The 63,807-nt window shown below is 32.6% G+C and overlaps 5 protein-coding genes and 1 long non-coding RNA gene across 9 annotated transcripts; 3 read left to right on the forward strand and 3 right to left on the reverse strand.

Annotated features, from left to right (window-relative positions):
• The first annotated feature begins 18,794 nt into the window (after positions 1–18,794).
• On the forward strand, positions 18,795–21,640 carry LOC108476718 (APO protein 3, mitochondrial). Its single transcript, XM_017779004.2, has 2 exons — positions 18,795–19,273; positions 19,385–21,640. Exons 1-2 carry the CDS (start codon positions 18,879–18,881, stop codon positions 20,229–20,231), a joined length of 1,242 nt encoding a protein of 413 aa, XP_017634493.1. The 5' UTR covers positions 18,795–18,878; the 3' UTR covers positions 20,232–21,640.
• A 1,819-nt stretch (positions 21,641–23,459) lies between these two features.
• LOC108478619 (ethylene-responsive transcription factor ERF114-like) lies at positions 23,460–25,382 on the forward strand. The gene is made up of 3 exons (XM_017781087.2): positions 23,460–23,474; positions 23,731–24,043; positions 24,679–25,382. Exons 1-3 carry the CDS (start codon positions 23,460–23,462, stop codon positions 25,242–25,244), a joined length of 894 nt encoding a protein of 297 aa, XP_017636576.2. The 3' UTR covers positions 25,245–25,382.
• Positions 25,383–39,857: 14,475 nt separating this feature from the next.
• On the reverse strand, positions 39,858–41,907 carry LOC108478300 (mitochondrial import inner membrane translocase subunit PAM16 like 2-like). Of its 2 annotated transcripts, none has more exons than XM_017780744.2 (5): positions 41,760–41,907; positions 41,599–41,656; positions 40,726–40,813; positions 40,455–40,585; positions 39,858–40,363 (listed from the first exon to the last, which is right to left on the reverse strand). In XM_017780744.2, exons 2-5 carry the CDS (start codon positions 41,599–41,601, stop codon positions 40,235–40,237), a joined length of 351 nt encoding a protein of 116 aa, XP_017636233.1. In that variant the 5' UTR covers positions 41,602–41,656; positions 41,760–41,907; the 3' UTR covers positions 39,858–40,234. The 2 variants fall into 2 exon arrangements, with proteins under 2 accessions (XP_017636233.1, XP_017636234.1); XM_017780745.2 differs by having other exon boundaries at positions 41,754–41,865.
• A 1,800-nt stretch (positions 41,908–43,707) lies between these two features.
• Positions 43,708–46,908, reverse strand: LOC108478389 (E3 ubiquitin-protein ligase ORTHRUS 2-like). The gene is made up of 9 exons (XM_017780847.2): positions 46,282–46,908; positions 45,615–46,150; positions 45,391–45,516; positions 45,142–45,241; positions 44,992–45,053; positions 44,799–44,901; positions 44,528–44,684; positions 44,233–44,447; positions 43,708–44,124 (listed from the first exon to the last, which is right to left on the reverse strand). The coding sequence occupies exons 1-9, from the start codon at positions 46,816–46,818 to the stop codon at positions 43,855–43,857; spliced, it is 2,106 nt and encodes a 701-aa protein (XP_017636336.1). The 5' UTR covers positions 46,819–46,908; the 3' UTR covers positions 43,708–43,854.
• Positions 46,909–54,598: 7,690 nt separating this feature from the next.
• Positions 54,599–55,766, reverse strand: LOC128285305 (uncharacterized). Its single transcript, XR_008275802.1, has 2 exons — positions 55,629–55,766; positions 54,599–54,825 (listed from the first exon to the last, which is right to left on the reverse strand). It is a non-coding gene; the product is annotated as an uncharacterized LOC128285305 (long non-coding RNA).
• Positions 55,767–60,211: 4,445 nt separating this feature from the next.
• On the forward strand, positions 60,212–62,856 carry LOC108477192 (pentatricopeptide repeat-containing protein At5g50990). 3 transcript variants are annotated; one of them, XR_001870207.2, is made up of 3 exons: positions 60,212–60,429; positions 60,706–62,571; positions 62,673–62,856. XR_001870207.2 is itself a non-coding variant. In XM_017779662.2 (2 exons), exons 1-2 carry the CDS (start codon positions 60,327–60,329, stop codon positions 62,220–62,222), a joined length of 1,620 nt encoding a protein of 539 aa, XP_017635151.1. In that variant the 5' UTR covers positions 60,212–60,326; the 3' UTR covers positions 62,223–62,856. The 3 variants fall into 3 exon arrangements, 1 of the variants encoding a protein (XP_017635151.1); XR_001870208.2 differs by having other exon boundaries at positions 62,703–62,856; XM_017779662.2 differs by having other exon boundaries at positions 60,706–62,856.
• Positions 62,857–63,807: the final 951 nt, after the last annotated feature.

Here is a 63,807-nt window from a genome sequence, read left to right on the forward strand (position 1 = left end):
CTGGAAATGTATCCGGGCTAAAGTCCCGCAGGCTTCGTGCTGGAAATGTATCCGGGCTAAAGTCTCGTAGGCTTCGTGCTGGAAATGTATCCGGGCTAAAGTCCCGCAGGCTTTGTGCTGGTAATATAATTTCGGGTTTTATACCTAGCAGGCTAAGTACCGATGAATTTGATAAAAGTATACAATTACAAGATCCTACACTAAGATGACAAATTGAAAGTGTATTACATATTAAGTTGGCCAGGTATGTATCATGTACTCGTATGCGATTTTGATTTGAATTAAATTATAAATGTATAAAGTGATGCATCTGTGAATAAGTGTTATGACTATAAATGTGATCATGATACATTCGGTAAATGTGTGAAGTTATGTGAAGTGATTCTATGTTTATATTCAAATATAAACACTTGGTCCTTGTGGAAAGGTTTGTGGAAGTATATGATTTTATTTTTTTTAGGTGATTACGATCATGGAAAATTAAATGTGAATATGATATTGTATTTTATTCATTTCAATTGAACTAAAGTTAATAGTGAAGCATTTTAATGCCTATGTTATATGAGTTCAATCTTGAATGACATGATATACATGTTTAAATAATTTGAATGCAAGGAATGTGTGAAAGAGCAAATTTGTAATAAATCTGCTTGGGACAGCAACAGTAGCGTGATTTTGGAAAATCACCATAAATTTTAGAAATAGAATTAGAAGCTGAATAAATTATGTAATTAAAGCTCAATGAATCTAGTTTCTTATAAAAGAAACCATGTAAGCAAAAGAATTATAGATAATGAGATATTTGAAGTGGCGTGAGATAGAGTCAAAATGACTTCGAAATCCCCTGTTCTATTTTTAGAAAATCATTGTAAATTGTACAATGATGATTATAAGATAAAATTTATATTATTAGACTCCTTAATGAGTCTAGTTTCAAATGAAATAAACGATAACATATTTTGAATTCTGTACAATGAGAAATCTAATTTATAGTAAAGAATGGTCAGAATAGTCAGATAGTGAAACAGGGGAAATTTAAGAAAAATCTGGTATTGATTGGTCAAACCAAAAATTCTGAAAATTTTAGGGATATAATATATATGAGTCTATTTTCATGGAAAATTAACAGCACATGATTTGGAGTTTTGTAGCTCCATTTATAAATAATTTAGTGACTACTGCTTAGCAAGACAGCTTGTAGTGATTATGTGATTATGTTGTGAACATTGAATAAACTTGGTCAGATGTATGTAGTCCATGTGAAAATGAGACGTGATAAATAACAGATAAATATATGCTATATGTGCTTGACATGTGACCTTGTGGTTCCATGAATCAAACATGGAAAAATATGACATGTTTTGGTTGGTATGTATTGGATATGTGCAAGTTTTGTTCATACGAATGAATTGGCAGTTATCACATGAATTTAAAATCATAGTCATAAGTTATTTGTAAATATAAATAAGTGAAGCTATTTAATAAGGTTATATGAACTTAAGAGTACTATGAATGTATATGCAATTGAGATTATTTTTCAATTCGGATTAGTGATATGGAATTTCCATAATCATTGAAATGATTTATTTGCTTAAGGCTTACTAAGCTTTCAAGGCTTATTTTGTGTGTTTTTCCTATGTCTATAGGGCTTTAGAGAAATTGCTTGAGTTGGAAGTCGAGGAGATTTCATCACACTATCGAGTTATCATGTGAGTAGATAAAGTTTGTATATCATTAAGGTTTAAGGCATGTATAGAATAGACTAATAGTGGAAGGATATTTTGGTTAACGTATTTAAGCCATGCGAATATGGCATCTTTTGGATGTTTAATTTTATAAGTTAGAAATTCAATCACTGGTTGTGTCAATTATTTAAAAAAAATCTTTATTTCAAGAGAATGTTCAAAATTTTACTATTAAGATCTATTTTCTGATTTCTGGTAACGCCTTGTCCTATTCCGGCGACGGTTACGGGATAGGGGTGTTAGATTGGTACTTAAGCAGTCCGATGGACTCACCACCTCTTTTCCGATTTCCTATCTGGTGCACAACTTCCATTCACTTTAACCTATAATGAAATTATCTTTTAAAACACTAAGTAAGTTTTTCTGGATCAACAATATAAAATGTTTTGAACGCTTCGATGTGGCATGTCGGATCCGGTCATAACGTCTGGGCCGGGTTTGGGGTGTTACATTTCTTGATATTTATATGAATTATATGACTAACAATGTGATAATTATATTCGAATAATTATACTTTGCATAATTATGTTGAATATAGAGAAGCGGTAAGTTAATTATCATGTTATACGAATTTATTAAATATTATATGTTTACTTTGTTTTACTTTTTCCCCTAATTAATAATGATTCGGTAAGCTTCGCTAATGCCTCGTACCCTGTTCCGATGATGAATACGGGTAGGGGGTGTTACAGCTCACAACTCGAAGGCCTGATAAGTTAGAGATCATCAGATATACAGACTTCGATTTTGATGGAATATTGATGCAAAATTTTATCACTAGGGTGTAAATTGTGACAATAATTGGTAGTCATTTATTCCAATAACAACATGAGCACATCAAAGTTAAAGCACATAGACTTTATATTCCTTCTGTGAAAGTAAAAGTTCAGAGTGGTTTGGTGCCTATAAAGCATATTGGGACAAACTCCATGATTGCGGACTCGCTTACTAAGGGACTACACTCAAAGTTTTTTATGAGAACACTGTTCATATGGGTGTAATGTCATTTGAGGATATTTGGTTTTAGTGGGAATTTGTACTTTTAAATGTTTTTATGTTAAAGACACATTTTCAATTTTTTCATTTTACGGATATTAAGTTTATTTTCTACAGAAATAAAGTTTATTTCATTTATTTGCACTCTGATTTTGGTAAGGTTTGATCTCACTAAGGTTTAAAAAGGACCAGTTGAAAATAGACATATTTGAATCATACTGCATGTATTTGAATCATACTGCATGTAATTTCCATGCTACATATCCATACTTGATCTATGTCATTTGGTTGTGTTAATATACGTGATCAGTGATGAATTTAGTTATGATATGTATAACAAAAGTTGCATTGGTTCTATATTAACATAATTAATGGACGAGATTGTTCAGAATATCTTTCGGATATGATAGTAAAATTTTGAGCTCATAAAATTATATAATGACATGTAATCATAGAGTAATTAGTATAATATATATATGTGGTCCAAGTGAGAGATTGCTAGAAAATATGAACATTACATATATAATAAGAGTAATTACATGTTATTGTTTACTATCATAAAATATTAGCTCAAATTAAAAGTGGTCTATTTTGGTTAAGGTTTATTGGCCTTTAGTTATTAAATAAAATATGGGCTAAATATGTGTAGATACTCTAGTAACTAATTTTAATTAATTATGAACTGATTAGAAATTAAGTTAATGTGCAAAAGTTATATATTAAAGTTATGGTTCCCAAATCATACATACCTAACTTTTCTAATATTCATCTTTAGAAAAGATTGAGTCACATTCTTTAAATTACTTATGTGCTAATTTGAAAGATCAAAATCACAAGATTGAAAGATTTCAAGAAATCAATAAATTTCATGTACACTTCCGCATTTAGAAATCAATAAATTCAGGTACGCTTCCGTATTTATATTTATTCTGATAATTTTAGATAACAAACCCTAATTTATTAAATTTTACAAAAGAATTTTACGGTTGTATAACACCTGTCACAGCTGTTGTGCTGTTTGTTGACAACCATACTCGTTCTCCTCCTCAATGCCGCGGCCATTGATGTTGTTGTTGTAGCATCGACGTAGTTTTAGTATAATCCTTTAACTGCCACTTTTTCAAATTTTCTTCTTGTAGAGAGCCACGTTATTAGCAGCACAATAGCTGAATGAGTCCACCTGGACGACTCTTCACCCAACCTCAGACGAAGAAATGCTGAAATTATTAACTGCCAAAGCTACTTCGTTTCATTATTCTTGGTTTTAAAAGAAATGCCGAAATGGAAATTACAATATTTGCTACAAGTTCTTAAATAATATTTATTATTCGAAAAGCTCATGTAGGATTTCCATGTCTCTATTTTGGAGACACTTTTTTTCGACTTCTAAAATAGTTCAGTTAAGTTTACTCTAATATTGTACATATGCAACTTTGGTCCCTCCTGCATATCATCACCTCAAATGAAAAGAAAGGATTGATATATATTTTATATGTGAGCTTGTTGATTTATGTTTAGTTCCTACTTAAATTTTTTTTGGAACTAATTAGTATAGTATCTAAATTTGTATTTCGTTATGTTAGAATTAAGTGACCCAAATTCTTATTTAAATAAAATACGATGGAAAATAAAACAAAAGTAAAGTCCATATAGAACTAGACTTCTTTTATTTTATTTTAGAATAAGGTTTTTAAACCTTATTAAACTCCATCTATTTTATATTGATTAGGATAAGGTGTTTCAATCTTACTACAATATGGCTTTGCAAGCCTATAAATAGACATAGTCTATTCCTCTTGTATTTGATTCAAAATTTTCGACATAGTGAATTTTCTTTTCCTCTGCCCGTGGTTTTTTTCCCGAAAGGGTTTCCACGTAAAATTTGTGTGTTCTTTATTTTATTTACTTTATTTTATTTTATTTTTCACAAATTGGTATCCGAGCTTCCGGGTTATTCATCTCGATCACGGTAATAGCGTCTTTGAAGTATGAAATTTCGCTGTTGGATCGTAACACCAGATTTGTGTTGTGGCAAATTAAGATGCAAGTAGTTCTTGCACAGATGGATCTGGAGGATGCCCTGCTAGGGATAGATAAGATGCCTTCGACATTAACAGATGAAGAGAAGAAGCGTAAGGATCGAAAGGCATTAACACAATTACATCTGTATTTGTCCAACGAAATTTTGCAGGATGTGATGAAAGAGAAAACTGCCGCTGCATTATGGAAGAGGCTAGAGCAAATATGTATGTCGAAAACTCTAACAAGCAAGTTGCATATGAAGCAATGTCTTTATGCTCATCGTTTGGAGGAAGGTGCGTCTGTACACGAACACTTAACAATGTTTAAAGAAATTCTCTCAAACTTGGAGGCCATGGAGGTTCAGTATGATAAGGAAGATCTAGGGTTGATTCTACTTTGTTCGTTGCCCCCGTCTTATTCAACCTTTAGAGGCACGATTTTATATAGCCGCGAGTCTCTCATAGTTGATGAGGTTTATGATTCTTTAACCTCGTATGATAAGATGAAGCATCTTGTGGTTAAACCAGACTCTCAGGGAGAGGGCCTCATTGTTCGTGGGAGAAAGATCGGAATGCTGATGATGATCGTAGTAGGACACAGGAACGGAATCCTCGTGGTAAATCTAAGGGTAGATCGAAGTCTTCAAACAGAGGTAAAACTTGTAACTTCTGCAAGAAGAAAGGGCACATTAAATCTGAGTGCTATAAGCTACAAAATAAGATTAAAAAGGAGGTTGCGAATCAAAGGAAAACAACCGAAAATTTCGGTGAAGGCGATGTTGTAGAAGACTACGGCGATGGTGAACTTCTAGTCGCTTCACAATGATTCTAAAGTAAGCGAGAGTGGATACTTGATTCAGTTGCACCTTCCACATGAGTCCCAATCGGACCGGTTTACAACTTACTAAACAAGATGTCAAGGTGTTGTTTTGATGGGAAATAATGCTTCGTGTAAAATCGTAGGTGTTGGAACAATTAAAGTTAAGATGTTTGATGGAGTTGTCAGAACACTTAGTGACGTGCGGCATGTTCCAGAATTGAAAAGAAATTTAATTTCGTTGAGTACTGTTGATTCAAAAGGGTACAAATACACAGTAGAAAATGAGGTTTTAAAGATTTCCAAAGGGTCCCTTGTTGTGATGAAAGGGCAGAGAAAGATTGCCAAGTTATATATTTTACAAGGTTCTACTGTTACTAGTGATGCAGCTGTCGCTTCCTCTTCCTTGTCAGATGATGATATTACTAAACTTTAGCATATGCGCCTAGGGCATATGAGTGAGAATGGCATGGCAACATTAAGCAAAAGAGGACTTCTTAATGGGCAAGGAATTTGCAAACTGAATTTCTGTGAGCACTGTGTTTTTGGGAAGCAAAAGAGAGTTCGATTCACTAGAGGAATCCATAACACGAAGGAAACGTTGGAGTATATTCATTCTGATCTGTGAGGGCCATCCAGAGTGCCTTCGAGAGGTGGAGCTAATTATATGCTAACCTTTATTAATGATTTTTCCAGAAAAGTTTGGGCATTTTTCCTGAAGCGGAAAAGCAATGTGTTTTCCGCATTTAAGTCTTGAAAAATTATGATTGAAAAACAAAAGGGAAAATAGATAAAATACCTCCGCACAGACAATGGCTTAGAGTTTTGTTCTGATGAGTTTAATAGATTGTGCAAGTCAGAAGGGATCATGAGACACTTGACGATTCGTCATACTCCACAAAAAAGCGGCGTTGCGAGAACAAATGAATGAAACGATCATGGAGAAGGTTCGATGTATGTTGTCAAATGCCAACTTACTGAAGGCATTTTGGGCAGAAGCGGCCTCTACTGCATGTTTTTTGATCAACCGATCTTCATCCGTTGCCATTGAGAAAAATACTCCACAAGAGGTATGGTCTAGTAATCCTGCTAATTATTCTGATTTAAAGATTTTTGGGTGTCCTGCGTATGCTCATGTTGATAATGGAAAATTGGGCCGAGATCTATTAAATGCATTTTTCTTGGTTATAAAGTCGGTGTAAAAGGGTATAAGTTATGGTGTCCTGAAAATAGAAAAGTTGTGATTAGCGCGAGATGTTGTTTTTGATGAAACTGCTATGCTACCTAACTTATCTCTTAAAGACTCTTCCAATAAAGAAAATCAAAAGCAGGTAGAGCATCAGATTAATACAGAGTCAACTCCTCAAGGTAGAACAAAAATTGAGAATAGAGTTGCTTCTTCACCACAATACTCTATCGCCAAAAACAGAACTAGAAGAGAAATTAAACCTCCAAAGAAGTATGCCGAGGTTGATCTAGTTGCTTATGCTTTAAATGTGGCTGAAGATATAGATGCGAATCAAGAGCCATCTAATTATTCTGAGGCAGTTAGCTGTGAAGACTCAGAAAAGTGGATGTTTGCTATGCAAGAAGAGATAGAATCACTCCACAAAAACAGAACATGGGACCTTGTGAAACTTCCTAAAGGTAAAAAGGTTCGTTGTAAATGGTTGTTTAAAAAGAAAGAAGGGACTCTAGGAGTTGAAGAACCCAGATATAAAGCAAGGCTTGTTGCAAAGGGTTATAGTCAAATTACAAGAGTGGACTTCACAGATGTGTTCTCTCCAATTGTTAAGCATAGTTCGATTCGAGCTTTGCTTGGTATTGTGGCCATGCATGATTTGGAGCTTGAGCAGTTAGATGTAAAAACTACATTTCTGCATGGAGAACTTGAGGAAGATATTTACATGCAACAACCAGAGGGTTTTATAGTCTCAGAAAAAGAGGACTATGTTTGCTTGTTGAAAAAGTCCCTTTACGGTTTGAAACAGATCACCAAGACAAAGGGTACAAGAGGTTTGATTCGTTATGACTTCTCATGATTTCAAAAGAAGTAGTTTTGACAGTTGTGTTTACTTTAAGAAAAACAGTGATGGTTCTTTTGTGTATCTACTTCTTTATGTTAATGACATGTTGATAGCAGCAAAAGATAAATGAGTGATAAGAAATGTTAAAGCCCAACTAAGTGAAGAATTTGAGATGAAAGATTTAGGACCAGCAAAGAAGATACTTGGTATGGAGATTCTCAGAGATAGAAAAGCAAGTAAATTGTACCTAAGTCGGAAGGGGTACATTGAGAAAATTCTTTGCGTTTCAATATGCAGAGTGCTAAGCTCGTTAGTACTCCTTTAGCGACCCATTTCGATTTTCATCGGCCTTGTCTCCTCAATCGATGATGAGATTGAGTACATGTCACATGTTCCATACTCTAGTGCATGGGATCTCTCATGTATGCTATGGTTTGTTCACGTCCGATTTATCATATGCAATCAAGGCAATTAGCGATATATGGCAAATCCGTAAAGAACATTAGAAAGCGATTCGATGGATTTTAAGATACTTACGAGGCACTACCGATGTTTGCTTACGCTTTGGAAGAACTAAATATGGAGTTATAGGGTATGTTGATGTTGATTTTGCTGGAGACCTTGATGAAGAAGATCTCTCACAGAGTTACGTCTTTACAATTGGAGGTTGTGCAATTAGTTGGAAAGCCACTTTGCAAACTACGATCGCTTTGTCTACCATCAAGCCGAGTACATGGCGATTCATGAGGCTTGTAAAGAAGCTATTTGGTTGAAGGACTATTTAGTGAACTCAATGAAGACCTTCAAATCAGCACAAGATTTTGTGACGATCAGTGCCATCTTTCTTACAAAAGATCAAATGTTTCATGAAAGAACAAAACACCTTGATATTCGGTATCATTTAGTTCGTGATATTATCGCTCGTGGTGATATTATTGTGAGCAAAATTAGTACTCATGAAAATCCTGCAGATATGATGACTAAGTCACTTCCTATAACCAAGTTTGAGCATTGCTTAGACTTGGTTTGTAACGCCCCAAAAATTGGGCCTAGAAGAGTTGGGCTTTGAGTCTGGGATTCGGATAGAAGAAAACCTGAATATTGAGAAGTTTTGAATATTACTAGTGTTTAAAAATATATATATTGATAAAATATTTATGTTAGTACTAATATTTTAATTTTTATGAAAATTATTATCATTATAATTATTAGATACAAATATATTTATAAAATTATTGTTGTTAATTTAGTGTTTAAATTAACATATTATTAAAAATTTTATCAGTATCTATTTTTATTGATTTATGGAAATTATAATTATTATTATTAGGAAAAAATATATATATATTATAGTATTTGAAATCTTCATTATTATGGTTATTATTATTATTATTATTTTAGTTTTTAAATAAATTTAGAAGTATTTAAAGTATGGGAAAAATTGATCCAAGACTCTAGCAAAAATAATTATTTTTGTTCCTTTAGGGATCTAGACATTAAGGTTTATTAGTAAATTAGGCTAAAATTAGACATAAGGAGGAGTCTGCCCGGTGGTTAGGAGTGTTGGGCAATGAAAGGGAACGAGGTTCGATACCAAAGATGCAAAATGGTTGTTTTTTAGTCCTGGTCGCTCTAAAGTAGGACTTAAAAGGAATTGTGAACGTAGTCCGCCACAAAGGAGCACTCGGTCCGATGGCTTGAGGCGCTAGATTGATGAGAAGAGTGCAGGTTCAAGGCACGGTGCGCGCGCATAAGTTGCTTTTATTTTAGAAGCCACGTCGAGCTAAGGTAAAACTTAAGTATAGTTGCGACCGAGTTATGCCAAAAAAGGTTTGTGGCGCAATGACAATGATCGTTAGGAGTACCAGGGTGGCTCGGGTTCGAGTCCGTGCTCTGTATGTTCTGCTTTTATTTTAAAAGAACTCAGGACTTCAGCAGTAAGGTTTATAATTAATTGTAACCATATATTACTAAAGGAGAAGCGTGGTGTAGTGGCCAGCAGCTCGGTGTGGGTGCATGGGCGACGAGGTCCTGAGTTCGAGCCTCATCTCGCGCAGGAGTGGTGGGTTTTTGCTGCATGCATGGGGAAGGAGTTGGAGTCGACCAGACTCCTAGCAGCAGGTCAAGAAGCGGTGCAAGCAGTGGATAAGGTCATGATCGGTTGGGGAGTTTGAATGAAATTCAAACTTCAAATTTGGCCAAAATCAAGGAGCAAATTAGGAATTGGAATTTAAAAGAATTCCTATGTTTAAATGCACTCATTCTCGCCATAGCAAAAGAGTACCGAATATTTTAGGCCTTTAGGATTTTTTTTTTTCTTTTCCTTCTTCTATTTTTATTCTTTTCTATCCTTCTCTCATCTCTTCCCTCTTCTCTTTTCTTTCTCCTCTTAATTCTCATCTTATCTTTTACCGAACCTAAATCCTTCATATTCTTCTTCTTTTCTTTCTTAAATCCTCAACAAACCGGTTAGCAATTTCCATTGAAGCCAAACCTCGTATCTTTTCTTTCAAAACCGAAATCTTACTACTTTGAGGTAATACAAAGGCGAACCCTTGGTTGAGTATTTTTCCTTTCTTGTGCGGTAGTTGGATCTACAATCGATTGGGAGTAGTGTCATAACAATATAGGTAAACGTCGAATCTTTCTTTCGTTATTCATGAATTTAGGTAAAAGCAAAAAAACCCTATATGCAAAGGGTGCCTGTTGATTGTACTCAAAAGGTTTAGTGGTGATATCTGATTTGTTTTCCTATAGTGTGGATTAAAGGCTACTAATCGAAGGCTTGGATATTTGGAACGACGAATTAGATCTAGTCCATTTTTTCAAAAAGGTAAGAACACTAGTGCCTAAAGTGTTAATGGTCGATTTTAGGAGTTTTGCGATAAGTTGCTATGGATTCATAGTTAACGTATTAGTAATTGATTGTAGGCGCTTCGTGTGTGGAACTCGTCAACGTTTCACACAAAAGTGCGTAAACGACACCCACTCATAGACTAGATCGGTAAAAGCGAAAAGTCGAAAAGCCAAAGATTTATGAACTTATGACGTCTGGCGCTTGTAGGTGGTTTGGTTGTTAATTTTGATAATCGCAAGCAGTATGATTGCAGAGTGCGTAATTTCGCACTTCGGTATATTTGGGCTTAATGGGTCGAAAATGAGTTAGTGGGCCAACGGCCCAATTCGATAAAAATGCTCGGTAAGTGCTTCATTAATGTGTTAATGGTTATAATTGTATGTAAACTCTAGAATAGTAAATTTTACTTGAAATACCCCTAAGTATGAAAATTATCGTTTTACCCTAGGTGCTAAATGACCGTTATACCCTAGGGTTAATTTTGACCGAAATACATGATATTCTAATTACTTTGTTATATGCCATGACATGTATATCTGCTTGCATGGGGTTGGGTTTTGTTATGGAGGAAGAACCTGCTTCGGTGGTCGTGCCACATATTACGATATAAGCGACTTTCTTTGGATTATAGTTAGTGCCGCAATCGGTGCTAACACCGTAAGTAAATGTAGGGATGGCGTGGTGATTTATTCCCCACAGGAAGTGTAGGGATGGACGGAGGAAGTGCGAGGTTGGATGGGGTTATCATGCATTAATCATATGAGATCGTTACATTATGGGCCAACTTTATTGAAATGGGCCCAATCAGGTTAATATGGGCAAGGCCCAATATATCTCGACTTGTAATAGGGCTATGGCCCGATTAATCTTGATATGGGCTAAGGCCTAGTTAACACCGATTTACGAATAGGGCTTAGGCCCAAGAAAGCTTGAACCGATTTGGGCTCGGTTGGGATACTTTACACACCGAAGTTTTCCAAACTCACCCTCCTTTTCCCCATCTTTGCAGTGAGCCTTAGATCGATGGACTTGGGCTGGCGGGATTCAGTGGCCACGAAGATTAAGTTTCGCTTTCTTTAAAATAAGTTTCGCATTTATTATTTTGATCATTTTTATTCTGGTTTAAGTTGTAATAAGGCCGCTCTTTTTATTATTTTTAATATTTTGGGTTATTAAATTGGTTAGCTCTAAAGCGCGTTTTATAAAATTACTTATTTTCAAAATATCACGATTTCCGAGCAAAGCTTCCGCAACGTAAATGTTTTCAAAGGAAATAAATATTTTAAATAGACTTAAACTTAATTTGTTGTTCGTGGACAAGCAATATGCTTTAAGTGTGGCAATGGATGTGTGCATGTCTAGGATTGGATCCATGAAGAGCTTGGTACTTAAGCAGTCCAATAGACTCACCACCTCTTTTCTGGCTTCCTACCTGGTGCACAGCTTCCATTCACTTTAAGCCATAACAAAGAAGGTTTGATTTCTCGATACTTAACTGTTTTTAAAATAACATGTTTCTGCCACTACAAAGGTTTATAAGTTTTCAAAGTTTCCCATAAGATTTTACAAGGTTGTTAACAATTTTTTTATTATTACAATGAATCACGTTTTGGAAAAAAATAAGGCTAAAGTTTTATACAAGTTTAAACGATAAAAGTTTCTAAACATCAAGAAGGGTTTTCAATGAAAACATAGTTTTCGAAAAACACTTCAATGTGACACGCCAGATTCGGTCGTAACTTCTGGGCCGGGTTTGGGGTGTTACATTTAGTGGTATCAGAGCCCGGTTGCAACAACTCGGCTGTGGATCGGGTCCAAAAGTTTTTATAAAATTTTGAAATCTAGTTATATGGAAAAAACACTAAAATCGATTTTGTGAAAATGTTAGAAAATTCTTTTAAATTTTGTTTTCAAAATGCACAAAGAATAAATTTGAATTGTCGATTTCAAGAAGTGGCACATGAATCCCCGCACCAAGTCTGCAAGTACCTTTTCTAAACTTTACTAAGTATCTCATTATATTATCGAAACTCTGCTATGACATTGTAGTTAAAACTATATTGAGACTATAAGATTGAGACCGTAGCTAGGCCGAGATTTGTGAAAGCGAACTCAAACTCTATCTGCATAAAACTCTTAATACGATAATTCGATAGATACAATGAGCACACGTGGTACTCGTGGGCGGGTACTAGGGGCCGTGGTAGAGGCCGTAGAGGGCTCGAGTGAGCCCTTGCCTCGATACTATACCGTGGTGGACGCTAGTGAGACACCGCATCGCCTCTGACGAGATAGTGGGACAAGACCGATGATCATACGGCTAGGGATGACGACTATCCCAAGCCATGCTTCAGATTCGGAGAGGGTCGCTAGACCCAACACCGGTACCGAAGCCGTGGGTCGGTTTGAACGTCTCCGATCGAATGGAGCGTAATTTTTAAGGGCATTTCGAGTAGCCCGAATGTGGTGAAATCGGTTGGAAGCCACGGAGAGAATAATGGATGACCCGGATTGCACTGAACAAAAAGTGAAAAGGCGATATCACTACTTAGAGAGAAGCTTACCAATGGTGGTTGATCGTGAAAGAGGGTATCCAACTCGGCGGATTACACGGGAATTCTTTAAATTCGTATTTCAAGGAAGTATGTTGGGGCAAGCTATGTAGATGCCCGGAGGAAAGAATTCTTAAACTTAACTCAAGGGATCGGCCGTGGTGAGTATGAGGCGAGTTTTTGCGACTTAGCCGATATGCCCGTAGAATAGTAGCAACAGAGTACTAACGTTGTGTTCGGTTCGAGGATGGCCTCCTAATAGTCTACTGGTATTAATAGCTCCACGAGGGGAGCGAGATTTTGCGGCATTAGTAGAGAAAGCTAAAATAGCTGAGGATGTGAAGCGACCGAGCGCCAGAGCTGGGAAAAGAAAAGGAGTAGAAACAAAATGGATTTAAAGCCTTCCAATTCTGATCAAAGGCACAGGAAAGGTGCCAGGGCAGATGGGTCGGTCCGAGCTGAAGCCCCTGTTGCTGCTGTTAGATTACAACCTTGTGTTGATTGCGGGAAAAGCCATTATGGCGAATGCTGGAAAAGGATTGGAGCCTGTTTAAGATGCGGATCGATGGAGCATCGTTTCAAAGAGTGTCCTCGGAGACCAGATTATGGACAAACTACTAGTACGGGTAATATACAGCCGCCGAGGGGTGGTCAGCAGCCAGCAAGAGGCCGTAGCAATGGAATGGGTCGTGGTCGTGGAGCACCAGATAGGGGTATGGGACATACTGAGGCGAGACAGCCAGCTTTGGTCTATGCAGCATGTTGCCGTGAGAATGGAGACGCTCCGGAAGCGGATGCTGGTACGTACTTCTCTCATGGTGTATTAATTACTTAATTTACAATTAGAGCTAGAGTGCGCAGCAGAAGCATAGTGGTTTGACTTGAGTAATACAGTTAGTTGATAGTTGGAAATTTCGAGGACGAAATTTTTTTAGGGGGATAGAGTTGTAACGCCCCAAAAATTGGGCCTAGAAGAGTTGGGCTTTGAGTCTGGGATTCGGATAGAAGAAAACCTGAATATTGAGAAGTTTTGAATATTACTAGTGTTTAAAAATATATATATTGATAAAATATTTATGTTAGTACTAATATTTTAATTTTTATGAAAATTATTATCATTATAATTATTAGATACAAATATATTTATAAAATTATTGTTGTTAATTTAGTGTTTAAATTAACATATTATTAAAAAATTTTACTGTATCTATTTTTATTGATTTATGGAAATTATAATTATTATTATTAGGAAAATATATATATATATTATAGTATTTGAAATCTTCATTATTATGGTTATTATTATTATTATTTTAGTTTTTAAATAAATTTAGAAGTATTTAAAGTATGGGAAAAATTGATCCAAGACTCTAGCAAAAATAATTATTTTTGTTCCTTTAGGGATCTGGACATTAAGGTTTATTAGTAAATTAGGCTAAAATTAGACATAAGGAGGAGTCTGCCCAGTGGTTAGGAGTGTTGGGCAATGAAAGGGAACCGAGGTTCGATACCCAAAGATGCGCAAATGGTTGTTTTTTAGTCCGGTCGCTAAAGTAGGACTTAAAAGGAATTGTGAACGTAGTCCGCCACAAAGGAGCACTCGGTCCGGTGGCTTGAGGCGCTAGATTGATGAGAAGAGTGCACGGTTCAAGGCACGGTGCGCGCATAAGTTGCTTTTTATTTTAGAAGCCACGTCGAGCTAAGGTAAAACTTAAGTATAGTTACGACCGAGTTATGCCACTAAAGGTTTGTGGCGCAATGACAATGAAGCGTTAGGAGTACCAGGGTGGCTCGGGTTCCATCCGTGCTCTGTATGTTCTGCTTTTATTTTTAAAAGAACTCGGGACTTCAGCAGTAAGGTTTATAATTAATTGTAACCATATATTACTAAAGGAGAAGCGTGGTGTAGTGGCCAGCAGCTCGGTGTGGGTGCATGGGCGAGACGAGGTCTGGAGTTCGAGCCTCATCTCGCAGAGTGGCTGGTTTTTGCTGCACGCATGGGGAAGGAGTTGAGTCGACCAGACTCCTAGCAACAAGTCTTGAAGCGGTGCAAGCAGGTGGATAAGGTCGCTGATCGGTTGGGGAGTTTGAATGAAATTCAAACTTCAAATTTGGCCAAAATCAAGGAGCAAATTAGGAATTGGAATTTAAAAGAATTCCTATGCCGAAATGCACTCATTCGCCATAGCAAAAGAGTGCCAATATTTTAGGCCTTTAGGATTTATTTTTTTTCTTTTCCTTCTTCTATTTTTATTCTTTTCTATCCTTCTCTCATCTCTTCCCTCTTCTCTTTTCTTTCTCCTCTTAATTCTCATCTTATCTTTTGCCGAACCTAAATCCTTCATATTCTTCTTCTTTTCTTTCTTAAATCCTCAACAAACCGGTTAGCCAATTTCCATTGAAGCCAAACCTCGTATCTTTTCTTTCAAACCGAAATCTTACTACTTTGAGGTAATACAAAGGCGAACCCTTGGTTGAGTATTTTTCCTTTCTTGTGCGGTAGTTGGATCTACAATCGATTGGGAGTAGTGTCATAACAATATAGGTAAACGTCAATCTTTCTTTCGTTATTCATGAATTTAGGTAAAAGCCGAAAAACCCCTATATGCAAAGGGTGCCTGTTGATTGTACTCAAAAGGTTTAGTGGTGATATCTGATTTGTTTTCCTATAGTGTGGATTAAAGGCTACTAATCGAAGGCTTGGATATTTGGAACGACCGAATTAGATCTAGTCCATTTTTTCTAAGAAAGGTAAGAACACTAGTGCCTAAAGTGTTAATGGTCGATTTTTAGGAGTTTTGCAGATAAGTTGCTATGGATTCATAGTTAACGTATTAGTAATTGATTGTAGGCAGTTCGTGTGTGGAACTCGTCAGCGTTTCGTCACAAACAGGTGCGTAAACGACACCCACTCATAGACTAGATCGGTAAAAGCCGAAAAGTCGAAAAGCCGGCATTTATGAACTTGCGACGTCATGGCGCTTGTAGGTGGTTTGGTTGTTAATTTTGATAATCGCAAGCAGTATGATTGCAGAGTGCGTAATTTCGTACACTTCGGTATATTTGGGCTTAATGGGTCGAAAATGAGTTAGTGGGCCAACGGGCCCAATTCGGTAAAAACGCTCGGTAAGTGCTTTTGTTAATGTGTTAATGGTTATAATATGTATGTAAACTCTAGAATAGTAAATTTTACTGAAATACCCCTAAGTATGAAAATTATCGTTTTACCCCTAGGTGCTAAATTACCGTTATACCCCTAGGGTTAATTTTGACTGAAATACATGATATTCTGATTACATTTGTTATATGCCATGACATGTATATCTGCTGCATGGGGTTGGGTTTTGTTATGGAGGAAGAACCTGCTCGGTGGTCGTGCCACATATTCGATATAAGCGACTTTGTCTTGGATTATAGTTAAGGCCGCAATCGGTGCTAACACCGTAAGTGTAGGGATGGCGTGGTGATTTATTCCCACGGAAGTGTAGGGATGGACGGAGGAAGTGCGAGTTGGATGGGGTTATCATGCATTAATCATATGAGATCGCTTACATTATGGGCCAACTGTATTGAAATGGGCCCAATCGTGTTAATATGGGCAAGGCCCAATATATCTCGACTTGTAATAGGGCTATGGCCCGATTAATCTTGATATGGGCTAAGGCCTAGTTAACATCGATTTCGAATAGGGCTTAGGCCCAAGAAAGCTTGAACCGATTTGGGCTCGTTGGGATACTTTACACATCGAGTTTTCCAAACTCACCCTTCCTTTTCCCCATCTTTGCGGTGAGCCTTAGATCGATGGACTTGGGCTGGCGGGATTCGAGTGGCCACGAAGATTAAGTTTCGCTTTTTCTTTAAAATAAGTTTCAGATTTATTATTTTGATCATTTTATTCGGTTTAAGTTGTAATAAGGCCGCTCTTTTATTATTTTTAATATTTTGGGTTATTAAATTGGTTAGCTCTAAAGCGCGTTTTATAAAATTACTTATTTTCAAAATATCACGATTTCGAGCAAAGCTTCCATAACGTAAATGTTTTCAAAGGAAATAAATATTTTAAATAGACTTAAACTTAATTTGTTGTTCGTGGACAAGCAATATGCTTTAAGTGTGGCAATGGATGTGTGCATGTCTAGGATTGGATCCATGAAGAGCTTGGTACTTAAGTAGTCCAATAGACTCACCACCTCTTTTCTGGCTTCCTACCTGGTGCACAGCTTCCATTCACTTTAAGCCATAACAAAGAAGGTTTGATTTCTCGATACTTAACTGCTTTTAAAATAACATGTTTCGCCACTACAAAGGTTTATAAGTTTTCAAAGTTTCCCATAAGATTTTACAAGGTTGTTAACAATTTTTTTATTATTACAATGAATCACGTTTTGGAAAAAAATAAGGCTAAAGTTTTATACAAGTTTAAACGATAAAAGTTTCTAAACATCAAGAAGGGTTTTCAATGAAAACATGGTTTTCGAAAAACACTTCAATGTGACACGCCAGATTCGGTCGTAACTTCTGGGCCGGGTTTGGGGTGTTACATGGTTGGTGTTCATTGTTGAAGTTAAACCCTTAAAGGGGTTTTATGGAAGAGGTGGAGAACTTGTTTATTAAAAGTTCGCGATGAAGAACTTGTCCATTGAGAATTTGTGTCAAGGTGGAGATTGTTAGAATTAAGTGACCCAAATTCTTATTTAAATAAAATACGATGGAAAATAAAATAAAAGTAAAATCCATATAGAACTAGACTTCTTTTATTTTATTTTAGAATAAGGTTTTTAAAGCTTATTAAACTCCATCTATTTTATATTGATTAGGATAAGGTGTTTCAATCCTACTACAATATGGCTTTGCAAGCCTATAAATAGACATAGTCTATTTCTCTTGTATTTGATTCAAATTTTTCGACATAATGAATTTTCTTCTCCTCTGCCTGTGGTTTTTTTTCCGAAAGGGTTTCCACGTAAAATTTGTGTGTTCTTTATTTTATTTTATTTTATTTTTCACACGTTACATAATTTAGTACCTCTGCACTAACAATGTTGATTTGTGCTTTTGTGTCATTGATAGCTAACTAGATGGTGACATGTGGTAACCTTTCAACATGTCACGTGATAAACAAAATAACTGAACTATATAATGTGGATACTTAAATGACCGAACTATTTTCATTATACCGTGGAAATCTTGTGGGCATATAAAGATGTATTGCTCTCTCATCTTTGCAATATTCACATTCTATTTTCTTATGGTTTTGCAAACTCAATATATATACCCTTTTCAATTTTGTTGTTTACAATGAAGAGAAATTGCAAACTAAAGCTTCCACTGGCCATACAACTCATTTTAATGACGAGGAACTTGGACCTATGGCTGGGGATGGGGCGGGGAGGGAGAGGGACGAGGATGGGGAAGATTTTATTATTATTTAATATTAATATATTAATATAAAATTTAAATTTTATTATATTTTTTTGAAAATATTTATGTATTTATATATTTTTAAATTTTTAGAATTAGTATCATTGATAACATTTATAAATTTTAAATTAATTTTTAAAATTGTGATTAAATTGATATAACAAGTAAAAATTTAGAGTTAAATTTATTATTATATCAATTTTTATATGACGAAAATGATTACAGAAAGTGAGTGTTTAGATTGTAAATCTCTTTTTTATTTTGAGTGCCCAGAGTGAAAAAATTATAATTGAGTGACTGTATATGTAGTTTATCCAAAAGTTAGGTACCAAATAAAAGTGCATAAATTGATGTGGCAAAATATATATTAACCAAAAAAAGAAGAAATAATTTTTCTTTTGCCGATGGGCAAAGCCGGGAGGGAAAGGAAACTCACTGGAAAATGCAGAGAAGTTCTCTGTTATTACAAATCTCTCAGCTCCCCAAACTCCATTGTCGGTTCAATCAAGCCTACTTTTTCTCATCTGGAAAAACCCAAAATTTCCATTCATTCCCAGACAATAGTGGCGATCCTACATACTCAGACGTGCCCAAGCCACGGACAGACAAGTCCCAAAGGAAACCGTACCCGACACCCATGAAAGAGCTGATTAAAAGGGCTAAACAAGAGAAAGAATTAAGAAAATCCCAACCTTGTAGATTGCTTGAACATCCTCCCGCCAACGGGTTGTTGGTCCCTGAACTCGTCGACGTCGCTCACCGAGTCTACCGAGCTCGTGAACTCATCCTCTCCGGTTTGTCCAAACTCCTCCAGTTCATCCCAGTTCAACGATGCAGGTAACTTCAAAAACCGCCTCATCTTTTTCGATTACTTCTGAAAATATGTAAATTTTAGAACAGATGAGTTAGATAAGACATTGATGTCTTTTTTGTTCTTTTGGGGGTTAGATTTTGTTATGAGGTTCATATTGGAAATGTGGGTCATGAAATCCGTACTTGTACTGGTCCAAAAAGCGGTTCTAGGAGTGCCACTCATGTATGGAGGAAAGGAGGGGTGGGTGATGTGATATTTTTCCCCAAATGTTTCCATCTCTATGATCGTGTTGGGAAATCTAGGGTTGTTCATGATGAAAGACACAGTGCCCCTCGAATCCCTGCAATTTTAGAGCTCTGTATACAAGCTGGTGTAGATGTTGAAAACTACCCTTCAAAGAGAAGAACCAAACCTGTATACTCTATTGAAGGTAGAATAGTGGATTTCGAGTCGGTGGCCGGGGTGGATGAAATGGAAACCAACTTGTCTTTTGGGAACGCTGATGATACTGAAGTTGATGTATTGAGAAGGGATCCAAATTCGGAGTTAAATGCTGAAGATACCAACTTGATAGAGTTGAGTACAAGGACATTGGATTCATGGTTTGAAATGATAGGAGGTGTGAGAAAGATCATGGAGAAGTACAATGTCTGGACGTGCGGCTACTGTCCGGAGGTTCAGGTTGGTCCTAAGGGACATAAAGTCAGGATGTGTAGAGCATCAAAGCACCAGTCCCGAAATGGTTTGCACGCATGGCAAGAAGCAACCATCAATGATCTCGTTGGTCCTAATTATGTCTGGCATGTTCGCGATTTGAACAGTCCTCCTCTGCGTAATGATTTGAAGAGATATTATGGTAAAGCCCCTGCTGTGGTGGAGCTGTGTGTACAAGCTGGTGCACCTGTTCCAGATCAATATAGAAGTATGATGAGATTAGATGTGGTTCCCCCTGAACGTGATGAAGTTGATCTTGTGGCTTGAATTGCTCTGTTTTGTGCAGTGGTATTCGATGTATTAACAAAGAACCCCCTGACAAAACCCTTCAGTCCTCGGTTTTTACCGCTAAATTATTACAACTAACCAAGCCTCAACAACTTAGTCTTAAAGTTTTTAGATGTGAGGTGTCATTTTCATTTTGCATGCTGAAGTTTCAATTCCTAATGTCCTTATGACACCTCCTTCCATAGCTGCCCATTTGAAATAAGGATTTCATGGAAGTGTTGAAGTTGGTTGAGTCTCTGGAACGGTAGGAGCTAAATGTGGAGGATAATATGGAAACATCAGGTTAAACGAGGGAAGATATTCTTAAGATGAGCATAAGGTAGCTTCTCTATTCAAGTATAATAATTTTTGTACTCTTCTGCTGTATTTCTTTGGTTTATTTTTCATAAGATATAATTCCTATTATTTGAGGTGTAAGATCTAAGTCCTATGACTATCTACTAATCTCCATTATATTCAGTTCATTTGTTTCTGCAGAAATGTTTTCTTCATTTTGCTAGATATGAAGTTCCTCTTCCTTATGGCAAAGGCTTAAATCTGTATGGCCAATGGATATGGCTATGTGTCTAACACGAATAGAGTTAATCTTTTAAAAGGTTTTCATGTATTTAGGTCTTTGGAGAGTCACACAAATGTTCCAATATGTTCCAGACACAAATATTTTAAGAAAAATGAAGAGTGGGAACAATATAAGATCATTATTATCACAAACCAATATCTAACATTCATCCGAGTTTGGATAACATAGGACATCTGTACCCTGGATGATCAGCAGAGCTATACTTGTAATTCACATTGGTTTTTCAGGTGAGGTTCAAGATCAAAAGTCGTTGTTTTTACCTTTTTCTTTGCATGAGGTTGAGATTGAATATAAGTAGCAGAATGTCTTCAAATTCATTCAAGAAAGCAACCTTTTGGTTGACCAGCAATTCTTTTGATGGGTAGTCTGTTGTCATTGTTTCACCCTGTGACATTGTCATGCAGCCATTGCTACTTCAATTTCTAGCTGTTGAAAACCAAAGGGTTCATTCATGTTCTTAGAGATTTAACAGGCTTAGCGGACGGAGCCATTTCCATCCAAATGCAGGTCTCAACTCTGTTATGTCTAGGGTTGAGCAAAAGTGACTTAACCAAGCTATCCGAGTAAAATGGTTGGATCATGTGGGTTGAGTTATGATTTTTTGTTAGAATTCGTTGGTTTTGTCGGTTACCAGTTTAGAAAGTGACTTCTCTGCAGTTGTATCAAACATGAAAACTAAAAGGGTAGGTTTGTTTTCTGAAAAGCATTGTAGATTCGATGTGAAATAGTGAATTTAGAAGTTTGGTTTATAGTTTTACTTTAATTCCCAGCACAAACGAGTGTTGAAATTTGGTGCATTTGACTGCTACCTACAAGTATTGAATTTCCATACACATCTGTTTCTACTTCTGACGAAATTAATTTAATTTTTCTGTGAAATTATCACGTGTGTAATGAATTATTGCTTCACCTGCTAACCTAAACCTTTAGTAACCCTGTCTACCTACTTTCATTAATGTTGCTATATATAGGTTGGGCTGACCCTGCCTTCTATTCTATGTACTTCAATTATGCATATGTTCTATTTCAGATGTGTATTTGTTATATTCCCAAGGGAAGTAATGGCTGGTAATTCAATAATTAAGTGGAAAAATAGTATTTAATTTGATTTTATTTATTGGTATAGTGGGTTAAATATTTTGATAAAAAACGCTTCAATGAATCTTAAAATACCCTTACTCAAATAAAACCGTACTTCACCTGCATGATCTATGATACAGTTCCCTTATTTACATTACACGTTGGCGTTGCCAAGTCTCATTAGGATCTATTTAAGTCGACCTACAAAGATGAGACTTCCATTCGTGACTCATCTATCTTACTACCAAGAACAACAGGAGGGAACTTGAGAAACACTTACACAAATATGATTCAAACATCTTTAGGGGAAAAAAGGAATACTTGTGTATACTCTGATTCACTTCAAATTATTTTCTCTCCATTTATTACTCATGATTTTTTGCGGTGGTGGAGTCAAGCTAAGATTAGACATGTTACATAACAATTAATTTAAATATATGAATAATCGATTCAAAAGAAGTAATATTTTAACATGACAATCAATTTAAACATAAAAACAATCGATCCAAAAGAAGCATATTTTTGAAAAATTACAAAAAAAAAATTAAACCTTGGGAGGGCCATGGCCCCCCTAGGCCTCTACTAGGCTCCGCATGAGCGAATCATCACTAATCATTATATTGTACATCTTGATAACGAGATTAGAATTATGTTTACGCATTGTTTGGTTACTAGTGTAATAATATGAGAAAAATACTTTATTTATTACACATATATTATAATAATTAGACATAAAATAAAAATAGCTAGTATAAATTTAAACTTGAAATTAGAATGATGAGTAATAAGTATTGTAAAAATAAGACTTCTTTAAAATAAGTGAAAATTTGTCCTTATCTTTGTTAAAAATAAGTTATGAGAATGACTAAACATTACCAATTGAATTAATTTGTCACTAATCAATATACTAAAACATATGTAAAAAATAATACTCTTACTAAGCAAACATCTATTCCTATACCAAAGAAAAAAAACAAATTTAGATTCCGCTAAAAGTTATAAACATACATATACATACATTTTCATTTTTGAATATGTTATACATAAACTTCATTTATTGGAGATTTTCATACAAATTTCAAAGTGATTTATTGAATATTACAATAATTCCAACATGCTTAATTATAAAAAAAAAAAGTAATGATTTATTTCTTGTCTCTATGTGAGAGAAAAGGAAATTTACCCCTCGTATATTTAAAGTTGAAGTAAGATTCATGCACTCTTTATTTATCTTTTGGGAAAAAAGCATGATACATGCTAGCTACATAAAAAATAAAAAAATGAAATGCTTAAAATGTATAAAAGATAGCAAATTAATTTGTTAAATAATATATATTTGGCACGTGGAAAATTAGTTTAGTTGATTCATAAGTTTTAGAGTTTTAGTGAGAATTTTTGTAAATTGATTTCTTAATTTCATTTGAAGTTATAGTCTGTTTTGTGCACACATTCAACTATCTTCAAATACTATTAGATATTGATACTTTTAAATTATATATTTTATAAATAAATAAATAAATAAAAAGTCTACAAATTGAACTCCATAGATGGCTTTCAGCATTGTCAGCTATCTTCAACCCTTGTTCACACTATAAAGAATCTTATAATTAACACATATAAAAATCCATAGTTACACCACCAAATCCCTTTTCTCCACTCTCTTTTCCCTTCGTTTTCTCATTGGTTTTAGTTCCAGTATTAATTATAATTGTTTTTTTAAATTTCCATGTTTATTGCTTTGGTTAATCCGAGAAAACTATAAATATCTTCTTTGAGTTTGCTGGTTTTGCATGATACATAGTGAAAGACTATCACTAGAAATTAGTAAAAGGGGAAGGTTTATCAAACCTCAAAGTGGATCGACGACAGGGGAAGCGGCCATTTCAATATTCCGATCATGAATCGGAAGCGAAAGAAGAAACGGCCGGCGCTGAGGAGGTGGATGTTGATCCTATATTTCCGGTCTATTCTGCTAGGTCTCAACAAGACATGAACGCTATGGTTCATGCCCTAGCTCAAGTTATTGGAAACAATAACAGTAACCCTCTTCTTCAACTTCATGATGATCAACATCCAAACCCCACTGCTCAACAAAACCAATCTCATCAACAGCCTCAACCTCAAGATCAGGGTATGCATAATCATATATATATGTGTGTGTATAATTTTTTGGGATTTTTTTACTATTTTTGGATCTCTGTTAAATAGTTATTAAAGTTTTTTATTTGGCGATATTCATAAGCCCTACTTAATCATATTTTATTCTTCCTAAAAAGGACCAAAAATCCCAATTCCAAACCAGGATGCTGAAAATATGAAGGTTAATTCATGGGTGGGCACACAGGAAAATAAATGTAAAGTCTGAACAGTACATGGATTCACTTTTTTTTCTCTACCAGTATTTGCAGGATTTTTTATGTTGTGAGTAAAGCTTAAATTATGAGTGCATAAATGCTCTCCCCCTTGCTATAATTTCTAACCAACTTCCTAACTTTGAATGAAATATATCATTGGTCTTTTGAGTTCTTCCTTTTCTTCCTTTGCGGCCTGGTTCAGATTACGGCCGTTATTCATGTTCTTACTTAGCACGCATCTTTGGTTTTTTCCCACTAAAACCTTTAATGTCAAGTTATTCTTTGATCCTTTTTGTGTTTTAATTTTTCATTACAAAACACAAAAGAAAAAGAAAAAAAACACATGTACAACCCATAGTTATCGTCTGAATACGATGTTTGTTCTTTTTAACCCTCTTTTATTTAATTGAAGGGAACGCCAGGAGAAGACACTATAGAGGAGTAAGACAAAGACCATGGGGGAAATGGGCGGCCGAAATTCGTGACCCGAAAAAGGCAGCTCGGGTTTGGCTTGGAACGTTTGAAACAGCTGAAGCAGCGGCCTTAGCTTATGATGATGCAGCACTTAGGTTTAAAGGAAGCAAAGCAAAGCTTAACTTCCCTGAAAGAGTTCAAGGAAGATTAGAATCCAGTTATCTAACAACAACTCGTCAAGAACTGGAACGGACGGAGGCGCCACCTCATCTGCCACCAACCTATCCTAATATTTCTCAGTACGCGCAGCTCCTCAGCGGTGGCTTACCCAATACTGCTTTCAACTACGCCATGCCAAGTGGCGCTGCCTATGGATCCTGGCCAGCTTTTACTACTAATTCTCACTCTGCATCTTCATCTTCATCTTCATCTTCCACAACGTTAACTTCTCAACAACAAGGGTATATGGGTGGATTTTCATTGCACTTTGGTGGTTCATCTCCAACCTCAGATCATACCAACAACATGGGAGATTATGATTATTACTATTCAAGAGATCGATAGAGTACTGTTTTAATCATCGTTTGGGTTTTGCTTCTGCATGCATTTCATTCCCTTATAAACTTGTTTAAAACTCTTGTGGCAACTTTTTTTTTTCCTTCAAGTTTTTTGACAATTCCAGAATCGTTGGTTTGATCATTATATTTTATGGGCTTCTTTAATATATTCTAAGCTCTCTTTATTAAGACAAAACACAGTAGGTTAACTTGGAAAAAAATGCAAGAAAATGAGGGAGAGAATTGCATTAACTGCAGTTTCTTCACATGCTGGAAATATGTAGGGAATAATTTGTGGCCAAACTTTGCTTTAATTAGCTTAAATAATACTCCTACAATTGAAGTAGTAGAAGCTACAATGGGTTTAAAGTTTAATTTCGACTCGTGTTATTTGGATGCTAATGAGTTTCAAAAAATTTTGACATTTCATTTAATTTTTAATGGTTATATATATATTGAAGGTATATGATTCTATATTTGTCAAAAAAATTTAATGACTAAATTTTAATTATTTGGATCTATTTTTAAAGAGATTGAATGATGTAATAAGGTGTAGTTGCATTGTGAAAAGGATAATATTTTTACCTATTAAATATAAGCTGGTTATATATATATATATATATATGAATGGTTAACCTTTCTAAACTCGTTACTTGAGTTACATGTGTGTATATATATATATATATGTGAATCATTTTTTATAATAAACCACTTTTTGCAACTATGATTATTATAACAATAAAGAATGCAAAATGAAAATAAAAATCATTTCAATAGCATAGTTACGTCCGTAATTATAATACGGTCATTTGCGATGGCAATTTAAGTCTACCCTAAATGGAGTAATTCTACCATCAAAATTAGTTGAATTTTGATCCCTAGCATTCAAAATTTTTGGCATTAAGCTTTTCTGTTTCCTTATCTGAAGAAGGGTTTATGTGGAGATTAAAAATAGGGTAACTACATACCAACTCCTAGGTTTATCTCTAACTGAAATTAAATATGGAGATAATACTGAAAAACTTAATTAATTATATCATCAATATAAAATGGGTAAAGAAATGTATTTGAATGATTTAAACATAAATTTTTTATTTTTATTTTAGGTTTGGATTATTCAGTTTTAAAGTATATGATTTTAGCCTTAAAATATATATTATTAGATAAGATATGAAAGACTATGGAGGTATATAAAGAAGTATATAAAGAATTTTATGAGAAGGATAAATAATAGTATATAGTAAAAGTAGGATGATGAAGAGATGAAGAGATATTAGAATTGTGTAAGGGTCACAGAAATCGGCCTTAACTTGCCCAAGAAAGTTGACCTCCACAGATATTGGTGATTGAGTCAATGAAAATTCTATTTAATAAAATACAATACTCAAATTTGGAAAAGAACTTATCTAAACCCCCATTCATACGAACCCAACCTTTTTCCAATTTTCTCAGTTACGTAGCTTATTATTATTTTTAATATGAACTTCCATTACAGAATGATATTATAGACAGTTGGTGAGAGATATTGGATGTCCATAAACCGCACCAACTTCGTTACAACTACATTTTGCCACCCTCAGCTGCTTTTTTTTTTTTTTTAGAAAACAAATAGCTGATACTCTAAGCTTCAAAATTAGAACATAGATCAACAAATTAGATACGTTTGGTAAGAATATTATTTATTTATCATGTTTTTGTATATTAATTCAATCTCATAACTTGTTTTGGAAAAAGAGAAGGAATATTTTTGTTTATTTTCAAGAAATATGAATTTTGCTTATCTTTCTAGTTTTAATTTTCAATTTGTATCGGTTATTTTTTACTTTAAGTTTAACTATTGTAATATATATGTAATAAATAAGTTTTTTTCTCGTGTTATTACACTAGTAATCTTTCTACACATTGGTTAATGAACTTACCATCTGCAAAAATAATCATATTCCGAGATATTTGTGCCTCAAGTAGAATTATCTATGTTGGCCATTGATGTTGATGGATGTCTAGGCCGACCTCTCTTTGATCAAAAAGATTGGGGGGCTGATGTCCATGATTCTCAAAACTCTCTAGCTTGTTTCGAACAAGTTTGTGAACTCGTCCTGCCCTTTTACTTTGAGCTCGGGCTTCGTCAGGTTTCCTATCCAATCTCATAGCTTGCTCTACTATTTTTGCCCATGCCCAAATCCGCAAATTCTTGAATACGATGTGCAACCAACCGCACCTTGATTTCACCTCTCAACCCATGGAAGAATTGTTTACAACTTTCCTTCTTAGTCAGGACCATCTCTGGAACATATCTACTGAGTTGTAGAAATTTCCGTTCGTAATCTACCACCAAAAAAATTTCACTATGTCAACATTATAAATTCCTACATTCTATCTTCCAGATACAATTTCTCGAACATATTTCTTTTTGAGCTCAGCTCAAAAAAAGGTTCAAGTGACCCGTTCAACCGGAATATGATGAGTCATTCTTAGCCATCATTGATACGTCTCCTCTTTTAACAACGAAACTGCGTATATAACACACTCAAAGGGTGTGGATTTGGGTGTAATTGCTTGTAATTGAATTTGGGTGTAATTGTTTGTAATTACACAAAGTGGCTTGTTTGTGTAACTATTGTAATTGGTGGGTTCCGACAAAATTCCTGTAATTGGAGCACCAAATTACACTTTTCAATTCTTAGGAAGAGGGTGAGAATTAGAATGCCACCATAGTACGTATATTGCTAGATACGGCTACGCCAGGAAATCCGTGGTGCTCCCAATGATACACAGGGGGTTTTAAAAATTACATTTCGTTTCTTGTCTCCTGAACTAAAGAATTAGTATGACATTACTGAATAGAATCTCACTAAGTTCGTCCGAGCTTACATTTGAAGTGGATGATTGCAAGGTTAAGGGTTGACTCGAGGATCGTGATGAGGGACCAAACCAGATATAACCAGGCCCATATGAAGGGTTGTAATTGTTTCATGCATGTAGAGGGGTGCCCCTTGGATGCCACGCCTCAGGGAATAATCGAATATAACCGAAGCAAAATCACAAATCTTATTAAGTTGTAGTAACTATTTGAGTCTATTAAGTTGAAAAGTCGACGCCAACCTAGTACCTGTATGGAATAGAAATTATTTCATTGTTTAAAGAGAAACTATTATTATTTATGAAATTGAGTAACGAATAAGGGTATTTAATTTGTTATTATTGCAAATAATCGGCTGGGAACTTATTAAGAAATAATGCGTAATTGTGGCATCTAGTACCTGGACCCAGTGAACTGGTCAGGTATGAAGTGTTAAAATTTATGGCACAATGGTTTAGAGTTTAGGTTTTAGAGCTTTTTTGGCATTCTAATAGTTCAGGCCCAAACAGAAGCCCATTGGGCACTCCATTAGAAAATAAAAAAATAAAAATAATTTTAACAGTAACAAAATATAGCCTAAAAATTTTAATCCAGAAATCGGTGTAGAGCCCAAATTTTGCCCAAGCTCAACAAGCAGAGCCCAAAACACCAAATAAATTAATAGTCCAATTAACACCCCCACTAAACCAACCACTAAACCACCCCACTAACTCCATCACCTCACTTGCATGCAAAAAAAAATAGGCAATCAGTTGTAAAATTTGACTATAAAAGCCATTCAAAACTATTGTAAAAAGGGTTTTTTTTTTTTTTGGAGGAAAAAGGAGAAAGATTCGAATAAAGACTTTTAATACAAGAAATACACGAGATTAATCAAAAATTAAAGCAAAAGAGGTGTTTTTTTTTTCTATTCTCGTTTTAAGTTCTTTGTTTATCTTATTTTTTTCTTTCGATTTTATTTTATTTTTTTATACAAAAGTAAAAATAAAGGGGAATAAACTTACCCATTTTGAAATTGCCGAAAAAAGGGTTTTTTTTTTTTAGGTCTGGCTGCCGTGTATGGTGATGCCAACGGCGGAGCGTGAGGGTCCGGTGACCAGAACAAGGCCGGACCGATGGCCGGATTTAGAAGGGAGGTGTAACACCCCTCGCCAGTATCCTCACCGAACAGGTTCGAGGTGTTACCCGACTTAAACTCATCAATCACACAAAAACCGTCTTGAAAAATTTCAATCAATTTAAAACTTTTCTTTTCACATGCAATCTATCCCATATATGAGCTTACGAGGTCCAAACATGCCATAGACTCGAAATACTAGGATTTACTTATACCGATAACGTGAGCTCGACGATGTGATAATATCTCCGTGAACTCCAACCCGAAAGGTGTAATCAAGTCAACAATCTATAAAAGAGAAATGTAACAACGAGTAAGCTTTCATAAACTTAGTAAGTCTTAAGCAATGGAAACAAATAAACGCAATTATACTTGATTATTTAATTTCTTAAGAGGCCAAATTCTAGGATATTGCCATCGGCGAATATACACAAGCACATAATGCACGTTCAAAGATTCTTATCACACTTAATCAATTCATATAACATATTTAAATCAAATACCCTCACATACTTTCACACCACGACCGGTGTATCATGATCATAGGTATAGTTTTAACATTTATTCACGTCGTATCACATTACTCACTTATGATTCACTTCAAATCAAACTCACATCTCGAGTACATACTGCGTACACTGCCCACTTTACGTATTAAATGTATTCATTTGACAATCTAGCACGAGGTACCTTAGTCATAGGCTTTTCTCAAATCACCGGCATTTCGCCTACTAGGCTCGAGGCCCGATATCATTTCACCGGCTTTATAGCCTGCTAGGCTCGAAAGCCTTATAGTCTGCGAAGCTCAAAGGCTCGAATAATCAAATCAACAAGTTCCATATAACATATTCATATCAATTGAGTACTAACATCATTCGAACGTATATAATTATACATCTCAAACACTTTTCTTTCATCTCATTTTCACACTTAACATTTGATAGCTTATGCATAACATTTCACTCACATTCATTTCAAACTTATCATTCGATTATAAAAGCATATTGCATATTTACCAACATGTTATACTTGCCATTAGGCCATATAAGCATGATACAATACACTAACATTTCATCTTTAACATTCGGCTAAACCCTTATCTTACAAGGAACACCGAATTCACATAACATATCATTTCACCCAGGCATTACGCTGCTAGGCACGGCGGCTGAATACACATCACCAAGACGAAGCTCGCTAGGCACGAAGGCCCAAATATAATACCAGCACTAGGCCTGCGAGATTTATCCCTGATATAATACCAAAGACAAAGCTCATGGATTTAACCCGGATATTTTACCAGCATGAAGGCTGCGGGTCTTTAAGGTCGGATACACATCAAATATCATGCATATTTAATCATATATTAACACATCTCATTCAACATACCACATTTCCATTTCACCATTCAAACTTAACCCATAGTGACCATTCGACTATAAGTCATATGCATAAATTATTTATCGCGCAACTTAGTTCAAGTAGAACCAAAAGGTCACGATTCATCTAATATATACATATTGCTCACTGATTCGCACACAACCTTTCAAATTAGCAATTATAAGATGGTTCCACATAGCCCATCCTTATCGATAATTTACGATGGTTTTACCCTTACTCACATATATGTCATAGGCATTTTTACCTATGCTTCTCAATTCACATTCATGATTCAATTCCAATCGATTTAACATGCCTAAGTACATATCGCATACCGAATAATTTACTTTACGGAACGAATCCACATATCGTATTAGCCCATAGTCTTATAGCACCACACTTTTAATGGTTTACCTCATCGAAGTTCACATTTAATCACTTTAGTGCCAAGCCATATTCGGCTACCACAAAGGACTAATAATAATAATTTTATACACATCATGGCTTCCTTTAAGTATTTAATAATCACAAATCGTGATATCTCCACCAGCACATATACGGCATAGTTTATTCATTGTAACACTCATTTAGTGCATCAAATTTCCAAATCCAATTCAACTTAAGCATAATAGTCATAATCGGCTTATAGCCTTAAATCATTACATATTCGGCACATTAACTAAATAAAATTTACATTCCCTTTACCATATTAATTTAACTCTTGGGCATATAAAAAGGAATCAAACTTAAACATTTAAGAACTTACCTCGAATGTTTCCGAACGATTACAACGGCTATTCGATTACTTTCTCTTTTCTCTTATCCGAATTTGCCCCTCTATGCTCTTGAGCTTAAAATTTAAAGATTTTAAATTAGTCATTATTCGACTATTCAAGCATCACTTTCAAAATATAATATATATATATATTCAACTTTCATACCTACTGATCATAGTAAGCTTATAAGAAATCAATAAGCAACTCATTAACAAATTTTTGTCACTCTTCACTACGAATCAAATTTCTCATTGTACAGAATTCAAAATATGTTCTCATTTATTTCATTTGAAATTAGACTCATTAAAGAGTCTAAGCATATAAACTTCATCTCATAACCATTTTTGTACAATTTATAATGATTTTATAAAACAGAACAGAGGATCTAGAAGTCATTCTGACCCTGTCCCACATCACTTCAAATATCTCATCATCGGCAATTCTTTTGCTTACACGGTTTCTTTTATAAGACACTAGACTCATTAAGATTTAATTACATAATTTATTCAGCTTCTAACTCATCTCCCACAATTTATGGTGATTTTTCAAAATCACGTTACTGCTGCTGTCCCAAGCAGATTTATTACCAATTCACTCTTTCACACACACCTTGCATGCATGTTATTTAAACATGCATATCACAAATCAATCATCACATACCTATAACTTCACTTAAGCATAATCTTCCTTTCATCATTTTAAAGCACAACATTACTCAATATTATCCAAGTTCACATTCGGCCATAATACACACAACATGTTAGCCGATTCCCCCCCCAGCATCTAAGGCACATGTATGCTCATTTGCTTGGCTCAACTTCATCTATTCTCCATTTTTTTATGAAACAACAACCATTTCTCTCATTTCCATTCATGACCGAATGCTCACAACACAACCAAAAATCAAAAATATGCTTCATGGGTTAAGGTAGAAACAAAAAAAACCCATCAACATCAAAATAGAAGCAAAACACCATGAACTCACCTTGGATTTTCTTCCCCAAGTGACTGAACATTCAAGAGCTCTTTTCCTCTCCTTTCTCTTCTATTTTTGGCTACCATGAACAAGGATGGACAAACTTTTCCCTTCCATCATTTTGTTATTTTTAGTCTTTATTTTATGACATAAAACGACACATATCAATTAGTACCATAACTTCATGTCTTAAATTATTATTATCTAATGCACATGTTGCTTCCCACCAACATCATGGCCGGCCACTACACATAAAATGGGGAGTTTGACATGCAAATCCTCCCATTTTACACTACAAATTATTTGCCCACTACAATTTGGCCTATAGCATTTTCAGAAATTTTCACATAGGTCCTATTTCATAATTTTACTCTCAAATGAAAAAATCAAAGCATGAAATTTTCACACATGCACTTTCACATATAATAAACACAGAGTATAACATTTAATTATTTCTGTGACTTGGTTTTGTGATTCCGAAACCACTTTCCGACTAGGGCCAAATTAGGACTGTCACTGGAGGGGTAGAGTGTTATTATTATTATTATTATTCTATATACTATTACTGTTTCCTTTTTTATTATTATTAGTAGTAACGTAATAGTATTTTTATTATTTTATTATTATTTTTACCTTTTATTACTATTATTATTAACTTACTATTATTAGTTTTATTAATATAGTATTATTTTCTTTTTTTATATTGTTATTATTATTAGCACATATATTATTATTATTAATGTATCATTGTTATTTTCTATTTTATTATTACTTTTATTACTATTGTTTCTATTATTATTATTTTCATTACTTCCATTATTATTATCATTATTTTCTATTATCATTAATATGTCGTTTGTTTATTATTATTATTATTTTTAACACTTTATCATCATTATATTTACTTTTCTTAATATTATTACCATTATATTTTATTATTATTACTATTATTTTTATTACATCCTATTTTTAAATTATTTCATTCAATATTTTGTTGTACATGTGTTTATTTGCCCACTCCGATTTAAATTAAATTTTCATTCGAATTTTCTTTGTTATTCCATTTTTTTATCTCTGTATTATTTTATTTATTATTATCTTTGTCTGGATTTTTCAAGTAAAGGCAATATTCGGTACTTGGAAATTCGAGAAATCGTATCCTAACGTACTGGGTTTCGATTTTTCGTTTGATCTAAGTAACCAATTATCCTTTTAAATTAAAATACATGAGTTTTAAATAAAATAAAGACAATATTCCGTATTTAGAAATTCGAGTAGTCGTGCCCTGACGTACTGGGTTTTGATTTTCTGTTTGATCTAAATATCTGAATATCCTTTTTAAAATTTAAATACATGAGTTTTAAATGAAATAGAAGGCAAGCTTATACTCGAGGGTCAAGGTGTTGTGTCCTAACGTACTGGATATAACATTTTACCTTGAGATGAAATGGTCATTGACATACGTTTAATTCATCCAAATACTTTTGAAAAAACATTAATACTAGGAGGGATCGTATTTTAAACTCTTGTCAAATTTTCAATATTCGACATTAAGACACTGAATAATCAATTAGGTACCAAATTTGGGCGTGACGAAGGTGATAACCCTTCCTCGCACGTAATCGACTCCCGAACCTGTTTTCCAATTTTCGCAAACCAAAATCTTGGTTTTAATAAATCAATCTGTTTATTGAAAAATGACTACGTTTTGAGGTGACCCGATCACACCTCATCAAAAAGGATCAGTGGCGACTTCAAACTTTCGTTTTAAAAAGTCGATTCCCGTTATTCAAAAAAATGGTTTCGATAATCGGGTCATGACATTAACAGCTCATGAGCTCTTTAATTTGAGACATTTAAAACTTCAAAATGTGGTTGATAAGACATTTGTTGTTCTAAAAAATATTTCTCATATTAACAACATCACCTTTGTATAGATAAAAAATTAAAATTGGATCGTACTAGTATATTGCATATTTCATAACTTTAGTCATAGGTGAAATTGAGATGATCTATATTTTGTAGAGTACATGGAAGGAGATGTTAATCTAAATGATACAGAATCAAATTTAAATGACGATGAACTCGGTCAAAGACCAACAAATAATGATAAATAGTATATGTTATATATTAAAGAGGAATAACCCAACAAAATGTATTAGAATAATTAGATAAAATTACATATGATGTTTATTTTTCTTACTATTTTATTAGTAATCATGTTATCAACTATATTTTAGACTAAGATAATACATATGATGATTTAATTTTAAAATTTGTTACTTAGAAATTATTTTTATCATACTAATATTTTTATAATATTTAATAGTTTTAAAAATATAAATTATGTAACTGTGTAATTATAATTTGTACTACCAAATATGACACATAAAAGTACGATATAAATACACTCTAGTAGTCAAACAAGTCTAGAAAACTACAATTATTTATAATTATAAAAAAATGTAATTACTACATTAATAATTCGTTTATCATCCAAACAAAACTTTAAAAACATATAAATTTTATCATGTGAAAAAAAATACCGTGCGTGTTCAATTTATGACATATTTAAATAATAAAATAAACTTTAATGGAACAAACTAACATATAGTTTGTAGTCAAAGTAAAGCTAAAGTTTGGACAATCACGTTTTGTCGGTTCATATAGAAACCAATTAAATCTACCTCTTCTTTTAATTTTCTAGAATTTCAACTATTCAAATATAGATGAAGATCTTTGTTGACTTGACAATGAGAAATTTGTATGGAAGTTGATACTTTCCCAAACACTAAAATATATAAGTTTATGGAGTTTAGTTAGTGAAATGAAGATATGTTATAATCCTTATTAAATAGCAATTAAACTAACAAATAAACTAAATTTTCAACGTTTCAATCAGATTTAATTTTATTGATTCAAAAGATCCTAATTCGATCTAATTCTCTAATTAGTTTTCTCCAATTAATAGACTAAATAATAATTAAAATAACCAATTTAATAAATAATAGTGGCATCTCAATCATCTTATTAATTTAATTCTTCATCTTAATTATTATGGTATTCTTTTTGTTCTTTTTCGCTCTTCGGCACCGTCCTTTTGAAAGCGTGGGCCGAAACAATGAAAAAACAAAAGCAAAACTAAGTAAATATTCCACAATAAAATCAATAAATAAACACTTGGCAAGCTTTTTGGCCTTCAAAAATGGAGGGAAACCTAACAATATTCTCCCTTGAAATCAAGTTCCTTTTTGTGATATCGACAATGATCTTTTATTTTTATATTTCTTCATAATTTATTTAAAGGCTATACTTGTATTTATCATTCTTTTAATTTTATTTGTAAAATTTATTTTTATGGAAAAATAGATCTTTTTAGTACATAAATTAATTTCACAAATATATTAATATCTTTTCTTTTGCTTTTCCAATTGAAAGTTAAAAGATATATATATATATATATATTCAGTTGAAACTAAAGTTTGATTTTGTTTCAACATAAAAGTTTTATAAAAATATTTTCAGCATTTTCTAATATTAATACTTAATACTTGTTTCATATAAAATAATATAGTCGACGTAAACTTACTCCCTTATTCTAGTAAAATATCTTATCAATTTTTTCAGTAAGATATTTTCTAAATTGATAAGACTTTGTTTACTATAACACCCTATACTCGACTAGAATATCGGGTTAAAAATCGGATGTTCCATTTTCTACTACATTCTTCACTTATCAAATATTTTTATAAACTTTTAATAACTTTTCAATTTAGTTTTTTTTTTTGTCATAAAAGTTTAATATTCACTAATTAATCATATTAAATCAATATTCTTTCTTGTTACACTTTAATCACATATTTATCTCAATACCTTGTTTTACATATCAAATTTCTATGTATTTCACTTCTATTATTTCATCCACATGTTTTCTCAAGTTTAACAAGTTAGTCCTTGCCATCATAAAAATTTCATATTTTTCAAAATTTCACTTGTACAATACTTTATACATATTTGATCATCTTATAACATATTCATTAAACTTTTATCATAATCTTCTTATTCACATATTAAATTGTTTCACACATAAACTTTTGTACAATTTTCAATTTAGTCTTTATTGCCATGTAATTTATTTTTCACCATATAAGTACTTTAATCAAATAATTCATTATAATATCTTATTTCACATAACAAATTTTTATAAATATCACTTCTCTTGCTTCAATTATAAATTTCACAAAATTTACAATTTAATCCTTAACATCATGAAGATTCTTTTTTTACTATAATATCACATTAACATCACTTTGTAATCAATTCACTACTTATCATAAATCTAAAATTTATGTGTGTTTTACTAAAATAACTTTAATAAAATATTTTTAAGAAATCGCTAAATAATAAAAAATATTTTTACAGATTAATTTAAACACTAAAAATATTAATTATTCTAGAAAAATAAATTATTTTCTAAAACTATTTTCAAAGAAAGAAAAGGAGCCTAACATCGAAAAAGAGAAAATGAGTGAGCATGCATAATTAATTATTAAGACAAAAATATCGAAAATAAAAGAAAATCATCATTGCAAGAAAGATATGAATTACTATGACATCTTTACTCATATTATTGTTTTGTCATTTCTAAAAACAAAGAAATTTATTGATTTAATTGGATGGCATGATGATTTATAAGGAGGGTCACTTATCGTAATTTGATGTGAGCCCAATCTCCACGGCGCAATTGGGAGACATGAAAACTGAAAAGCAAAGCAAAAGAAGTGATGGGCAGGGCGGCCGAAATCTCGAGTATTGGCGGTGGAGTGAGGGAGGGTGTTGTGGTCAAACTTTGCGGCAATTGCTTCATTTTCCTCTTTTTATTTCACATTCATGTAGATCGCATTGATTCAACTATAAATTTCCCTCTCTTTTTGTCTTTAAGTTTTTATTATTAAAATTTATGGAAGAATATAAACAAGTGAAGAAGTAGGTTTGGGAATTGACTCCAGAAGGATTGAAGTACAGATCACTGTGGTCTACCATTTGAAACATGTTGTGCAGCTAATACTGAAAAGGCAGATGAATGTCAACAAACAAATTATTACAGTCCATGTTCCGAGCACAGCAACCATCATAGCTTTTTTGTTGTCCTTGTCAGCTGACGCGTTTCTCTAATCTTCTTGTGCTTCAAAATTACTTCTAACCAAATCTCACTTTCTACACTACATGATGTATAATCAAGTTCCAATGTTCAGTGTGGACGTTGACGATTTTGTAAATGAATTCGCACCACCTGAATATAATTATGTATATTCTAGAAGATATTGTTTACTTCGTATTCATATTTAAAGGCGTAGTTAGAGGTTGGTAGGATCTAGTCTCCTAAAATAAAAAGTTATTTATTTAATTTTTTAAAAATTTTAAAATTTTAAATTAATAAAGGTAAAATAATATTTTGTCATGTTAAAATTATAAAATTTAATTTAATTTTTAAAAATTATAAAGATATAGACTATAAAAATTAAAGTTTTATTCGCCCTCCTAAAAATTTGTTCAGCTTCGCTCCTACTCCTATTTATAAATAATTGTCTTCTTTTAACATACATTTGGATAGAGTAGGATTTTTAATTTTCAATTTTGAATTTAAACTTAAATATTTATTTCGTAATGAATTTAAAATTTTAAAAATATGTTTAGATATAACAAATTCTTATTATATATATATATATATATATATATTACATTGGGTTTTAATTAATTTGTGGCTTATACATTTCCTGTTTAACATTTACATAATAATGAAATTTAAATTTAAGTTTTCCGAAATTGAGAATAAAAGGATTGTAAAATTTTAAAAGCATTTGATAATTATTATTACTTAATGAAAAATTTTAAAATCATAATATTTTGATGAGATTCTTTAAAAAATGAAATTAAAACTAAGAAAATACATATATTTTGTAGTTGTGTAAGTGGAAGAAAATGTTTAGGGATTTTGAAAAACTAACCCCAATTTCAGTGGTTTAAATCTTATAAAATTCTGGATCAATTTTAGATCTCCCGTTTAAAAAAAGTGACAACAGAGAGGATCCCCGCAAGTTGAAAACATCAAACACTCTTCACCTTCACCTTATTATTCTTTTTCTCTTTCGGATCCTTACTCTCAACTTCCAAACACTTTTTTGACGCCTCAAATTTCTGCTGCTTATTCTTATACTTTATCACTTTTTTTGTTTTTCCTCCTTGTGATTTCACACCTCAATGCCTAATTAACAACAGTTATTTCCTTACTTGAAGACATTAATAGAGTATTTGTCACTCCCACGTCTATGGCCCAAGTTAGATTTTTTTTTAAAAAAAATCAAAATTAAGTTTTATATTCTTATGAGAGTTAAACTACAATTTCACAATTTCAATAACTTATATCTTGATAAATTTTAAAAGATTAAATAATTTTTTTTGTCATTTTAAAGGAGAGGCCAAAGTCTAATTTTACTTTTTACTAAATTAAAATCTTATAAAAATTAAAAGTCCATAGTAATTTTTTTCATTTTTTTAGGAGGTCAGAGTCACTGCCAGCCTCCCTGACTTCACCTTATACACATCACATATATTCTTTGTATTAACATAACAGCTCATATCTATAACGACAAAGTATTAGATTAACTAGATCTTAGGAAATTCAAAAGCAATAAATGAAACATCATAGAAATGATCCAGGATAATCCCTTAAAAGTCTATATGCATCAGGATAGAAGACTAAAAGGCACACTCTTTGCTCTAATACTCTAAATTTACTCTCATCCTCCTTCGGTACCTTGAGATCTCAACCTTTTAGGAAAGCCATCACAAACTACCACAGCATCTTTATTGTGTCAACACTAGTGTTGACTATTGTAGGCCCACAACATTTCTCCTAAAATTATCATTATAAAAATTAAGATGAGTTTGGATTTGATGGTCACATATTACTGAACTTTCAAAAATTATCTCTTGAATTGGTAATGTGATATTAATATTTGAGTAATTTTACTATATTTTTTAATGACTTTTGATGTATTTTCGTAAAAACTCGGGTAACTATTTCAATTATATTTATTTATTTATATAAGTGAAGTTGGTATTTTGTTTTATTGGAAGCGGAAGAAACTTAATATTTGCCTATTAATTTATATTACATTAATTAACTAATATAAATGACATTTTAATTATTTAATTATTTATTAGTTGCAAACTTTTTTAAATTAGGCTGTTTCTCTGGATAAGTTAATAGCTTCCTTTCATCGTTATTTCTGATTAAAAATACTTTTAATAAAAAATTGCTATTAAATCACTTTATATTATCTAACTGATATCAAAATAAAATAATTATTATTTTACCCAAATAATTCTTCTCCCATCACCCATCCAAAACGCTCTCCGAAAAAGTATGAACAGGTGGGAATAAAGGTGTCGTGACTTCCGGGTACATACCTTTCTTTCTTCTTCACTTTTATACATGACGATGAAAATTAGTTTTAACTTCAATCAGTGCGGATTTACCGTCAGGCAACCACAACTACGTGTTTTCCAAAAGTTCCTGCCTACCAAACAAGGGCTATCCCCTACACCTACATATATAAGTAAATCTAATGTAGGGAATAATGTAGCACGTTCATCATATCCCATCACCATATTTGGCTTCACATACTGCTGTCACACAATAAACTCACACTGCCAAGTTTAAAACTATTGCTATCATTTCATTAATTGGATTACAGTAAATGGTTGCAATAGATAGTGTTATCACAAGTGGAATTTCTATGAGCTCATGGATATTCAGAAGGATTTCCCCCCCCCCCCATTAGCGGAATGGAGTTATCGTTGCAGGTGTAATGTGTTCAACTGATTATATATCCGGGGTTCCCTGAGCGTTCTTTTGGTAAATTGCTTCTAAACATTCTTTAGCCCGATGAACCTTTGACTGGAGGTAAAAGCTCCCGTTCTTAGCATTTTGCTCAAACAAGTTGTCGTATTTCTGCAAGTAACTCGTTGAAAAATTTTTAATAAAACTTCATAAAAAAGAACGCATAATATCAGAGGATAATAAGTAAAATTATCTAGCAAACCTTCAAGACTTCCTCCCAGGATGAATGCTCTGTCACACCTAATATCTGCCTTGCCTCTGGTTCCGCCATAATTTTGCTTCCTCTCCTGATATTCTGCATTGTTTCTTGAGCGACACCAGATTTTGAGGCATCTGCAATCCAAGCATATATTAGTGGTTGTCACTTCAAGGATTTCAAACATGGTATACAAACTGCGTAAATGCAAGATTATAATGATCATTTTTTTTTATTTTAAAGAAAATGCAAGCCATGACACAGTGGAGAGACATACTTGCAAGAGCCTGACGGTATGCCTGAAAAACAGCCCTTCCCAATATTCCAGATCCCATAACAATCAAGTTTGCAAGAATTCTAGCAGCCTGTACAAATACATGGAAAAAAAAAAAGTTAACTTTCTAAACTTTCTAATAGCCTTTTTCTCTTATCTTACTAAGATTTCCCCTTTTTTTTTAAAAGTGTGTATGAACAAGCAAAGCACATACTATAGTACACACTAGAGCCATTGGAGATAACCAATTTTAGGGCAAATAAAACTGCTATATACCATCATAAGGTTTCTCAGCCAGCTATTTCATTATCTTGAACAATGTGATAAAGTGCCCCAAATTATCAAAATGGCAAGTCCATCCTAATGGAAACATGACAAGCAATTATCCCATCCAAATCAGGTCCCTAAATCACAACTCATAGCTCAATGCTCAGATTGCACTAGCGAGAAAAATGTTCCAGCTGTGAGATTGCCAAGAAAACTAATATCATTGCCCTCAGAAAATTGCAAGCATGATAGCAATACATGCACATATAAGATTATAAGATGAGTACTTCCCAAGATATTTGATGTGTCATGTTGAAGGAGACCGCCAAATTCCCGACATCTAACAACATTCCATTGATGACTTTGAAAACACTTCCAAGTTCCAAGAACAGGAACAAGTGCTTCCCAACACGACACATAACTTTTTGACTAGCCTAATCTTTCTTACATATTATACAAGGTTTAAAATTAATAGACCACATTATTACCTTTTACAATGATTCTGAAAATGACATATTCCAGTGGAATTTTTAATACAAAAATCAATAAAGCAAAACAACTTCAAAGAAAGGAAAAGAAATATAAAAAACAGGGCTCAGATTTATTTACCATAGCTGAAGATTTAAGGTTGCTGTCGAAGATAATTCGGAATCCCCAAAGCCTAAACCTGCAAAAATATCAAATATATTAAAGGCACTAAAATGTTAATAAAATTAAAAGAAAACAATCAATAATGAGTAGATGAAGAAGAGGAATATACTGACACTTACAGAAGGAGATGTGGAATTAAAAACTCGAAGGGGACAAAGACTGAGGGTTTTTGGGTGATTATTAGGGTTTTTGAACGGAAGGGATGAGAATTAGAAGCTTGTCGACAAGTATATAATAAGTTGGGCTTTGTTTCGTTAAACTGACAAATTGAATTAAACACTAGATATTGAGCCATTTTGGAAACCCAAATGCGTTTAAACAAGTCGGTTATTAAAACACAAAGAGATTTTGGGCTTTTAAATTATAACCCAAAAGAAGGTTCTCAATAAAAATTATATTTTAACTACTTCTATCTTTGTAGTATGATATAGATAAATGAATGAATAAAATAGTTTTTTTAAGAAAATTTAACTTTCTTTAATGCAATAGATACGATATTTTTATATGTTATATCAATAAATAATTTAAAATTTATAAAAAATACAAGAGAGATAATTAAGAAAAACTTTAAATTAAATAATTTTTTATTGTTGGTTTTATGATTTATATTTGAGATTTAAGATTATTTTATTCTAAAATTTTTTAAAATATAATATACATTATGGTTACACCTAACTTATTGTTGTTTCTAACATAAATAGTTTATTGTTTTAAAAATAAATAAATAAAATGTTTGATAACTGTTTTCCAAAAATTATATTTAAACTATGAGCTACCACTTATTTCAATCTCCATGGTTTCACCAATAAATTTTGGCTGGAGTAGAGCTTAAAGCCCCAGTGGATGGACGGCAACCCCAGTAAACGGATAGATTACTCGTCTAGCTCCTCTCTAATTATTATTTCATTTGTTTATTTATTTTATTTTTAATATAAATAATATTCTTAAAAATATTTAATTAATTATGCTTTAACATAAATATAAATTATAAAAAAAAGGCGACTTACTAATTTCAAACAGCATTTTTAACCCAGTAAACAGATAGATTACTCGACTAGCTCCTCTCTAATTATTATTTCATTTGTTTATTTATTTTATTTTTAATATAAATAATATTCTTAAAATATTTAATTAATTATGCTTTAACACGACTTTACAAATTTCAAACAGCATTTTTAACATTAAAAACTTATAATTAGCATCACAAACTAATTAACCAATATATAGATAAAAATGTTGTTTTGATTAACAAAATCCAAAAATTAACATTGTTGGATACTTTTAGATATTACTTAACTTATAAAACATATATTAATATTTTATTTTACAACAAATACGTGAATTTTCCGCTTAATTTTAAGGTAATTTACTTAATTTTTGAACAGTATGTCTACCCAGCATATAAAAGACAAAAAGGTAAAAGTGCTGAATGTTCCTGATATTACAATATTGCCTATCCACTTGCAAAATATCATCAACCCTCTTTTCCTTTTACTTATTTACCCTTTTAGATTATTATCTCATTTTCGAATTTTCTATATTTTTCCTTTTAATTTTTGCAAAATATTTTAATTATTTAATATAAAATGTTTCATTAAAATTTAAAATATTTTTCAATTTTTATAAAAATTTAAAATATAATAAAACTCATTAATTTTGTTTGTGATGTGTGAGCGATCATTAAAATGTCTTTTATTACAATAAAAAATATTAACTAATAAAATTCGTTGATGACGTTGAACGAACATTAAAGAAAATTTTATTACACCAAAAGAAATATTAATTAATAAAATTTATTAATTCATTAATGATATTATATGAATTATTGCTAATAAAATGAATTATTGCCATTAACTTAACTTAGTTACAAGAATCTATCAACAAATCTATTTTAATGAAGAGAAATTTTTTAAAATTTATTTTAAAATATGAAATCATTCATGTGAGGTGAGTGAGAATAACTGGAACTGTAGCCTCTCCAACATATTACCTCGACTCAGCTCCTTTGAATCCCATATCTTTCGGCCCATGATCAAACACAAATTAATATTTCAAATATAAACATAATTGTAAGAATGGGGAATTCATTTAAAATCCAAGAAGCATAATCTTTAATATTTCCCAAGCTTCAAATAACAAACAGGTAGAATAAAATTTGAAAACTTGACTTGATAAGACATAAATGTTCTTCAACTGGGAATATTAGCTGACCATTCAATTTGTTTCACGTTGATCATCAACTTTCCTTTGCTTTGAAGGCTTTTCTGTTTTGAGCTCCACTTCATCATCCTCTGAACCTTCCTCATTATCGCTGTTGCCAGACAAATCTTCCTCTGAACCTTCCTCGTCTTCTTCCTCATTATCGCTGTTGCCAGACAAATCTTCAGACGAATCTTCGTCCATGGTTCTTTTCTCAAAGGCACTGCTAAAATGCTCACACTCTCTCATCTGCTTCGCAATCAGGTTCTTCAGCTCTATGTTCACCTTCATCATGTTTCATAAGTTTGATTATCCATCAGAGAATATAACTGACGAAGTATACATATTCAGACTGCGAAGTATACATATTCAGACTGCATTTGGAAACCATACCTCTAAGTCGTACCAATCATCAGCTAAATCATTAGGGCAAGAAGGGCATTTCATGACATTTTTTTTAAAGCGGAGGTTCCGACCACCTGCATTTCTCTCCCTTAGAGTTGACCTCCCAGCAAATACACCTACTAAGCAAAGCTTACAAAAATTATGACCACAAGCTGTTGTCACTGGCTGATACAGCACGTCCGAACAGATTCTGCAACCAAATTCTACAATACAAAAGCAACTTATTTGCCTTCAATTTTTTAGATAATTGGTGAAGGTAGTAAAAAGGAAGGCAGTAAGTAACCTTTTTGAATCCTCTTTCTAGCCGCTTCACTCAGTGGTTTTTTATTTACTGTTCTCCTCACAATCTTCCTGGAAGCAGCGGCAGGTTCGCCATTTTTTTTTTCTTTTTGCCTGCTCTTTGGTGGTGGTTTCATCCACTTCCAGCACCCATCAGCTTCCTGAAGACAAAAATTATAACCCAAGGTGACAAACAAGACCACGCATGCAACTGAAATATAAACAGCAGTAATTTGTATTTCAAGATTAGGCTGTATTTGTATGTATATACTGACATCAAAGTCCCATGACGGTCTTTCTTTTCTCTCCGTTATATCGGTAGCCCTTTCAAGCTCTTGAATTGCTGGCAAAGGTCTGGGGCGGTCGCCGTGCACGTCACTACAGTGAAGATAAAAGGAAAACCAAGTGAAGTATTATGTACAAGATCAAACAGTTCATCGGCAAATATTGTAGAAACTAAGCACGAACCTGGTCCATGGGGCTGGAGCATTGTCGCACCTAACCATTAAATATCTGCAGACCTTGAAGCCCTGCACAGGAAAGCATTCATCAGTATATTACAATTGCAAAAGAAGAACCAAATTGTAAATATAACGGTGTTGGATATATAGAAAATACTTGAACTCCAACATTTCGCCAGCATTTTTCAACCCTGTAAATCCCATCATAACGTAACCCTTTTACTGGAGCATATGAAGAATGTTTGTCCTTGGCACACCTGCCCATCACCACAAGATAATATGAACTCATTCAAACTGTCAAAATTTTCAGATAGCTGAGCATTGATTGTTTAAACAATGACATTTCTTTAGATTCGGAACAAATATGTAATGGAAAAAAAAAACTTTTGATATTGGAACAACTTACCTGATAACCCGAAGAGGGTAACCTTTTCTGCAACTGAGACGAAGCGCCTCATTCGCACTCTTAAACTCTTGATCAAAAGACTGGATCTTGTTGGTCCTTTTGTTCCCACTCAGATCTCTCCCTCCACTGCAATTTTTTCCCCATGAGCCACAGAGTTAAATTCAATGTTACGACGTTATCCAAACTCTTTGATGAACAAAACAGGAGGGTGAAAACAAAATTACCTTCCAGTGTAAAGGAACCATTCTCCATGATCCTCATCATCTATGTAACCCCCAGAGAGTATGACTGACTGTGCACCATGATTTTTCTGGCCTGCAATACCTGTAATAGGGGGAAAGTGACCACCCCATTGCCTGCATTCCAACCTACCCCCCCAAGTGTCTCCGACAAGCACTCCTCGGTTCCTCACCGGTTCATTTTTGGCCAGTATCGGACCAAAATGATCTGTTGGAATCGTGACAAAGATCCGACCACTTGCAGCATTGGCCATCCCGTTCCTCTTTGCCCTTTCCGTAGTATAAGCCTTGTCTGGTCTATCTTGATTGTGAATATATTCATAAACCTGTGAAGACCCTTCACCAGCACCACTCGATTTCAGCATCTTTGCCATTCGGATGGCAGACACAAGCGTAAGGTTGATACGAGGTTGATTTGCCATCGCCGCAGGTATCGGTTTACGACACAACGCACAATTTCGCTTCCCTTGTCGAACCGATTGGTTGAAACACTTCAAACAGAAATTGTGCCCGCACGGCGTCTGAAAAAAAAAAAACCATCACTTCGTTTGATTACTTTTGAAACAACAACAAACATTAAATATGATAAAACTTCGTATAATCCGAAACATCGTTCACTGCAAAAAATGAAGGATCTAAGCAAAAAGCTCACCGTAACAGGTCTTTCGGGCATGTTTAAACAAATGGTGCAGTTAATGCTCTCATCAGAAACCTTGGACGCTTCCACAGTAGTCTTTGCTTTCCCTTTGAACTTCTCAACCTTACACTTGTTTTTTTCACCATCGTCCTTGTCTTCCAGTTCCGGGGATTCAACAGCTGGTCTCCCGCTAAGCAACTCCTGCCTCTTCCTGGCCTTCTCCTCCTCCGTCAGTGACTTGTCAGCCTGAATGGCCAAAATCTTAGCTACCATAGAATTGTCAGCGGCGGAAAAGGAAGAAGCAGCAGCCGCGTTATTCGTAGGGGTCAAGGTGTCGAGATCATCTCCATTGATGCGATTTTCACACTCGGGGCAACCCAAGTAATCATCGGAGATGAAATGGGATTCACGACTGGAAATGAGGCAAGACTGGTGCCAAGGTGCTTGGCAGACGATGCAAAGGATGATATCCTCTCCGGGATTTGAACTGGCTTTGCACAACATGCAAAGCTCACCATCACCAGGCTGCTGGTTAACATCATCTGCCGCCATCGGTGTTCACTTTTGAGAACAAAAACGAAACACAAAAAAAGGACTAAAAGAGAGTTAAAGAGTGAGGGCTTTGAAGGATTTTGGGATGATGGGGACAACAATGGAGTCTGCGTTTTATAGCGGAGAAGAGCGGTTTCGGGGAATCATTGGCCACGTAAGCTTTTTCCTTTTACGGGTAAAAATATGATGGTTCATGCAACAACGGCTTAAAATGATTTCCTACCAAATGACAATATTGTCCCTCTTATATATTTTAATTTTCCTATATTTCTATACCTCAATTGAATTTGATATTATTTGTTAAATAAATTTTAAAATAATATTTTTTCATAATAGGAGTATTTGTGTCTTTAACTTCTTATATAATTAAAAATATAATTACTTTGAAAAAGTATCTCTTCCAATATTATTTGCTCACCTATTATTGAGATTAAAACTAAAAATTCACTCATTTTATTAGCAATGGGACATTTAGCAATTTTATTTCTTTAATTCATTATTATTATTATTATTATTGTCTAGTAAATTTTAACTTTCTTCGTAAAATGAATATTAACATTATATATTTAATTCTACTTGAACTTGCAACAGTTAAAATCTATAACAATATTAATTTCAACTAAATTATAATAGATTCGATAATTACAATAGATTTGTTGATAGATTCTTGTAACTAAGTTAACGGTAACAATTCATTTTATTAGCAACAATTTGTGATGATCGTTCATACGTCACTAACGAAATTAACGAATTTTATTAATTAATACTTTTATTATAATAAAAGACATCTTTAATAATCACTCAACGTCACTAACGAAATTAACGAATTTTATTAGTTAATATTTCTTTTGTTGTAATAGAAAATTTTTTTAATGATCGCTCAACGTCACTAACAAAATTAACGAATTTTATTAGTTAATACTTTTTATTATAATAAAAGACATCTTTAATAATCACTCAACGTCACTACCGAAATTAACTAATTTTATTAGTTAATATTTCTTTTGTTGTAATAGAAAATTTCTTTAATGATCGCTAAACATCACTAACAAAATTAACAAATTTTATTAGTAAATATTTTTATTATAATAAAAGACATCTTTAATGATCACTCAACATCACTAATGAAATTGACAAATTTTATTAGTTAATATTTTTATTGTAATAAAAGACATCTTTAATGATCGCTCACACGTCACTAACTAAATTAACGAGTTTTATTAGTTAATATTCTCTTTATTGTAATAAAAAAAATTCTTTGATGATCGCTCACACATCACTAACGAAATTAACGAATTTTATTGGTTATTGTTCTCTTTATTGTAATAAAAAAAATATTTGATGATCGCTCACATGTCACTAAAAATTAACGGATTTTATCAATTAATATTCTCCTTATTGTAAGAAAAAACATATTTGATGATCGCTCACACGTGTTAATATTTTCCTTTTCGATAGTTCATGTTATTAAAAAATTAATGGTTATTATTAGTTACTATTTATCCTATAAACCTAGTTGTCTTTTTATTATTTTAGATTTTTATAAAATTTGAAAATATATTTTTAATTTTAATTAAACATTTTATTTTTATAAAATATTTATTTTATCCGAACTCCTTTCTAACTCTTAATTGGAGGAAAATATGCTTAAATGAAATAATTTATAAATATGTATTTTATAAAAATTAAATAACTAAAACATTTTGCAAAAATTAAAAGGAAAAAATATAGAAAGTTTGAAAATGAGATTATAATCTAGAAAGGGTAAATCAGTAAAAGGAAAAGAGGCGTTGATGATATTTTGCAAGTGGATGGGCAATATTGTAAAATCAGGAGCATTCAGCACTTTTGCTACCCACATTACCTTTTGTGTCTTTTATATGCCAGGTAGACATACAGTTCAAAAATTAAATAAATTACCTTAAAAGGTTTTCTACATCTTGAGAAGAGGAATTCAAATTTTAAGGGAAATTCATGTATTTGTTGTAAAATAAAATATTAATATATGTTTTATAAATTAAGTAATATCTAAAGTATCCAACAATGTTAATTTTTGGATTTTGTTAACCAAAACAACATTTTTATCTATATATTGGTTAGTTAATTAATTTGTGATGTCAATTATACATTACTTTAATGGTAAAAATTGACTTTTGAAATTTATAAGTCTCTTTGTAAGTGGGTTTTTTTTAAATCTTCAACTCTGATTTTGTGTAATTGTATGAATAAATTTTAATTTATTCAATTCTCATAAATTATTAATATAATTATTGATATAATATCATTTTATATTTATATATTGTATACGAAATAATTATATTTATCCAATATCAAAGTAAATTGATATTTATTTCTTTAATGTATGACTGAATCATAATTAAAATTTCATGTATACATTTGAATCATAATTAAAGTTTCATATGTATAATTTCACCAAATTAAAAATCATATATATAATTACACTTTAAACCACAATTCATACATTTTTAGATTTACCTCTTTTTCTTCTAGGTTAAATCTCATAAGTGGGATTTGTCTTGATAAACATTAATTATCAGCAATATTCAAATGTTGATTATTTGTAATTGTAATTTTAAATTTATCTGTATTTTTAGAAAAAAAAGTTAGGGCCACAACTCACAAATCAAGTGATATTAATTAAGTCTATGAATTTAAAAATAATACTAAATGTCGATTGAGTCTTAGTTAAATTGGTATGGATATTGTTGCCGATATAAGAAGATGTGGGTCCAAGTGCGTCGAAATGTATTATTCTCTTATTTATAAGTTGGGGAGGGACTATAAGTAATTCTTAGCATTGTTTTTAAAAAAAAAAGAAGAAGAAGAAATAATCCGTGTCTATAATGAAATTATTAAAAAAATAATACTATTTTTTTTTTTGTAAAATATTAACCAATCAAAAGAAATGAAGTTTCTCCCAAGAAAATAGAAATTAAGTTGTATTAGAGATCATTTTAAAAAACCATAATTTTAAATATTTTGAGGAGTTACATCTCTTTTCCAAATCCGTTCAAGAGTTCGCATGTATAAAAGCCGAAATAAGAGTAGACCCTTCCATGGCATCAAGTAACGATTTATGAAGAGGAAATTATGTAGATTTAACAACTGCGCTGGTAAATAAAAAAAATAAACTTCAATATTATAAATCAAGTTATTTAATATTTTGAACAAATCTTAAAATTCGAAACTTCCTGCTATCTAATAAAAACCTAAAATTCTTAATAATAAACCAAAATTGCCTATCCGATTTATTACAAATGCTTTTTGAAAAACGTTTTCCGCGGGTCGTGTGAATCAAAAACCTATTAATAGATAAGAATACATTCCAACGAATTCCCAAAAAATATAAATTTATATCAAATTTGGTTATTTAGCTTAGGTAAGAATAACCCTAAAAACTTTTCTCTTTTTATCTCCAAGCCATTTGCTTCTTATCTTTTGTTTTGCTCGGCCACAATGTTAATCTCCAGGCTAGCTATCGCCTGCCTTTTTTCTCTCCCATCAACCCTTTATTTCTTTTATTTTTCTTATGCACTACACATGTATTCTCTCTGTTCAGTCTGTAGATCTATTTTATGGGTATCTTTGTTGTCTTCACAAGTTGTGATGAATAGATGACAATGCCTATCGTTCGCTAAAACTCCACCAGCCACTAGTAATTTTTCTTGGAAAGTGGGTGGCTATTCATCAACTTTTTAATCTGTTTATGTTTTGAGAGTATTTCAGAATAATAAATGATTTCACGTGTTGATTTAGACTCGTATTATCTTAAGTTTTATATGTTTTTTGTTTATTTTTCCATTATCTAATAAGTCTTCAGTTTTAGAAGTTTTTGTCTACTCTTGTAGCACATGTTTTAGTCTTGTTTATGCATGTAATTTTAGTTTTACATGTTATTTTAGGGATGATTTTGTTGTTGTTATCTCTGTTTGGTGAATGCTCGATTCTTTTGTTGATTTTTGCTCACCGTTTTGGACCATTAGGGGCTGATTTTCTTACCGTATTAAATACTTACAATCACTCCAGATATGCTGTGCTGGAGTTGTAATGAAGCCAATTGTCAACGTGTCATAATGTTCTATTGATGCTGAGGTTAAAGCCTTTATTGTGTTGATGGAGCTTGTCCTTCACCATCTACGACGAGTGTTTGCTATTTTATTTCTCTGAATTATATCATAATTTTTATCTTGGATTATAATTATATTTATATTTAATTCAATAGTCGGGCAACTTAATTTGTTTTTTAATATGTTAAATAAAAATATTGATATAAATAACAATTTAAAGAAAATATATCTTTAAAGTGTAAATCATATTCGATTGAGTCTTAACTTAATTGGTATGAACATTATTATAAATGTAGAAGGATGTGGATTTGAGTGGGCTAAAATGCATTATCTTTCCATTTACTGGTTGAAGAGGAGCTATGAATAATTTTAAATATTATGTTGAAAAAAGGGACCGAAATCAATAATAAAATTATTTTTAAAAAATCATTTTACTTTTAAGAGATTCTTTTTGAGTGGCTAACGTTACTGAAAATAATTGGTTAAGTAATTTTGATTACTTCTAGAAATCAGTTTCGACAACAATTAATTGCATTTGTAACCTTTTGTTTTTATATACACAAGGGTATCAACATTTAATATTTTATTAATGCGATAATTTTATTTATTTTAATATATTAAATAAAAGAGATAAATGTTTAAATTATATATAAATTTTTATATAATTTACAATGTTATACATTAAACTTTAATTTTGATTAAATTTTCTCATTTTATTAACTAGGTTATAATTTTCATTAAGTCATATTAAAATTGCTGACATTATATTTTATCATATTAAAAAAATTAAATTCTTTCCACTTAGATTAAAAAATTATTAGGAAAAGAGCTTCTTATTTCCACCAAGAAACCTATTTTTTAATATAGGTGGAAATAATTCAATTTAATTTGTTTGTTTTCTAATATAATAAAATATCATATTAATAATTTACACATGATTTAAAAGAAAAATGTACCACATAGATAATGGGTTAGCAAAATGTTAAAATTGAGCTAAATTTAAAGTTTAATGTATACAAATACGTCAAATTAAAGTTAATATATAGCATTCCAGTTTTCATCAAAATTTAGGTATAATTTTAATATTTATTCCTAAATAAAAAATTATATATTATCATATACTGGGGTGTTAAATGGATAAACCTTATATACCTTAATTGTTCAATATTCAAATAATATTATTATATTTACTTGTGAATTATATATTGATTAATATATAAAATATTATATTTAGATTAATATTTTATATAAAAAATTGCTTTGAAATATTTTTATTTAAAAATCGATGATATATTTAAAATATGATTTTATTAAAAAATAAATTTAACGGATGATTAAAAATAGAAAATTAAATATAAAAATTGAGAAAGTACTCATGTAGTGTATGTATATATGATTAATTTTCTTACTTGTGTAAGAGTTTATCATGTGTGTTATTTAATTTTTAAAAAAATTGTAATATCATTTATAAAATTTTCGCATATAATTGTAATGGTAAAAAAAAATCCATAATCGTATATATATTTTCGTTTCGTTATCATGTTTTTGTGAAATTTTAAGAGTAAAAATTGTATAATATTTACATCTATTAATTAAATAATTAAGTGGTGTATATTAAATTAAATAAATATACAAAATTTGTATTTAAGAGATAAAAATATATTTGAGGTATAAAAGTAATTACAAATTGGCAATCTAATAATCTAAATAAAATATGTTTTCTGGGGTTAAATTACTAAATCAGAATTTGAAAGAAGTTTTAATTCTAAAACTAATCTAATCCATAGTTTTATTAATTTAAGAAAGAAATTTAGAATATTAATAAATTTAACATTTAGTAATGAATTTTAGTATTTCTTTTAGGTTTTGGGTTATTAAGCTATTTTCTATTTAGATCCCTTTTTAGTTTGAGAGTTCAGCTTCATCTCTTTGGTTAAGCAACAACTTGAAGGACTAAATAGCATTCCATGTAAACAATGAAGGACGGAATTTTAAATTATAAAATTTTTAAAAAGACAGGCGATTCCGCAGGCTGAAAACCTTGGTCCGAATGGTTTTTACTTTTAGTTTAAAAATATTACTTAAAAAAGTTGCTCGATTTATTTTGTTTTCCCTTTTTAAGAAAAAGGTTTCCATTTATTTCTTTATCAATTTGAGCAATCCGGTGACCAAAATCTTCTAACTTTCGTAGGAAAGCTAATGATTTTCCAGATTCCGGTAAAAAAAAATCAGATTCTGATAAGCCTTTTTAAATTTAAAAAATTTGTCAATTCATAACAATTTTCTTTTAATCGTTTTTTTTTTCTATTAAATCTGTGGCTAAATTAACTATATGTGCCCTTTTTTTTTTGTTATTTGACCAAATAAGCTAATTTTTTTAAGATTTAGGGAAATAGATTAATTTTAAAGAGAAAATATAAAAAGTGCATTCAGTTGGGCGCGCTTTTTGTATAATTAATAAAAAATTCGTCTAACTAAACACGCTTTTACACTCTATTCACAAAATTGACCTATTTCATTAAATTTAAAAAAAAAAGCCTATTTAGTCAAATAACAAAAAAAAAACGACATATATGCATAATTTAGCTTAAATTGGCGTATAATAGGCATTGATAAAGGTTTGAATTCAGTTTTGAGCTGTCGGAAAATCAAAAAAGTTGCTGGAGATTTTAAAGAATGTATGTCACCGGAAAATAAAAATATATTATATAATATTAAAATTTTAAATTTTGTTTTCTGTTGTAAAAACTATTATGTATATTAGTTTTAAGTTTCAAAAGAATTTTAAAGAACTTTAGAAATAGGTAGCCAACAAAAATATAATTTTAGAAACCGGTTCAAAAATTTATTATTATCAAAATTCGTTTCTAAAAACTGAATCGTAGTAAATGTGATGTTAATTGTACCATTATATATTTTTAAAATGGTTAAATATAAAATTAGTATGTAAATTTTTCCACTTCTTTCATATTAGTATTTATGATAACATTGTTAAATTTAAGACAAGTGGTAAAATAATATTGTGACGTGTAATATAAATAATGTCATAATTTAAAAAAATAAAAAAACTTTTTTTTTTCTTTTGACTTTCCTCCCCTCAAAATTTGCAGGTTACTTTTCTTTTCTTTTTTTGTTTGACAATGACGTCAACAAGTTTTTTCACTATTCTTTTCCTTCCTCGACCTTAAACTCCTCCTTTTCCATTTTTTTTTTCTATTTGCTTCTTGAAAAAAAAAATTAGATTTTCAATTAATTAGTTTTCCAGAAGAAATTTTCCCTTGTGCTATTGATTTACAGTATTTGATGAAGTTTAGAGAGCCTTAAGATAGACCTTTGGTTCAGTTTCCCAAAATCACCTACTACAATTGCATATTTAAGAAAAGAGTAGTAGATTAAATCAGTATAGGGGTAAGTGCATGCACCCAAAATTAACCCCATATCGTTCCGGGCTAGGACAGCCACTATAGAAGTATTAGAGTCTCCCCGAAAAGAGGCATCAAAATTAAGTTTAATAAATCCAGGGGTCGGTGTAATATCCTACCTGTATTCATTGTCGGAATAGGGTACGAGGCATTACCGAAGTTTACGAATTAAATATTTTTTTTATTCAATATAGCCCCTTTATAAATATCTAACCTTCTCTGCAATATTAAATCGAGACCAATCCACATCAACCAAATCAATTCAACATATTTTTATGATAGATTCATGCATTTATATAAGATAACGTCATCATATATCTATAACCAGGTTTGTTAACCATACTAATGGCTAACTTTACATTCATTTCACGTTAACATTTACTTTGTTAGCTTATACATGCCATTGATTTCCAAACTAAAGTTTCTTTATATACCGAAATCCTGAGGTTGACAGTGTGATGTGTCTCCGACCAAACCCGACCTCCGAGCTCTGAACACTACAAAACAGGGAAAAAAGAAATGGGGTAAGCACTTTGTGCTTAGTAAGCTCATGTAACAAGAATTATACTTACTTAATATTTTCAATACAATACAATAAACATCCATATATCCATTCAATGCATTATTACCCTAATATGCACAAACTCAACATTCAAGTTAGTACAATAATTTCCATGTACCAATAATATATACTATGATTGATGAGCTCGTCAATACCATGATTTCCATTTCCTTGTTATTTTTCCATATTTATCCCGTTGAATTTCTTGGAATTTTCGATAAATTTTCAGAGGTACACTTTTAGTGTACAATTTCGGGTCTGTCAATTCATATTCATGTGCGCACATTTTCATTTCGAGAGCACACTCATGAACCTCAACCTTGCGGTGGGATTACCATCGAGCTAAATCCTGCAATTTAAACTCATAGAGTATTGTTAGGATTACCATCCAAAGCTAAATCTCCGCAACGACAATTACTCTAATGAGCTTGGATCCAATTACCAGTCCAAAGCTAAATTCAGACCTAATTCGGATTACCCGTTCGGGCTAAATCTATTTTACACATATTCTTGGAGGGCTATATCAAGATAGGATCACCCGTCCGGCTAGATCCTTTTACCGTCAATTCCTTTTCGAAATCCATCGAATTTTCCTTTCATTCAAACGGATTTCTTCCCATTTTATCAAATATATCAATGTTTCATTAATTTTCATACAATGAACACTCAAATCATATTCACATCAATAACATACAATCTCAAGCATTTAAGAATATAATTCAAGTTATACGAACTTACCTTGATACTTGTTTGTAAACAGTAAAAATCTACTAATCCCGAACTTTTTCCTTTCCTCGATCTAGCTTCAGATTTGAATCTTCTGGATCTAAATAAATAAATTTAATTATCAATTTAATACATTTCATGTTCATATGCAACATTCTCTATAATTTAACTATTATTTATAATTCATTCAAAGCTGTCTACTTGAGTCATAGTCACTAAATTATTTATAACTTGAGCTATGGAACTCTAAATTAAGATCCGTTAATTTTCCTGAAACTAGACTCATATATATTTTTACCATAAAATTTTCATAATTTTGGTTTAGCCAATCAGTACAGTTTATTCTTCAAAGTCACCCTGTTCTGTTGTCTAACAGTTCTGACCCTTCTTCACTAAAAATAAATTATCTCTTTATACAGAATTCAAATGATGTTCTCATTTATTTTATTAAAATAGACTCATTCAGAATTCTATACATATAAATTTAAGTCCCTAATTATTTTTATTCAATTTTTATAATTTTTCAAAGTCAGAACAGGGAACCTGAATTCATTCTGACCTTGTCTCACAAAATTCATTATATCTCAAAATTTACAAATCCATTGCTTACAATATTTCTTCTATGAGAAACTAGACTCAATAAGATTTAATTCCATATTTTTTTCATTTTATAATTCGATTCCTACAATTTTTGGTGATTTTTCAAAGTTAGTCTACTGCTGCTGTCCAAACTGTTTTAGTGCAAGCTGTTTATTACCATTTTTCCCCTAAACTTTTAATAAATGATAATTTCGTCCCTACTCAATTAGCCTCTCAATTGAGCTGATTTTTCTCAATTAACATTTTATTCTATCACCTTAAACTAGTTTACAACCTTTAGGAATCAGAATTTCAGCAATATACTTTAATTCCAAACATTTTCACAATTAGGTCCTAAAAATCAATTTCCATTGAAATTGCCTAATAAAATCATCTCATAAACAAATTAAAGCTTTAATTTCATTCTATTTCATCATAAACTTACAGCACTCAACCATGGTGACTTTCAATTTCATCCATGAAATCAAAAACTAATGAATTTAATAGTAGGACCTAGTTGTAAAAGTCTTAGAAACACAAAAAACTACAAGAAAAAGGCAAGGATTAACTCACTTGGTGCAAAAATTATGAAATACCAGCTTATAGAACCCTCCTATGGGGTTTTTAGCTGCTGGAATTGAAGAGAAATGAAGAGAAATCTAGATATTTCCTATTTAGTCCTAGTTTTATTTAGTTAATTTTGCAATATTCCAATTTTACCCTTAATTTATCAATTTTTCTGCTGATTTCATACCCTTGCCGTCCAGCCCAAATAACTTTTGGGTCTAATTTCCTTTTAAATCCTTTCTCATTGACTCTTAAGCTATTTAATCACTCTAGCAACTTTTACACCTATTACAATTTAGTCCTTTTTCATTTAATTGACTACCCAAACATTAAAATTTCCTAACGAAATTTTAATACCACATTAATAATATTTCATAAATATTTATAAAATTATTTTCGACTCATTTTTACGAGATAGAGGTCCCGATACCTTATTTTACCCAATTTCTTCAATAATTTCTTTTTCTAACTAATCACTAAATCGATAAAATTTTCCTATCAATATTTTCATACGATTTTCCTATCATATCAATTTTCAAGCAAAAATATTGAAATAAATTTCTCTTTAAATCGGATCTATGGTTACGAAACCATTGTTCCGATAACCTTGAATTTAGGTTATTACAGTCGGGGTTGCCACAACGTAGTCGCATTAGATATTTGGCTAGCCACTGGAACTTTAGGCAAACTCAACTCAAAAGCATAACCCTGCACAAAACCTACTAGATTTTGCTGGGAAAATTTTAACCCTTTATAAACCACATTATTACGCGTAGACCAGAAGGCCCAGAACGAGATAAGTAACAATTTCCTTATAGCATTATCAGCTGTGATGAAAGTGTTGACTAACTGATTTTTCCCATTCGAGGTACCTGAGTTGACATCAACCGACAGGTTTAGCGAACGCCACAACTGCCGCAACACACCACAGGACCATAATAAGTAATCAATATCCTCCGACACCTCCTTACAAAGAGAGCAAACATTAGCAACCTGCACTCTCCGCGTCACTAAATTGCTGAAATAGGGAACATAGTTGTTAAATAACCGCCACATGTGAATCATTAGTTTAGCCGGGACCTATAGTTCCCATAGCGCTCTGTAGAATATCTTGTAAAGGCCATCAGGTTCTGAATTGTAACCATAGAGTTGTCTATTTACTGTAAGTAATACACGATACCCACTTTTCACCGAGTACTCCCCTGAAGCATCGTAGTGCTACACCATCACATCCTCGGCTCCAGAAAACTAAAGGGGGATGTTGAAGATACGAGTAGCCTGCTCATCATCAACAATCCGACGAATAATGTCCTTATTCCAGGTACCCGATCGAACATCAATTAATTGATTCACAGTAGTCCAGTTAATATCTATACCTTGAACTGAAATTCTGCTATTACCAGAGCCAGGTAACCAAGGATCGTTCCAGATATTCACAGCACGACCACTACCAATACGCCAAAGTAAACCATCAGCGATCAACTCCCGAGCACCACATAAGCTTCTCCAGGTAAAAGAGGGGTAAGAACCGATCTTAGCAGCCATAATATCAGAAAACGGATAATAACGGGCTTTAAAAACCTTTGCAAGAAGACAATCAGGCTGCATGAGCAAACGCCAAATTTGTTTAGCTAACAACACTTTATTAAACAAAAAGAGATCTCGGAAGCCCATACCACCCTCAGATTTAGGAATGCATAGATCACGCCAACAACTCCAATGAATACCTCTGGCCGATTTACTATGAAACCACTAAAACTTGTTCAAAATAACTTCCAACTTCTGACACAATGTTTTTGGAAGTGCAAAACATTGCATGACATAAACAGGGTTAGCCTGTAAAATCGCCTTAATGAACACCTCCTTACCACCCATCGAGAGATACCGAAGGCTCCAACTCTTAATCCTCTGTCGAAACCGATCCACAAAATTAGCAAAGGCCCATCTCTTATTTCTCCCAACCATCATTGGCAGGCCCAAATATTTCTTCGGGTTTGTAGCCACCCGAACTCCCAAAATGCTAGAAATCGCATCTCTCTCAGATTGACCCACACTCGCACCAAAATAAATAAGCGACTTATCGAAATTAACCTGTTGTCCCGAATTCACTTCATATTCCTTGATAATGTTTTGAACTAGACGGGCCCCTTCCACTGTGGCATCTCCAAAGAGGATGCAGTCGTCAGTAAACAGAAGGTGATTAATCGTCAGTTTGTGCCTTCCAATCGATGCGCCTCATATCAGATTTTTATGTTTAGCCTCATTCAACAACAAAGAGAGGCCTTCAACACATATTAAGAAGAGGTAAGGACTAAGTGGGTCACCTTGTCTTAGCCCTCGTGAAGGAGAGAAACAATCACTAACACCCTCGTTAATACCCACCGTATATGTAACTAAACATACGCACCTCATGACAAGAACAACCCAATCTGAATAGAATCCCAACTTTAACATCATGCCCGCCAGAAAGTCCCATTCAATACGATCATACGCTTTGCTCATATCAAGCGTCAAAGCAAAGTTACCACGTTTACACCGTTTCCTCATCTTAAGTGAATGTAACACCTCATACGCAATTAAGGTATTATCCGAAATGTGTCTCCCGGGAATAAAAGCTCCTTGAGCTTCATCAATACAGAAACCCAACATACTACTCATCTTAGTAACCAGAACTTTAGAAATGATCTTATAAATCACATTACACAATCCAAACCCAACACCAAAATAAATAAATTTCGGCACATACGAACAAAAGGAAAAAAAAATTACCTTAAGCATTTTTAGTTAGCTTGAGTGTGTAAAATTGATTGTGATTTACTTGAAATACTTTGGGAGTTTGGTAAAAAGTCTGTCCCGTAAATTTTTTAATCCCCTTTTATAAGTTCAGATTTCAGAGTTTGATTGATGTCAAAATTTATCTTTTCCCATTGTTTTTGAGTTAAAATTTAAAACAATCCATATCCATCCCTTTTGTAGATTAATATTTTAAATAAATATTTAATTCAATTTTACGTAAAAGAAAAGTTGTGCGTTTGTTTTATACAAAATTTTATACTCATATTTTAGATCTAGTCGGACTTAGAAAAATATAAAATATATTAATATCATGTTCAGGATCGACTCGAATCTAATTCAGTCCGGCTCATGAGTACCTATAATCAGAAGAAGTGGATTTTCTCTTCCCAAATATTTAAATTAAATTTAAATATTAAAATCAATATTATTGAGAAAATTTACTTAAATGTCACCCCGGTCTGAATAACACTAAGCTCAGAATATAAAACAAAAGATGGCCAAAAAAATAATAATCTAAATATACATATAAATCCTAGATGGAAAAAAAAAAAAGAAAAAAAAGCACCAAAGCAAAAAGAGCTAAATTGTGAAATAAGCAAAAATGAAAAGCAGAGTTTTGATTTATGGGCTTTAAACAGCAGAAAGGCAGAAATCCCATGAAACCGGGCTTTGACGATCCATAGAACTGGACTCAAAGTTACCAAAATAAGCTCCCATTCCATCCTTTTCCCGCAAAGCTTAGACCAAACGGAGGGGGAAAAGAAAGAAATGCTGCGAAATGGAGTGAAGAAGCTGACTCTTCAAACCTCATCCGCAGCAATCGGATTCACTTCACTTCTTTCAGCTCCTGATTTCCTCCATTATTCTAGAGGTACCTATTTAACTTTCTTTCTTTTTTTATCTTCCATTTTCGCTCTTTTGCTGTCTATTGATTTGAATGTTAGAGCAGTTCGAGGAACCCCGGTATGTTTAAATACACGAAATGATGAATTTGAATCAATAAAAATTGAATTCCATCCTATAATTCAATGTAAAATGTTACCATATTTGTAGTATTGTATCTGAAACCCCTTTGGTATGTAATTCCATTTGTTATGCAGCCTCTTTTTGCCACAAGTTGAATTTTTGCCCTTTTTTTTTTGTTTAGATCATTGTACAGTATATAAGGTTCTTGAAGCCTGCAGGCTTTCCTCAGATTATAAGGCTGCAACTGCAATCCACACAAGAATCTTTAAACTAGGGTATGTGACTTATCCATCTCTTGTAGCTTCTTTGGTATTGACTTATTTGCAATGTGATCGCCTTCTTCTAGCTCGGAAACTTCTCGATCAAGTTTTCCGTTTGGATTTTAATGTGGTCATTGTAAACTTAGTTATTGAACATCTAATGGGACTTGGAGAATATGGTTTTGCAAAGAAGTGCTTCCATAAAACGCCTGTCCGGGATGTGATCACATGGAACCTAATGATCGGAGGATATGTTAGAAATTCACGCTTTGAAGAGGCTTTAAGCTTCTTCCGTGAGATGCTTGACTCAAATGTGGAGCCGGATAAGTTTACTTTTGCTTCGGTTATGACAGGGTGTGCACGACTTGGAGCTATTAATCATGCTTTATGGGTGCATCGTTTGATGACCGAGAAAGAAATTGAACTCAATCCCATACTTAGTTCGGCATTAATAGACATGTACTCAAAGTGCGGTAGAATTCAAACTGCAAAGGAAGTTTTCAATGGTGCAGACCACAGTGATGTGTCTGTTTGGAATGCAATGATTAATGGGCTCGCAGCTCATGGGCTTCCGTTCGATGCAATTGCAGTGTTCTCAAAGATGGAAGTGGAAAATATTTTTCCTGATTCAATAACTTTCATTGGAATCTTAACTGCATGCAGTCACTCTGGTTTAGTTGATGTGGGTCGGAAATATTTTAATTTGATGAGTAGCCACTATTCAATTGAGCCCCAAATGGAGCATTACGGGGTGATGGTTGACCTCTTTGGTCGAGCTGGCCTGCTAGAAGAGGCTTATGCTGTTATTGAAGCAATGCCTGTGGAGCCAGATGTTGTCATTTGGAGGGCACTTTTAAGTGCTTGTAGAATTTATCAAAAACCAAAGTTGGGTGAAGTTGCCATTGCGAATATGTCACGTCTTAAGAGTGGTGATTATGTCCTGCTGTCAAATATGTACTGCTCGATGAAGAGATGGGAAAGCGCTGAAGGAGTCAGAGAATTGATGAAGAAAAAGGGTATTCGGAAAATTAGAGGAAGGAGTTGGATTGAGTTAGGAGGAGTCATTCACCGCTTCAAGGCCGGTGATAGATCTCACCCTGAAACAGAGGGACTATACAAAGTGTTAGATGGGTTGATACGACAGACAAAGTTGGAAGGGTTTCTTCCTCAAACGGATTTGGTTTTAATGGATATCTCCGAAGAGGAAAAAGAAGGAAACTTGAATCATCATAGTGAGAAGTTGGCACTGGCCTACGGAATCCTAAAAACAAGTCCTGGAAGAGAAATTATGATATCAAAAAACCTCCGTATCTGTCATGATTGCCACAATTGGATAAAATTGGTCTCAAAATTGTTAATCAGAGTGATTATTGTTAGAGATCGAATTCGTTTTCATCGGTTTGAAGGCGGTTCATGTTCATGTGAAGACTATTGGTAGCGAATTTATTCCTTCTTGTGCCTATAGACAATGTGGAGCAGGTTGTTCAGGATTGAGGGTTCTGCTGGAATGTGGTTTTCCTGGCGTATTCGCTCGGTCTACCTCAATAGGACCGATGATTGCGTGTCTTGCTTAAAATTCATGGAATTAGTCATGTAAACAGGGGACTATTCTCTGTTCATTGCTATTAAAACCGTACCTGATGTTTCACCTTCCACCAATGCCGAAGAAAGAAACAAGTATCTATATGATGCCAATGGATTGTAACATTGCTTGGAAGAGGATCAAAACTTAGTCGGATATCTGGAATCATGCTTGTCATCATACTTAACAATTCGGAGCTTTATGGGTAATCAGCTCAACTTTCACAAGGTTTTTGTCATTATTCATTGATGGTATAGATCAAATATTTCGGGCTAAATGACTTCGACTCTTCATTTTTTCTTACAGTGCTTGTGTCTGATGTTTACCTGAATATAGGGACGAGGATCGATATGGAAAAACTTTACAAAGTCTAACATACTTGTGTTAGATACGTACTCTTATCTGACATTCACACCCGAGAGCCTAATAAACTTCACCAGCAATTATTTGATTAACCCCTAATAAACTTCACCAGCAATTATTTGATTAACCCTGCATATTAGCTATTTCAACACTGTGAGAGTATGTTGATATCTTCAGCTAAATTTTCTAATAACCCTCGTTGCTGTAATTTTAAGTTGTTTTATTGTTTACCATTTTACTGATGTTATAATTTTTTTTTGTTATTATGCTTTTTGAAAGTTTTATTATTATTATTATTATTATTATTATTACTTTGATCGTGTAATTTTATGCACGACATTTTGATTTGATTTAGTTTTCACTAATCACTCACAACATTATCAAGCAAATAGATTTTTATTTATTTAAATGTGTACAATTGAATCACATTTAAAATTTTATGTATATATATGAACTACGATAAAAGTTTTATGTGTATAATTATACCAAATTAAAATTCATGTATCAAGTTCCACGTTAGAATAAAGTTCATATACAAATTTGGTATTAATCAGGTCACAAACTTACTTATGAAATTATAATTAATATTATTATGATGAGACTTTTATCTTTTCATACTTTTATATTATCTTTAAATAAAAGAATTGAAAATCACAAATTCAAAGATAAAACACGTGCTCAATAGTAATAAAATAAAAATTTGTATTTTATATTCTCTATTAAAAAAAAGGATAAGTTAATCTCTATACATTAGATTAAAGAGTATATTTATTCTTTTTATTAAAATTTTATCCATTTGTATTGTTAAAAACTAACATAGTTGATGAAATAACTAGACAGGTGACACATAGCATGCCACATGTACCTCATGCTAACGTATATAAACCAATTTTTAACAGAATAAATGGATAAAATTTTAACAAAAAATTTAATTTACTTTTTTTTCTAACATGGACTAATTTGTCCATTTTTAGTAGAATAGACAAAATGCAATCTATTGGCTCACATATCACTAATTCCATTAAATAAATATTAATGATCAAATCATCGATTTACTAGTTTAATTAATTTGTCAAAT

The sequence above is a fragment of the Gossypium arboreum genome, chromosome 12 (genome assembly GCF_025698485.1).
Source record: "Gossypium arboreum isolate Shixiya-1 chromosome 12, ASM2569848v2, whole genome shotgun sequence".
Classification (NCBI taxonomy): domain Eukaryota; kingdom Viridiplantae; phylum Streptophyta; class Magnoliopsida; order Malvales; family Malvaceae; genus Gossypium; species Gossypium arboreum.

Coding starts and splice junctions, on each gene's coding strand:
- LOC108476718 (XM_017779004.2), top strand. CDS start 18,879: ATGCAGAGAAGTTCTCTGTTATTACAAATCTCTCAGCTCCCCAAACTC. Junction 19,274..19,384: donor ATCCCAGTTCAACGATGCAG/GTAACTTCAAAA, acceptor TTTGGGGGTTAG/ATTTTGTTATGAGGTTCATA.
- LOC108478619 (XM_017781087.2), top strand. Junction 24,044..24,678: donor GCCTCAACCTCAAGATCAGG/GTATGCATAATC, acceptor ATTTAATTGAAG/GGAACGCCAGGAGAAGACAC.
- LOC108478300 (XM_017780744.2), bottom strand. Junction 40,586..40,725: donor ATACCGTCAGGCTCTTGCAA/GTATGTCTCTCC, acceptor CTTGGATTGCAG/ATGCCTCAAAATCTGGTGTC. Junction 40,364..40,454: donor CCTGGGAGGAAGTCTTGAAG/GTTTGCTAGATA, acceptor AGTTACTTGCAG/AAATACGACAACTTGTTTGA.
- LOC108478389 (XM_017780847.2), bottom strand. CDS start 46,818: ATGGCGGCAGATGATGTTAACCAGCAGCCTGGTGATGGTGAGCTTTGC. Junction 44,685..44,798: donor GACCGTCATGGGACTTTGAT/GTCAGTATATAC, acceptor TTTTGTCTTCAG/GAAGCTGATGGGTGCTGGAA. Junction 44,125..44,232: donor ATGATTGGTACGACTTAGAG/GTATGGTTTCCA, acceptor AACATGATGAAG/GTGAACATAGAGCTGAAGAA.
- LOC108477192 (XM_017779662.2), top strand. CDS start 60,327: ATGCTGCGAAATGGAGTGAAGAAGCTGACTCTTCAAACCTCATCCGCA. Junction 60,430..60,705: donor TTTCCTCCATTATTCTAGAG/GTACCTATTTAA, acceptor TTTTTTGTTTAG/ATCATTGTACAGTATATAAG.